Raw genomic sequence first — 60,948 nt, 5'->3', positions numbered from 1 at the left:
TTTATATATATATAATATATATTTATATACACAATTTATATATATATATATATAAATTGTAAAGGATTTCTCCCAACAGGTTAATTAACACATCCATTACCTCACATATTTCCCTTTGGTGTTGTTGCCATGAGAGTATTTATGTTCTGTTCTTTTTTTTTTTAATTCTTTTTTTATTTTATGATAGTCACACAGAGAGAGAGAGAGAAGCTGAGACACAGGCAGAGGAAGAAGCAGGCTCCATGCACCGGGAGCCCGATGTGGGATTCGATCCCGGGTCTCCAGGATCGCTCCCTGAGCCAAAGGCAGGTGCCAAACCGCTGCGCCACCCAGGGATCCCTATGTTCTGTTCTTTTAGCAAATTTCAGTTGTATAAGACAGCATTATAGTCACCATGTTATACTTTGGATCCTCAGACTCTCAGACCTTATTCATCTATACCTCAAAGTTGGTACTCTTTTATCATCCTCTCCCTATTTTCTCCAACTCCTGGCAACCACTTTTCTACTCTCAGTTTCCAGGAGTTTGATTTTTAAAGACCTGTTGACTTGAGAGAGAGCACGAGCAGGGAGAGGAGCAGAGGGAGAGAATCTTTAAGCAGACTTCCTGCTGAACATGAAGCCATAATTGGAGCTTGATCATGACCCATGAGATCATGACTTGAGTCAAAATCCAGTAGGACAACTAACCAACTGAGCCACCCAAGCATGCCCCCATGAGTTTTATTTATTTTTTTAAATATTCCTCATATAAGTGATACCATGCAGTTTCTGTCTTTTTTGTCTTTTTCACTCAGCATAAGGCCTTCCAGTTTATTCATCCAATGTTGTTGCAAATGGCAAGATTTCCTTCTTTTTTTAAGGCTGAGTAATATTCAATGATAACATAGAGTGATAGATGATAGATAGATTATAGACAGCCAGTGAATTGTAAATATTGTGCTACTGTAAATAATACTACAATAAAAATGGATACAGATTATCTTAGCCATGATTTTTTGTATTTGACACCACAAGCAATCCAAAAACAATAATAAGTCGGACTACATCAAACTAAAAAAGTTCTGCACAGCAAAGGAAACCATCAACAAAATGAAAATGTAACCAATGAAATGGGAGAAAATATTTGTAAACCACATACCCAAAGAGTTACTATACAAAATATACAAGGGACTTATACATCTCAATAGCAAAAAAATAAATTGCTGTCTTAAAAATTGGGCCAAGGATCTGAATAGACATTTTTTTTTTCCCAAAGAAGATGTGCAAATGGCCAAGAAGTACATGAAGTAAGTGCTCAGCATCACTAATTATCAGGTCAGTGAAAATGAAAACCACAATGAGATATCACCTTGTTACTTGTTAGGATGGCTGTTTACAAAAGATGAGAGAATAACGAATGCTGACAAGAACGTGGAGAAAAGGGATGTGATGCTGGTGGGAATGTTAACTGGTACAACCCCTATGGAAAACAGTATGGTGGTTCCTCAAGAAACGTAAAAAGAATCTCTGAGAAGGGTTTGCTTTTTGATAGGAAAGTTATCACTCACAATTTCTATTGCTTGTATTTATTGTACCAACTTATTACTAATCTTTAATTTCTTTAAAGTATATTTTAAAAAGGAAATAGTGTTGAACAAGGCAAGAAACAAAGGAATAAAGAGATAGAGAATAGAAATGTTGTAGGTGATCTTCAATAATCTTTCCCTCTAGGCCTTAAGGTGCCATTTATGCCTGCCCACTACCTTCATCCACTGTCAAATAATACAACAAAGGTTATGCTTTTTTGCTTTTGGTTGTTAATATTGAGTAAATTGCCACGCAGAGTACATACACCGGACAAGAAATTCATGGAGTCATTTCCTAAGGAGGAAAAGCAGACTTTTTTTGGTAAGTACTAACAAGTGAAAGGGCATGGTCCACATTGGTTGTGATAAGTAAGAACTGAGAACTAGCCATGTAGTAGAGATGAGTCATGTCTGTGCTCAATGGGTTCAAAACAAGTTCCACTGGTGACGAGCCAGGAAAGAATCTTCAGTTAGATTCAGGTTAGTGTTTCTTAAAGTTCATGGTTCTTTAAGAGCATTAAGGTCAGAGCAGTTGTAGAGACACACAACCTTAGGTTTGATTCTCAGCTGGGCAAGTACTCCTGGAAATTTACTTCTTTGTTTTTACCACCCACCTTCCACACAGAATTCCCTTGACAACAGAAAAAGGGTAGTGATACAAACTATTTTTGTTGCTTTTCTAGAAAGTAGAACAATGACAAAGAAAAGATTAATAATCTTACCTTAAAGTCAACAGAGTAGCTTAACAATACCCCTAAGGTGCCTTTGTTTCTGATATGATTTGGTGGGGTTATTAACAACATATCAACTGAAATTATGTATTAGCTAAGATAGAATTTGCAGGAGCAAGAAATGACATATTAAGCTGAGAAATGCACATTAAAAATAGGGCTTAGAAGCTCTACATCAGTGCCTTTTGTTTTAAAAGGTCCTTTATCTTTCTCCAGCATAGCAAACAATGGACCTTTCTAAGACTTGACTGTCATCTTTGCAACAAAGTTTTCATTATCCCTCCAAACTATTCCAATACTACATAGCACTTAATATATTCAATTCACATGTAATAATTTTGAATTCATGAAGGATATAATAAAAATTAGATGTACCAGTAAAATATAACAAAACTTTTAATTTATTGTTATTATTGTTTATGTTATTTTTATGACTCCCTTTGCTTTCCTTCTCTTCTGGGGGGAATCTGCTTCTACTATATTTTCCAGAATCTTTGAGAATTAACATACTCTTCTCCCAGGGGATGTTCCACAATTATTTGCGCTGTGACTATCTGAAGGTAACACAATGCTGGTAGATTGGACAGGACTTGCCAGAATGTTGAATATTTGCTTTTACACCATGTACATTGAAACTTGAGCTCTTATTAGCAACACCTGATATCACATGATAAAAACTTTTGTGCTAATTCAGGGAACTCTGTGGCTAAGAAGTTAGGTAATAATAGTTCTGGGTAGGGCTTGCCTCATGTTTACTTTGTTTTAGGCATTGAAATAAAGTATAATACTGTCTTGCTGAAGAAACAGAACCTGAGTTACAGGATGGTGGAAATATCTTTTCACTTTCTCATCTTGGGAGTCTTCATAGCTAGCATATTATACTCATACATGCCTCTCAGATAATGTCAAGGAACCGTGGAAAATGGTGTTTAATGCTGTTGCAAAAATGGCATCATATTTGTTAAATCAAATTATTTGCTAATCGAGAGAGACAAGTTTTCTAGGATTCTAAGGGTTTTTTTTGTTGTTGTTGTTTTTGTTTTAAATTCTACATGTCTCTGGCTTCCTATTGTCAAAGTTTCCTGATTCCTTTATTATATCTCTGAATGACCTCAGAATTGATCTTGATAACCAGATGAGCAAGGAAGCATTCAATTTATATTTCTAAAATGATCCATTTTAAAGTAGCAGTGAATTTTTTTAAGTGACAATTTTTTCCTTCAATTTTTTTACTTACATGTGATTTTAAAATTTTATACAAAACTCAGAAGTCAGATGTTTAAATTACTCTGTAGTTATCCATGACATGTAAGCATTAATATTGGATTTAGATTATATACTATGGACATGTAAGTAGGTTCTTATGAAAATATACTATAGATTGTCTGACTGAAAAGAATGCCTTTAAAAAACCATGAGAGAAAAAAAAAAACACCATGAGAGGTCTGGTTAGTGGCAGTGGAAGAATGTCTATTATTATCTCTATTAGGGCTACTTCTCTGGGAGCCTGACCTAGTTTATTTCCTCTAATCCTCCCACTACCAAATTAACCTTCTCTCCTTCCCTTTCTTTTAACTTTTTACTTTAATCAGGAAAGATTTTTTTTGGTGGTAGAGATTGGAAACTGCTAAAGCCCTGATAGAGAGAAATCCTTTTTTTTTTTTTTTTTTTTTTTTTTTTTTTTTTTGATAGGGAGAAATCCTTGATCTTCATGTGCACATTTCCAGGAATGGAGAACTCATTACTTTTTTTTTAAGGTAGCCCACCCCATTTTTTCTAAATAATTTAAAATTTTATTTTTTGAATAGTAATGCATTCAGATAGTTCAAAAATAATGTAATCAACATGAAAAAGGTATACAGTGAGGCACCCTGCTTCCATTCCTGTCTTTACCCATCCTTTAGACACTGAGAAATTATCATTTTTGATTTTGTTTCCAAGATATGTGATAAATTATATTCTAGTACAATTTTGTTCTGTGTTCTTCTTAATAAGAGTAAGTTTTAGAATCAGAAAAGCTCCTTTGTGCCCAGTTTTCAATTGAATTTTCTTTTTCTTTTTCTTTTCTTTCTTTTTTTTTTTTATTGTCCTAGGGAGATTAGGCCTTGGTAGAAGGAAGTGTAAATTTTGTTCCCCATTTCTCTTTGTCTTTAATACAATAAATTGGCCATAATGAAGTGGTTTTAAAAAAACACTTTTCTTCATTTAAAAAATTTTAGGGCAGCCCTGGTGGCTTAGCGGTTTAGTGCCACCTTCAGCCCAGGGTGTGATCCTGGAGACCAGGGATAGAGTTCCACATTGGGCTCCCTGCATGGAGCCTGCTTCTCCCTCTGCCTGTGTCTCTGCCTCTCTCTCTCTCTCTCTCTCTCTCTCTCTGTCTATCTCTCATGAATGAATAAATAAAATCTTCAAAAAAATTTTATAATTTATCCGTGTTTAAATTATATCTCCTGGACTTTGATAGTTAGAAAGGCTTTTTCCATGACTACAGGAGAATTCACTCAGTTTCTTCCAGTACTTTCATGGCCTTTTTTATACTTTTTTACACCTTAGTTCCAATTAGAATTTATGTTAATAAATGATGAGTGATATAGATTGAACTTTACTTTTTTCAGCTTGTTATCCCAGTAGAATTTGTTTTAAAGTCCCTTAGTGATTTGAGAAAATATAAAAGATTCATACAGACTTCTAAGAAATAGCCAAAAGGAAATGCCTCCGACATTATATATCAAAATATATTAGAATAGAATGTGTATTGCTATGGTTGGGTGGAATGTTTTCAATCTGTCAGTGGATTCTGTATGTTTCAAACTTTCTTTGTGCCTACTGTTTTTCTGTTTTCTTGCTCTATCAGTTAATGAGATGAGTGTCGATCTTCTCTAAATTATTAGTGAAACTAATACTTTTGGATATTTCTATTTATCTTTTCAGTCTTCCCAGTTCTTGCTTTCAATTATGAAGCTCTTTTACTGTATGCATGCACAGTTAGGATTGCTGTGTCTTCTTGGAGAACTGGCCTTTTATTTCATTATGAAATGTCTGTAATTATTCCTGGGTGTATGCCTTTTTCCAGAAGCTTGTATGAATATATTTATCTTTTTTAATGTCATCATAATAAGATTTCTCTTTTGCCATCATTTTAATAAAATTTGGAGAAATGAGGAAAAGTTAAAATAATGCTTATTTCACCATCTTGTTCTATAAGGCACTACTTTTGAATTACACATTTGAAATATGAACATTTTTTTGTTTCTTAGAGCCCCAATCATTCTAGACCTTTATGAAACAACTGAAATCTTGAAATCACAAAGCCTTCTGCTCACTTTGTCTATTGACTAGTTGGACTATTTATTTCTATAAGTTATGTATTCTAGGTACTAATATTTTCTTATTTAAATGTATTGGAAGTATCATTATCCATATTGTGGCTTTTTTTCAATAGCTTTATAAAATATTTTGAGTAATATAAATTCTTGACCTTAGCCAAACTGAATTTATCAATATTTATGTCATAATTTCTGTTTATTTTTTGGGTGGGGGGCTATGTATGTATATTTTATTAAATTCTTCTGAAGCATTCTTTGCTCTCCTTTATCCTCATGGACTCTGGAAGTATAGGGAAAGCAAATGACCTGAAGTTCTCTATCATCACATATTTGGTTTTCTTCAGGTAACTTTAACCTGCCTGAAAGGCCTTCTGCTCAGTTAATCATACAAATTTATCTTCCCTCCAAGTCTCAGTTCAGTTACAGGTTAAAAACCCTTTTAATTTCCCAATATCTTTACAGCAATCCTGAAGAACATTGCCCTTACTTATAATAAGATATTATCTTATAACTTATGTCTTTCATTTGGCTCTGATTTTTTTGACGATGAGGAACATTTAGCACAGAATTATATATTCCATAATAGTATTCCTATGGGTGAATGCATAAATAAGGATTAATTTCACATATGGTAATTCATCATATGGTAATATAGCATCTGGATTTCTATATCTTCTGGTGCTGTCATGGCCAGTTTTTCTGAGAGAATGTAATTAAGATTCTTTGAGTCACATCAAATATTAATGTGCACTTCTTTGTTCAAAACATTTTGACACTGTGTGCATGTTTTATTTTAGGCCCAGCTTGTTGAAATGTTGGGACTAAACTACTTCAGGGAATCCATGATGTTCTCTTCAAGCTTTTAGTATGTTCCACCAACATCAGAGGAAAATGTGACTGTGAGAGGTACAAAATTTAACAATACTTCTGTCCATATATATGAACCAAAACAGAAGCCAGAATCATTAAGAGGTTTATTTTATATCCATAGTGGTGGTTGGCATTTGGGTAGTAATGATAAGTGTGATATGTTGGAAAACTCACTTTATTGCTATAATTAGCTATTTTTCAGTTCATGATCTATAAATTAAATATTATGTTCCTGATTCTGGAATTAGTTTCAGAAAGCGACATGAATTAATGGAGTTTTTGAAATCTCTATTTAAATAAAAATTTAAAATATTGTTGTTACCAAAATTATAAGAGTTTCTGACCTTACCACTGTGACAGAACTTAGAAATTTTACAGGATGATGATTAAGCTCCCTAGCAAATATATAAGGCTTTTTGTGTTGTGAACTTGCCAACATATAGCTGGGAATGTTTTATTTTTCCTTCAAGACTCAAATAATTATTTTCCAAGTATGCTTTCTTAATGTCCCCAGATGAAGGTGGAAAGACTATAAAGTTTCTCTTTACTGAAATGTTAGGGTCTGCTTTCTTCAAATTGTCTCTTGCTAACAGTATAGAACTAAATAGGAGTTCTTTTTTTTTTTTTTCAGTTTTTTTCCTCCAATATACTTATCCCTTTCTCAGATCAAAATGAACTCCCCCCACAAAAAATACTTCAGATCAAAATAAACTCCAAAAAATAAGAGATTTCCCTCCTTTGGGGTATTACAATAAAAAGGAAAATAGACTAAAGGTAGAAAGACTGCGTTCAAGGCTCCAAATCCAGAGTAGGGAGTAGGGAGTGTGGTCTATAAGGAAAGACATGCCATGGTTCTGGTGGCTCTGTGCTCTCTGACAGCACAGAGGAAGTCCAAGTAGTCCTTATAAGTGTGGGGCCTGGACAGGGGCCCAGATGCTTAGGTCCAAGGGGGTTCTGATGGTCAGTGTTCTAGGTTGGGTGACTCAGAGAGTGCTGGCATGAAACTATTTTAAAATGGTGAAGAAATGGGTGAGTCCATCATTTCAAGTGATTGAGAATGGTCAGAGATATGAGGGATACTATGAGAGAAGAGGATATCTAGAAAGAGGATGGAGTTGGCAGTACCAAATGATGCAGGAATCCTGAACTATTGAAAGAATGCTTCATGGACTTGGACATTTATCCAATTTGGGTGAGGGCAGACGTTATAGAATGATAGGACATTAACTCATGATGAGTGAAGAGTAAAGGAGAGTTGAGGAAATTTAAGCAGTGATTATATATAGTATTTCAAGAAGCTTCATCAAGGAGGGAAAATGAGAAAGAAAGAGACAAAAAAGGAAATACAGACATGAGAATTTTTACATTTCAGTAGAGGAGAAATGTAAAAAAACACATAAGATTTAGTTTAAAAATAGTTAAATAGCAATATGTTGAAGGAACGGGGTTGATGACTGGGGCAGCATAGTCCCAGATGCAACGGTAGGGAACCAGGGTGAGATCTGAGGGCAAAGAATTTCCAACACACAGGAGGAACAAGTCTTGCTATGAGGGGGAAGGAAAAGAAGGCTTCAGTTGAACGATTGTATGCTAGCAGCAGGAATGTGCAAGGTAGTTGAGAGAGTGCAGCTCAGTGACATCTGTGAATGAGTTTGTCTTTTAAATGGGTCCAAATTCTCAAAGTTCTTGCTCTTCAAACTATTTTGCTAAAGCTGTCCCTCTCTGAGTTCCAACCCTCCACACACACACACACACACACACACACACACACTTTTCTCAGAAACACCCCTCCAACCTTGTTGTCTCTAGTCTACCCAAATACTTTTTAAATTATTTTCAACACCTCCTGACTGATTAATGAAGGATCTGTCCTATATGTCAACACTGTTCTCTCATCACCTCCATTAAGGAAGCTATTTTTTGTGTTTCTGTTTTTGGCCTCTCTCTTATAGATGTGACATCCTTAAAAGTTAGAGAACATGTCTCTTCAAATGCATATGCCCAGCCTCTAACTACATGCCAATCACATAATAGGCAACCAAAGCAAGCTAGTTTGGAATAGACTATTTGGAAATTTGGCAAATGGAAAGGAAGGCTTATCAATGGCTAGTGAAAGGGTCACTGAGAAGAATAATTCACATTCTATTGAGATGTGAGTATGAGCATTGATTAATATGAACCTAGTATTTAATTTTTTTCTTTATGTCATAGTTCAAGTTAAATGGAAGAAATAGAAAATCATCACAGTGATTTCAGTATTCTTTTTTCTTTTATTTCATATCTTAATACCTATGACTTGTCAAGATGGATAGGAGACAGACTTGAAGCAATTGACATATCAGTCAAGTAAGAATTATGTTGATTTCATTGTAGACTAGATGCCTTACATGCTAATATTCACTCAAGTATTTTGTTTTATTATGTAAAAAAAATTAATCTATGTCACTGATGATACTAAGTATGGCCAGAGAAACCTAATGTCAGAGGCTGTATCAATGTCAAGTCCAGCATCAGATAAAAAAGGCACATAAACCTAATGTCAACCCCAGCATCAGAGAGAAAAGACACATACATACAGGTCAAGAAAGCATGAAAGCCAGAAAGTCAAGAAGTTGTTCAAGTGAAATTTAACTGTAGTATTACTTCTAACATCCCCCTCCTCCATTAATTAGCAGAGTATTGAGGATGAAGACTTTGGGAGGGGGTCCAAGAGCACCCCCTAGGCATAGGAAGATCTGCACTCAACTTCTCCCAAGGACACATGAAATCTATAGCTACACGTGGGACATTTCCCTCTGAAAAATAACTGAAAACTAGATGAACCACTCTCCATGATGTAAAAGGACCACACAGAGATGAATAGGAGAGGCAGAGACTCAGTCTCACAAAAACCTCACCTCTGGTGTGGTGATACACAATGTGGGAGGGGGCTCACCAGACAGGTGCTTCACCCAAAGGAATGAGGCATTGGTGCCCTACCTCAAACACCCTGGCTCTTGGATCTGCACTGGAGAAGACAAGACCCCACAATGTCTGACTCAGAAAACAAACAAGGCTGATCTCTGGGCATCCCAGAGTGCTAAGGAAAATGGAAATTCTTCTCTTGAGGGACTCACATGTGGTCTTGCTTGCCCTAAACCCAGCAATCAATCAATCAATCAATCAATCAATCAATAAAATAGCAGTTTGAAAAGCACCTGGATTGTATGTGAGGCAGAGTCAGTTGCTTGGAGGACAGTTAGAAGCTGTCTGGAGACAGAGAGGCTGGCAGATGTCACTGTGGCAACGTCCACATAGCCTGTTAGCATGGGCAGCAAGCTCACAGCACCCTCGCACTGCCATGCTGGGCCACCGAGGGTGGGGGCAAGCATTGGACTCTTGGTTTGGGTTCAGGTCCAGCTCAGGTCGTGATCCCAGGGTCATGAGATAGGTGATTGCAGAGTAGTTCCATTTTTAACTGTTTGAGGAACCTCCATGCTGTTATCCAGAGTGGCTGCACCAGTTTACATTCCCACTAATAGTGTAAGAGTGTTCTTCTTTCTCCACGTCCTCACCAACACCTGTTGTTTCTTGTGTTGTTGATTTTAGTCATTCTGACAGGTGTGAGGGGATATCTCCTTATAGTTTTGATTTGCATTTCCCTGATGATGAGTGATGTTGAGCATCTTTTCATGTGTCTGTTGGCCATCTGGATGTCTTCTTTGGAAACAACGTCTATTCATGTCTCCTGCCCATTTTTTAATTGGATTATTCATTTTGGGGGTGTCGAGTTTGAGAAGTTCTTTTTATATTTTAGCAATTAACCCCTTATCAGAGATCTTAGTTGCAAATATCTTCTCCCATTCTGTAGGTTGCCTTTTAGTTTTGTTGTTTGTTTCATTCACTGTGCAGAAGCTTTTAATTTTGATGTAGCCCCGATATTTTATTTTTGCTTTTGTTTCCCTTGCCCCAGGAGACATATCTAGAAAGAAGTTGTTATGGCCAATGTCTGAGAAATTACTGTCTGAGTTCTCTTTTAGAGTTTTTATAGTTTCAAGTCTCACCTTATGCCCTGAATTTATTTTGTTTATTTTTGTATATGGTGTAGGAAAGCAGTCCAGTTTCATTTATTTGTGTGTAGCTGTCCAGTTTTCCCAACATTCGTTGAAGAGGCATTCTTTTTGCCATTGGATAGTCTATCTTGCTTTGTTGAAGATTAATTCACCATATAATTGTGGGTTCATTTATGGGTTTTCTATTCTGTTCTATTGATCTATGTGTCTATTTTTTGTGCCAATTTCACTTACTTACCAAACCATTTCACTTACTCTAGTTTTGTGATATAACTTGAAGTCCAGTATTGTGAGGCCTCTAGCTTTGCCTTTCTCTTTCAACGTTGCTTTATCTCTTTGGGATCTTTTGCGGTTCTATGTAAATTTTAAGATTCTTTTTTCTAGCTCGGTGAAAAATGCTGTTGGTATTTTGATAGGGGCTGTATGAATGTGTAGATGGATTTGAGTAGTGTAGACATTTTAACAATATTTGTTCTTCCAATCCATAAGCACAGAATGTCTTTCCATTTCTTTGTGTATATTCCATTTCTTTTATTGGTTATTTATTTATTTATTTGTTGTTTATTTATTTATAAATATTTTATTTATTTGACACAGAGAGAGAAAGCACAATCAGGGGCATGGCAGAGGGAGAGGGAGAAGCAGGCTCCCCACTGAACAGGAAGCCCAACATGGGGTTCGACATGGGGTAAATACTATAAGTTTTACTTCCTCCTTAGCAATTTGGATGCCTTTTATTTCTTTATGTTGTCTGATGGTTGAGTCTAGGACTTCCAGTACTATGATGATTGGAAGTGGTGAGTGTGGATATCCCTGTCTAGTTTCTGACTTTAGAGGAAAAGCTCTGTTTTTCCCTATTGAGAATGATATTACATGTGAGTTTTCTATATATGGCTTTTATTATGTTAAGGTATATTCCCTCTAAACCTACTTTGTTGAGGGATTTTATTATGAATGGATGTTATACTTTGTCAAATGCTTTTTCTATGTCTAGTGAAATGATCATACGGTTCTTATTCTTTCTTTTACTGATGTGATGTATCACGTTGATTTGTGAATACGGAACCTCTCTTATAACCCAGGAATAAATCCCACTTGATCATGGGGAATGATTTTTTTAATATATTACTGCATTCAGTTTGCTAATATTTTATTGAGAGTTTTTGCAACTATGTTCATCAGAGAGATTGGCCTGTAGTTCTCTTTTTTAGTGGTATTTTTATGTGTTTTTAGTAACAGGGTAATGCTGGCCTCATAGGATGAATTTGAAAGTTTCACTTTCTTTTAAGTTTCTTGGAATAGTTTGAGAAGAATAGGCGTTAACTCTTCTTTAAATGTTTGGTAGAATTTGCCTATAAAGTCATCTGGTCCTGGACTTCTCTGTTTGTTTGCCTATAAAGTCATCTGGTCCTGGACTTCTCTGTTTGTTGGGAGTGTTTGGATTACTGATTCAATTTCTTTGCTGATTATCTGTTTGTTTGTTTTTTAAGAGTTTACTTATTTATTCATGAGAGACACACAGAGAGGCAGAGACACAGACAGAGAGAGAAACAGGCTCCATGCAGAGAGACTAATGTGAGACTAGATTCCAGAACTCCAGGATCATGCCCTGGGCTTAACCGCTGAGCCACCTGGGTGTCCCTTACTCTAAGCCTTATTATTTCCTTCTTTCTACTGGCTTTGGGTTTTGTTTGTCTAGCTTCATTAGGTGTAAAGTTAGATTGTTTATTTGAGATTTCTCTTGCTTATTGAGGTAGGCCTGTATTGCTGTATACTTCCCTCTTAGGATTTATTTTCTTTTCTTTCTTTCTTTCTTTCTTTCTTTCTTTCTTTCTTTCTTTCTTTCTTTTTCTTTCTTTCTTTCTTTCTTTTTTCTTTCTTTCTTTCTTTCTCTTTCTTTCTTTCTTTCTCTTTCTTTCTTTCTTTCTTTCTTTCTTTCTTTCTTTCTTTCTTTCTTTCTTTCTTTCTTTCTTTCTTTCAGACTGGTTTTGCTGCACTCCAAAGGTTTTGAGACTTTGTGTTTTCATTTTTATTTGTCTCCCTGTATTTTTTTTTTAACTTCTTCTTTGATTTCCTGGTTGGCTCATTCATTGTTTATTAACATGCTTTTTTTTTTTTTTAATTTTTTTTAAAAATTTATTTATGATAGTCATACAGAGAGAGAGGGAGAGAGAGGCAGAGACATAGGCAGAGGGAGAAGCAGGCTCCATGCACCGGGAGCCTGACGTGGGATTCGATCCTGGGTCTCCAGGATCGCACCCTGGGCCCAAGGCAGGCGCCAAACCGCTGTGCCACCCAGGGATCCCTTAACATGCTGTTTAACCTCCATGTATTTATGGTCTTTTCAGAATTTGTCTTGTGGTTGACTCCCAGTTTCATAGTGTTGCAGCCAGAAAAGATGCATGATATGACTTCAATCTGTTTTGAAGTCTAGTTTGTCAGACATAAATATTGCTACTCTAGCTTTCTTTAGACATGGATTTACATGATAAATGTTTCTTCATCCCCTCATTTTCAATCTGCAAGTATCTTTAGATCTAAAATGAGTCTCTTGTGGGAGGCATATAGATGTGTCTTGTTTTTTATTCATTCTGACATGTCTTTTGATGAAGCATTAAGTCCATTTATATTCAAAGTAATTACTTATAGATATGTATTTTTTTGCCATTTTATTACTTGTTTTGTGGTTATTTCTGGAGATTTTCTCTGATCCTTTCTTTTCTTTCTCTCCCTCATGTCTTGCTGATTTTCTTTAGTGAAATATATATATATATATTTTTTTTCTTTCTCTATTCTTTGCCTGTTTGGTAGTGGTTTTTGATACGTGGTTACCACTAGGTTTGTATATAACCTTTTCTGAAAATAGCAACCTATGTTAAGTTGATGGTCATTCACATTTGAACTCATTCTTCTCTCCTCCCCATGTTTTAGGTATATGTTATATTTCGTATCCTTGTTTTGTGTGTGAGTTCCTTGACTGATTTTTACAGAAATATTCATTTTTACTGCATTTGTATTTCCTGCCTTAATACTATCACTTTTAGTCTCTCCATTCCACTCAAAGAATCCCCTTTAATATTTCTTTCAGAACTGGTTTAGTCACAAACTCGATTAGTTTTTGTTTGGGAAATTCTTTATCTCTCCTTCTATTCTGAATGATAGCCTTGGGAGATAGAGTATTCTTGATCACAGACTTTTACCGTTCAGCACTTTGAATAGATCACACCTGATTTGCTTAGACTTTAAATGCCAGCTTTTGAAGGTTGTAAAATGTGTCCAGTGATAACTCTCCACTGGCTTACTTTGACAACTAAAATGTCAATATTGATTTTGTATGATAAGTCATTAAATTTTTAGCATTTAAACAGGAATTTTCTAAACTATAATATTATTAATCAATATTATACTTTACTTAGCTTTATATTACTTAATCCATATCTTTTGTTTTATGTTTTATATTACTTGCAGTTTTTTCATGCATTAGAGGGTTTGTTTTTGTTTTCTTTTATTTTTTTTGTGGGGTAATTTGTGTTTTTAGTTATCCGTATTTGAAATATAGAGTATTCTCAAATGAAATGTATAAAGAATAAACATAAGTATTATAATCAATCACAATGTCATTTTCCTGAGTAGTGTTTTGATATGACCATAATCTCTAAGTACAGTGCAGTATATTGTTTCTGATTGGAAATGAAAGAAAGCCAGGTGAGCACAAACATATACTCACATATGTACACATGTACACACAGACACACACAAAATTTTCTCATCAAGACTTTCACCTCTTTGGATTTACATTTATTACTTACAAAATGCTAGTGTGGGAGGTGGTTAGTATTTTTCAAATGGAGGTCTACAGATCTTAGTGCCCACCAGCCTTCCAGAAAAAATTTACAAGTATTTTGTTTTCATGATTATGATCATCTAATTATACATATAACTTGTATATCATTTAGATGAACACTTTAAAATTGGGCATGTTCATGAAGCCAAAACCTACAGGAAAGCCTTTGAATTTGTAAGAGTTTTTCAATACATAGTCCAAGAACCTTTGTCATCTTCAAAGAATTTCTTGATAGTCCACAAGTGCTTAAATGTGAGAAGCATTTATTAAATTCTTTTCAGCATTTGATATTTATTTTAAAATATGATACTCACTTCCTTTAAGTGAGCTACCAGCAGAAGGCAGCACACCACAGAAGAAAGACAAATTGATTTTTCTCTGTTATTTTTGAGTGTTCAGGTTCTACAAGCATTTCAAAAGAAGCAAACTGATTTAGAAGACTGTTAGGCATGTGATAGCTAAAGCAAAACTGCAATAGTGTTGTGAAAGAAAACTGACAACCTCCTGGAAGTGTTTGCTGAAATATCTAGCATAATGATGGTAATCTGGAGTGCTTCTTGGCAGAGTGTGCAGAAGGGATATCATGGGATCTGAGGGAAAATGAAAGGAAAAAAACCCCATATTTGTAAAATCAATCATACTGAAGCAAAGAACGTTAAGAGTTTTAAGGAAATATATCCACAAGCACACAAGTCTGTCCAGTAAGTCTTCAAAATAATTGAGTTTATACAGAGGTGAGGTTATGAACAAATGGATTGAAGAATAATAAGAGCAATCGATCAAAAGGCAGATTAGTTGCTGATCAGGTTCAGACTAAACATACTCCAAAGGGGAAGATGGTTCAGAATATTTATACTAGGCAGCTGGAATAACTCCAGGCAGAAGGAAATAGGTGATATATAGACTAATATTTATTTATTGGACTTCTTACACTTGTTTGTTTATAACTAAGATCATAGGACCAACAAAAATGATAGAGTCAAACTCCATTACCATTAACAAATAGTTTAAGATCCACAAATTTGTTAGGACCAATAAATAGGGCAATATTCAAAAATTGTCAAATATAGTATTTCTTGCTTTTAAGAGGCAATATAATTAGCTAACTAGTTAATATATTGATGATACTTTCCTGATTTGATTATTTGAATTTTATTTGATTTAGTCTGATAATTTGATTATAACACAATTATGAGTCTGTTACTAAAATATTGAGTGGTTAAAATTTTTCATTAAAGCATTATAACTAAAAATTCATAACTAAATAAAAAAATTTTTATACAACATATCATATCTCTCACTTACACATATGTTTTATTTTGGTACATAGAATAGGAGAATTTATTATGGTATTGTGACTACTTTTTAAAAGCTAAGATTACTTCTTTTATAAAGAGGATTTTTTTTTTATCATAAAGAAGACTCCTTATGGCCCCATATAGTCATTCCTGATTAAACACAGCCAAAATAAATACACAAACTCAGATAATAACAAAACTAGACATCTATGTTGGCTCTGCCCCTTCCTTTCGTACCAATAGAGAAAAAATAACCAGCTTGAACAACTTTGTAGGAGAGATGCAACTGACCTAGAGGTCAAAGACAAACAGCAGAACAGGCCATATTTTATTATGATGTTAACACAAATAAAAGAGAGAGCAAACATCTCTCCCTGCTTTCATAATACAGGATTAAAAGCAACAGCTGGCTTAGCCTTCCTAAAGCCATCTATCATGAACGCAATTGCCTAACACTTACTTACAGAGAACACAGTTTCAAATGAATTGAAGGTATATGAAGAGAAGGAGCCTATCATTTCTCTCTTGGGACTTCTAGATGACTGAGTCTGTTAAATCTACAGCACACCCTCTCATGTTCTCCCTCAGCTCAGAACAATGTCTCAACACTTCACTAATTTGTGTAAGAGCCTCCTGATTTTGCTATATCCATGTGCCTCCTAGACTATCAGTTCTCTATTTTTTTGAGTAATTAACTATTGTAAATTAAACATATTTATTCTTAAAAAGCGAACTTCATATTATATCATCAGCAGGAAATCAGTGTCACCTCTCATGAATGTAATGAATTTAGAATACTAATAAATACATACTATCCGAGTCTTTTTGCCTATCAATGCTCTGAGCCTGAGGAGATTGCATACCCCCTTTTAAAAAAGAGTAATAGCAAGTGCTAAAGAATATTAAAAACATGAGATAATCTAAATCAGACTCTCTTCTTGAAAGGCAATTGAAAAGGAGGTAAATATTTTTCTTATGATGTGAATGAATGTCATAGTATCTCCTAGAGTCATCTGATGTCTTGCCATCAATAAGAGGATGACTTTCTGAAAGTACAAGTGGGATCCAGGTATAGCAAGTCCAAGATTGATGATAGTCCAGATCCTTAACTTTCTAGGCACATTATACAGAAAAATATGAATTTCTTATCAAGTTCTTATATGACTTGGCTTAGCCTATCAGGTCTCCTCAAGTAGAGGTGGAGTCTGTTCAGAACTTACTGCAAGAGGCATAACAGGTTTTATCGTCCAAAGACTCTGCTTTGCATTTGTCCTTGCCATTTCTCTCTCTTGATAGGCTGTTCTTTCACCATGTTATCTCCAAAGCAATTGGTCATTGAGATACACTAGCTATTGTATGAGACTCAGAGCAACTAAGGGGTGTAAATTAAACACAGTTTAAAAAGATTTGGCAGAAATGTGAAGTCTGGAGTATGTTGTTGTTTCCAAGTTCACTTCCCTCCAAGTGCCAGGTCGAGTTCAGAGTTATGTTTTTGTTTTCTCACATTTATCAATCATTGAATGTTTAAAATCCATTTTTTGTTTGCCTCCAAAATCTGCCACTGATCAACCTATAATTCCATTTCTAGGAACAAATGATAAAACTTGACAAAATAAATTATGCCAAATCACATTAGGACTTTGGTCAATTAACATCACTTAGGTGAACACTTAAATCTCCGAGATTCAAATCAAAAGCATACTCTCTTCCTTTAGTTCCTTGATAAAAACTTTACTTCTTTAATTTTAGTGTTAATTAATTTCATCCTCTTTTTTGTTACTAGTTTTTCATTTCTGTGTTCCCCTCTGGTGCCTATCATAGTGTTTGTATTTAAAAACCAAATAAGTCTTTCCTGAATCAGTTTAGGGAAGGAATAACTAGGAAGTGATGATATTCACGTAATCCCTATTCTAGTCTTCACAAATAATATGTTGATTTTGTAAAGAAGATATCTGTTACTTCTTGCATAACAATATATTGAATCTCTAATAAAAATGAGCTTTGAAATATAATATTTAGGACGTTAACTTTGTATTTTAAAATCCAACATGTAGAATTTTGCCATGCATGACAAAGTTCAGCATACAAAGGTACTCTCTTCTTCCCCAAGAATGAATAAAGTCATACTTTTACCCTTATTTCATTTAATAGAAATGTATATCAGCCCTCAGAGAATTTATTTCACCGAAGGTTTATTTTTTATAAATCAAAACTACTACAACTATGACACAGAATAACAACTTATATTCAGATGTAGAGGCTAAAGCTTTTAGAGTTGTTTCACAAAAACAGAACCAGCAGACTCTTTTAAAATGTTTATTTTTTTTACGTAACTATAATTTATTACTGAATAAGATGAGTCAAAGTTAAGCATTCTCTCTATTTGTATTGTTTTAAGAATGTGTCTGAAATGGTGAATTATTTTCTCATTGGAATTTTAATCAATTACACATGTTATATTTTATAAATTATTTAGCTAATAATTAATCTGCTCTTACGTGTTAGGCACTTCAAGTATATCATGATTAATCAGTTTTTGTCCATTCTGTTTATTTGGGGCTCTTTGGGTTCAAGTTAAAGAAACACATTACAGCTGGCTACAGAATAGAGCAGTTAGTGGGGAAAGAATGTGAGAGTGAAATTATTAAGCTATGAAGAATGGCTCATAGAAAGCCAAGGGCAGGACCACATAGAGCAAAAGTTCAAGGGAATAGAGGATAACAAGCCCTGGGAACCTCAGATTCTTAATCCCAGGATGGGGGTTCCTCTTCCTTGCCTCAGAATTCTGATATAAAATGGAATAAATGACACAACCACACTCTTCACTTCATATGAAACCTTGATATATATATATATATATATATATATATATATATATATATATATATATATATAGTGACTTCTGCTCTTGATGCTGCCTTATTTCATCAGTGACCCAAGCTTTTTATACATTTTTATTTTTTTAAAGATTTTATTTATTTGAGAAATGGAGAGAAAGAGAGAGCATGAGCGGGTGAGAGGGGCATAGGGAGAGGAAGGAGGCTCTCTGCTAAGCGGGGAGCCCAACCTGGAGCTCATGGCCCCAGAACCCCAGGATCATGACCTGAGTCAAAGGCAGATACTTAAATGATTTAGCTACCCGGGCACCCCTGACCTGAGCTTTTCAAAGAGAAATCTGATTGTTAGGCATACTTTCCCAAACCAGGCCATTTGAGTGATAAGTCAGGTCAAGACCTGCTACCCCTTTTCCCACAGAAGAAGGACTCACTTGTTCAGCAGGGCCTGGGGGTGAGCAGGATCTTCTAAGTGCGAGTGGGCTTTCTCATCCATTTCCCTCCAAAAGCTTATGATTTTGTTAAGGTAGGCAAGCATATTATCCCAAGCCTTCTTTGCATATTCAGAGGTAAAATCTAATTTCACCCATTCATTTTTCAAATAATATGTTGATGTAATAATAGCACTTTTCTATGTCACTTTCCAAGTAAAAATCTTAGCAGGTTACAGACTTAATTCTACTTTCTGAGATATTTTTCAACACTCTAATTAAAAATCCTTAAAACTATTTCCTAAGATTTTATTTCAGCTCCGTGTATCTATTTTCATAATATGCTGGTATTAATATTTGCCTTTTGGTTTTGCTCTGGTCAAAACTGGGGGAAAAGTCACATTTTTTATCCTTGCTAAGAGAAATCAGAAATAAATCATGCTTTTTATATCTTTGAGAAGTGTTTGTAAAGCGGATACCATAAAAATTATTCAACACTAAAAATTTTTTTAAATTCTGTGCAATTTATTTTTGAGGTTGTTTCCTTTTTACCATTAATTCCTCTTTTATTGTTCCCTTTATGTTCCCTACTTGATACTCTTATTTTTTGCTATTTTGTGTTTCTAAGAAGTTTTCCATTTCCAGTTGGGAATAAAAATTTACATTATTTAAATATAGTATTTAGACTTTTTAATGGATAATCTTTCTCTAGTTCTAATTTTATTTAATGGCACATCATATCGGTCTTTCATGAATTAAGTTGATACTTTGACCATTTGGAAATCCAGATAATTGATATCACTTAGCTTTCAATTTTATTTACTTCCACTCTTTTCAAAATTTCCCCTTCTGGGTTCCGTTTTGGTTCTGTAAGTGGAGACTTACTGGTAGTAGTTGCATTTTGGTTGTTTTATGAATATAGACAGGTCAATACATTACCCTTAAGGAAGATCTGGTGACATGCCTTTTGTAAAAGATTATGTTGTTATTTTTATTTTTTTGTCCTTTCTTTTCCAACACTTAACATAAAAAATTCTTTTTGTTTTAAATAAGTAGGATTTGATTTGGACCTTGAAATATCGATAGAATTTTTTTTTTCCATCAAACTTTTGTTTTAATGGGTCTCAAAATTCTGTTACAGATTTTTGGTCAAGTTGTTTCCATTAAAAAGTACTGATTTTAAAAACTAATATCTTAAAACTGCTCCTCCCCCAAAACCAAATGGTCCACAACACATTCTTCTTTCCTTCTGAAGGTTTTATGATTCACTGTTATCATTAACCAGTCTTTTACTATTAAACTTAAAAGGCCAGTTGACAGAAACAGTTGTGAGACTTTTCTTCCAACACTGATTACACTGGCAGATATTGGGGAGAATATTCATTTAGCCTTCTGAGCTTTCTGGGCAGACTTGGTGACCTTGCCAGCTCCAGCTGCCATCTTGTCCACTGTTTTGATGACACACACAGCAACTGTCTTATGTCATGAACAGCAAAACAGCTCTGAGGATAGTCAGAGAAGCTCTCAACACACATAGGTTTGCCAGAAACCATATCAACAATGGCAGCAGCATCAGATTTCAAGACCTTGGGACCTCTTCCAGCTTTTTTTCCAGAACGACAATCTATCTTCTCCTTCAGCTCAGCAAACTTTCAAGCAATGTGAGTCATGTGACAATCCAGCACAGGTGCATATCCAGCATTGATTTGGCCTGGATGGTTCAGGGTAATCACCAGAGCCATGAAGCCAGTTGCTTCCATTGGTGGGTCACTTTTGCTGTCACCATTGCCATGCGAACATCATTGACAGATATGTCCTTGGCATTGAAGCCCACATCGTCCCCAGGAAGAGCTTCACTCAAAGCTTCATGGCGCATTTCAACTTCAGTTGTAACATTGACTGGAGCAAAGGTGACCACCATGCCAGGTTTAAGAACACCAGTCTTCACTAGCCCACAGGGACAGTACCAATACCACCAATTTTGTAGACATCCTGGAGAGACAGACACGAGGGTTTATCAGTTGGACGAGCTGGTGGCAGAGTGCAATCCAGAGCTTCAAGCAGTGTGGTTCCACGGGTATTCCCATCTTTATGGGTGACTTTCCATCCCTTGAACTAAGACATGTTAGCACTTGGCTCCAGCATGTTGTCACCACTCCAACCAAACATTGGCACACATGCTACTGTGTCAGGGTAGTAGCCAATTTCCTTAATGTAGGTGCTGATTTCCTTAATGATTTCTTTGTATCTCTTCTGGCTGTAGGGTGGCTCAGTGCTGTTAATCCATCTTGTTAACAGCAACAATCAGTTGTTTTACACCCAGTGTGTAAGCCAGAGGGCCTGTGCACAGGTCTGCTCATTCTTGGAGATATGTGCTTCAAATTCACCAACGCCAGCAGCAACAATCAGGACAGTGCAGTCAGCCTGGGATGTGCCTGTAATCCTGTTTTTAATACAGTCTCTCTGTCCTGGGGCACCAGCGATGGTCACATATTACTGGCTGGTCTCAAATTTCCACAGGGAGATGTGAATGTTGATACCACGTTCATGTTCAGCTGTCAGTTTATCCAAGACCCAGGCACACTTGAAGGAGCCCTTTCTCATCTCAGCAGCCTCCTTCTCAAATATTTCGATAGTTCTTTGGTTGATCCCACCACATTTGTAGATCAGATCACCAATAGACTTGCCAGAATTTACGTGTCCAATGACGATGATGTTGATGTGAGTCTTTTCCTTTCCCATTTTGGTTTAGGTTTAGTGGTGGTTTTCACGACACCTGTGTTCTAGTGGCAAACCCATTGCGAAAAAGCAATAGGTAGAATGTTTGACAGGAGGTATTGGAGGGAGCATTCCAAGAGGAGGAGTATCATGAATTAAAGAAAAAAAGAGTGTGTCATCCAACGTGTGTAAGAGGCAGTATGCAAAAGAGTAACACCGTGGACTAGAAGGATAGAGTAGGATGTATTGGCTACGCTCCTTGCATTGGAAATTGGGGGGTTTAAAGTTGAACCCATAGGGTAGGGAGCTGCTGAAAGTTTTTGAGTGAAGGAACATTTTGATTAAAAAATTGCTTACCACTCAGATATTTTGAGGAATAATTGAGCTAGAAATAAGAATCTCGTGAAATTATTCTAATGATTCAACCATGAGACAATAAAAGTCAAAATTAGAAAAGTAGAGAAAGCGTGCATGCGTGTATGTGCACACATGTGCACATGTGTGAGAGAGAGATTCTTTCAAAATTCAAATGTGATTATGATCCTGTCATTTCTAACACTTCAATTGTTCCCTCTGCCTTCATGATATATATTATCTCCAACCTTAAGCTGGCCCACGTGGTTTTGCTGCCCGAGGTAGCCCTGCATATTTTGTTTTTTTTTCTGTTCCAGTTTCACTGGCCTCCTCTCACTTCCATGATGTTCCCCCTCGACACAAAGCCCAGGTTCCTTGCAATCCTCACCCACACTTTACTGGTTGACACAAATTGCAATCTTCACCCTGTTTATGCCCATCACGATGAGAAACCCGGGCCTCCCAGTACTATTCAGGTTTCAGCTACTCGGGGCTCTGAATATTATCTTCCTAACTTACCTCATCTTGCACTTTCTCCTTCTTGAATCATTCTATTGTTCCCTCCAGTGGTCATGCAGCTATTAATTAGCCGTTAATAGTAAGATTTCCTTTACTTCAAACCTCAAACTCTGCTCTGAAAATTTTTTATCTTCTCACTCTAACTAAAACCTATCTTTCATTCTCCTGTAGCCCTTGAAGTCAGTGCCTCCCTTATACTAATGCACCGATGTGATTCTTCACTGCCTCTTCCAGCCCATTCTCCTCTCTCTTCTTTAAAACCCCCAGAATTGAAGCCCCCGCTTCCAGACTATAACCACCCTCTAGCCCTCCTTATTGCTGTCATATATAGACTTCTGAGCCACTCCCATTTTACCTTGCAGATTTCAGCTCCTGGATTACTGATAATTCTATCCACTCTCTTCATTCAGAATTGGGATTCCAATATTCACCTAGATGATCATTCCAGTACCCTTTCAACTCAGGCTTTTGGTCCTCCTCACTTGGGATGTCCAGGTCTCAGCCACTCATAGCCACTCATAGCTCCCTAGATTTTATCATTGCCAGTAATTGCTTTTCCTTCATAAATTCAACTTCTGATACTCCACTCCCTGACTGCTTTCTCCCATCTTTCAGATCATTTTCTGTTGATATCCCAACTTCAATAATTTTTCAAACTTACGAGGATATTAAGCCATGAGAATCTATTACAAGTATTGCTTATTTTTTCTCTCTCACTAAATTAATGCTCTTACATCTTTGCTTTCCCAGCTTAGATTCCATGGTCTATCATTTCCATCCAACCATTTTACAAACGCTAAATTGCCTGCCCCTCCCTGTCACTCCCACACTTATCTGGCACAATCTTAATTGTAGTTAAATCCAACTCTGCCTCCATACTCACAGCCAAATGAGCCTGGAGAAATACAAACAATTATGCAGACTCATAGCAACTAAAACCAAGTGGACCCTTAAAACTACCCAGAAATCCCACACTTTTTCCTATTGCATTGGCAATGTCTAATACATAAACACCTACTTCACACCTTTTCTTTTCTCCCCAGACCTCTGACACATACTTCTCTTTACTATAGTAGACCACCTACTTAACTGAAGCAAATAAATGTAAGAGGACTTCTCAACATTCCCCACTACCTTTTCTACCAGCATATCTACATTATTTGCAAACACTCTTTCACTTTGTAACTATGTGTTCTTAAATAAAACTGAGCCATCTATAGATTCTTTTTTTTTTTTGGTATATATATTTTTGGAGTTCAATTTGCCAACATATAGTATAACGCCCAGTGCTCATCCTATCCAGTGCCCCCCTCAGTGCTCATCACCCAGTCACCCCATCCCCCTGCCCACCTCCCCTTCCACTACCCCTTGTTAGTTTTCAGAGTTAGGAGTCTCTTATGTTTTGTTACCCTCTCTGATTTTTCCCACTCATTTTCTCTTCTTTCCCCTATGATCCCTTTCACTATTTTTTATATCCCCCTTATGAGTGAAACCATATAATGTTTGTCCTTCTCCAATTGACTTACTTCACTCAGCATAATACCCTCCAGTTCCATCCACATTGAAGCAAATGGTGAGCGTTTGTCCTTTCTGATTCCATATATAGACCACAGCTTCTTTACCCATTCATCTGTTGATGGACACAGCTGGCTCCTTCCACAGTTTGGCTGCTGTAGACATTCCTGCTATAAACATTGGGGTGCAAGTGTCTCAGCTTTTCACTGCATCTGTATCTTTGGGGTAAATCTATCCCCTCTTGCCTGACAAAGCCATTGCTCCAAAACAGTGTTAATACTAGACTCCAATTCCTCGCCATTTATCCTCTCATATCCACTGCAATTTGTTTTATTCCATAAATCCATCAAAATAGTCTTGAATGTGTCACCAATGGCTCCATACTGCTAACTGTAGCCATGAATTCAGCCAACTATGTCTTACTTGTCTTATTGGTTAGGAATCCTACCAGTTGATGATCTGATTTTGGAATGTGGAACTTAACAGTCTTGATGTTTTGGCTTTCTCAGTTTCCTTTGTTAGTCATTTCTCCATTCTTCAATTTTCGAGTGTTGGCATACCTCAACGTTCAATCCTTGATCTGTGGTTTTTCTTTTTTTCTCTTTGGATGATCTTTTATTACCCCTAGCTATATTGAGACATGATTGACATTCAACATTGTGTAAGTTTAAGGTATATGACATAATGATTTTCTATATGTATATATTGCAAAATGCAGTATTATTAATTGACATATTTATATCACCTCACGTAGTTACAATTTTGTGTGTGTGTGATAAGGACTTTTAAAATCTACTCTCAGAAACTTTAAACATGCAATACAATATTGTTAACTATAGTCAACATTACATCCCCAGAATTGATTCATCTTATAACTGAAAGTTTGAATATTTGACCACTTTCACTCATTTCCCCCATTCCTTGCTCCCTGCCCCTGCTAACCACCAATCTGTTCTTTATTTCTAGGAGTACAGTTTTTTTCAGATTCTACATGTAAGTGATACCATACAGTATTTGTTTTTCTCTGCCTGACTTATTTCACTTAGCCTAATGCCCTCAAGGTTTATCCATGTTGTTGTTAATGGTAGGATTTCCTTCTTTTTTTATGGCTGAATTATCTACCTATGTGTGTATACGTTTACATATATCCCATTTTCTTTATTTATCTATTTACTGGACACTTAGGTTGTTTCCATGTCTTGGCTATTATAAATAATGCTGCAATAAACATAGGAGTGCAGATATCCTTTCAAGATAGGCATTTCATTTGCTTTAGATATATATCCAGAAGTGGAATTGCTGGATCACATGGTAGTTCACTTAGATGATCTTTTAAGATGGCTTTACTTACCACCGAAGAGGGCTTCAGATTTGTATCTCCCATTTATCTCTATATTTCCCACCTATTTCTCTCTCCTGAGCCCCAGAAACATATGTACTATTGGAGATTTGACATATCTAGCAGACAATCAAATATCACAAGATAAAAAATAGCTGTTCCTATAGTCTTCCAAACTATATGGAATTTTTCCTTCAGTAATCTCATATTAGTCTTTTCTTCGTCCTTCCCTTACATCTCACATCTATTTCATCAGTAAATCAGTTGGCTCCACTTTCAAAATTATCCCAGTAATCCCAAATATATTTCTCATACTTGCTGTCACTACTAATCTAGTGGAAGCCACCATTATCCTCATTGAAATAAACTCTGATAAACTGCTATACTTTGGGGAGTGAATTAAAAATTGATATTTTAAGACATAATTTGTTATTTCTTATAGTCAGCCACTATAAAACATGACCAATAGAAACAAACTTGTTTTTAATTAAGGATTAAGTAGGATATTTACCAAATAATTTAAATATGTTTTTTTGTTTGTTTGTTTGTTTTGTTTTACCACAGAAATGAAAGCCCAGTACAGAGGTTGCTTAGAATGCTGTTATAGTTCATACAAAATGTTTGGGTCAAAGCCCCCCCTCCTTTTTTAAAGAATCAATAACCAAAAATGTGGAATGCTTTAAAATCAATAAGATTTGTTGCATGTATCGTATGTCCCTTGGAACTCCTAATGAATATACCCTCGAGTTTAATTCTAAAACGTTTAAGAACAAAGGACAATATTTTTCAAAATATGAAGAAGGAATATAAGCATAAGATTCAATCAGTGTAATAGTGCTTCCCTTTAATTCATGTAACATTTATTAAACTCCAAGTATGTGCTTTTCCTATGAGAAGTGCTCTAGAACCTTAACAATGAAAACAATAAACTGAATATAATTATACATCAGAATGTGTTATTTGCCCTAACAAAATTATATTAAAAAAATACTAGGGGGATCCCTGGGTGGCGCAGTGGTTTGGCGCCTGCCTTTGGCCCGGGGCGCGATCCTGGAGACCCGGGATCGAATCCCACATCGGGCTCCCAGCATGGAGCCTGCTTCTCCCTCTGCCTGTGTCTCTGCCTCTCTGCCTCTTTGTGACTATCATGAATAAATAAATAAAATCTTAAAAAAAAAAAATAAAATAAAAAAATAAAAAAATACTAGGGAAGGCTAAATTTTGAATTGATTAAAAGTAAGGAGGATTAAGAGCACAGCACAAAATGGTGGCCATTAAAGCAATTACATTTTTTTTTCTAGAAAATAAGTAATAGAGATCATAAATCAAGGTCCTATAATTTTGACTGGAAGTCATTTTGTACATACACTTCCAACCCTCTGTAAATATATTGTTGCAAAGTGAATCAGAAAGTGGGACACTGTAAAATAGTTTATAGATTTCTATATAAATCTGACCAAGAATCAACATCACATAAATTACAGCTTTGGTCATCAAAGTCATAAGAACAGATATGCAATAATTAGATGCTTATTATTCAAGTTAAAACAATTTACACTCTTTCTTGTACAAACATATGCATGAAGACATTGGGGCACACAATTCTCATGAGCAAATATTTGTAAAGAATAAAGACTGTTCTATTCTAAATATTGAGGGAAATATCACTGCAATTAATCAAATGAAACAGGGCCTAAGATGGATAAAGAAAAAAATTATAAGAATAAAACCAAAATGCAGAATTGCTCTTACACCCAAAATTTCTTTAAAATATGGGAAAGAGTAATAAATTGTGCCTCTTTCTTTATCTTTTATTTCTAGGTAGTGCTACTCATGAGTTTGCTGAAGTAAGGCTAGATGTATTTAAACTTCTCATTTCAAACCCCATAATGCAGAGGCCCAAGCGCTGAACTGAGCCAGGTATTCTGGGTACCAGGGATGGTAAGGAATCCTGGCTGGAAACGGGAATGGAGTCAAGAAATAATTCAGACATAAGAAGTGAATAGTCATTATTTTATCACTATCCAGTTAGCTCCCTTGCTGTTTATTAAGGTAGGAATTAATAAGTAATTTACCTATTAAAGGATTAACAGTAGGGGCAAAATAACTGCAGCAAATCCAAGGTTCCTTGACTTTCCTGGTTACAAATACTCAAATCTCCTGTTAGATGAGGCCAAGGGGATTTCCAGAGTCAGAGTGCCTATGCTAAAAACCTGGTTCTGTCTTTTACTATGTAGGTCATTTTGAATAAGTTACTTAACTGCTCTAAGTCTCCATTTCTTCATCTATAGAATATGGATACTATATTAAATTTGTACTTTTTCTGAAACTGAATGATAATAATATACATAAAATTCCATCAAGTGAATGGCACTTGAATCATATAATCAGTGTATTATCAGCTGTTAAGAACAAATTGGTTATGTGGAGATAAAGAAGGAAAGCCAACTGTATCTCTCACCTTTTTTTCTTTAAAGATTTATTTATTTGAGAGAGGGAAAGAGAGAGCAGGGGAAAGGGAGAGAGAAACCTAAGTGTATACTCTGGGCTAAGCATGAAGCCTGACGCAGGGTTTGATCTCACGACCCTGAGATCACGATCTGAGCCAGTACCAAGAGTTGGCCGCCTAACCAACTTTACCACCCAGGTGCCCCTCTCCTATCTTTTTGGATTAGATAACTAGATGAATGGTGATGCTTTTCATGAAGATAGGAATATAAAGAAGACAGATACAGTGTGGATATGGGTTGGAAAGATGTGGAGAAAAGAAAGAGGATTCTAGTTTTAGGCATATTACAGTTAAAGCTTAAACGAGGTGCCATTCACCACTTTCCATCAATATCCCTTTCTAAGGAAAACTACATTCAGCAGGTATTGAGAGATGATAGATGGACAGATAGACAAATATAGATATGTAGAAAGAGAAACTAGCTTTGATTTTTAAAATTGCTGGCTTTTAAAATTCCATGTTCTTAGTGAGGCTTAACTGTACTTGCATTTATATTCTTATCTGTGATTGCTTCCTGAAAATATGCCCCCTTTGCAACCAGATGTACCCTGACTAGTGTGGGTGAAGCCATCCATCTACTGGTGTTCTCTGTTTTCTGTAATTCCCCAAAGGGCTCTATATCATTACCACATTTTCTTAATAAAAAAAAAAGATAGATTCTATTTTTAAAAGATCGGGGTGATGATATTACTGAGAAGTTCGTATCATACTCATGTACTTTGAACTCACATATGTATATTCCTCATTTCAGAGTTGGCCTGACATGAAGGGCTATGTTTATTTCAAGCTACTTAATCTAATCCTCCTCCCAGAAACCCAAGAAAAATCATCACTAAGCAGACAGTTTTGTTGCAAGCCCTTCTGACATGATGTCACATAAAGTTTAATAAAGAAACATAGCAAAAGGCATAAGATGCAGTGTGCTAAGAAACCAAGAGTCACATAATTTCATATTTTTCTAAGTCCCATATTTAGTATTCCGCATGCCAGTGAGTCTTTGAGGAAAGAAGGGAAAGGTGAAGCCTCACATTAAGAGTCTAGCTCAATCCTCACTCTCATACTTCTGTGGTTCCTGGGAGGTAACTGATAGTTCCAAATACATTATTAAGTTGTTTTTAAAGGTTGGGGCTTTATTTGATTCATGTTTCTTTACCTGGAGACAACTAATGTAATATTTAACCATAACAGGCAAAATTTAAACATATCATTAGTATATTTATTAACAAATCTACGTGAAAAGGTGGCACTTTTTTATTTATGGAATGTTGTGAGTAATACGATGCAATGTAGCACAGAAAAATTAATGTGTTTTTTAAGTTACACTTACTCCTAAAGATTTTGCCCAACTACAAATAGTCTGCAATAGACATCATTGGTTCACTGATTCAAGCAAACTGCTTCTTAGCTTGCCTTCCATGGAACTCTGGTCTGAGGAATCAAGAGGGTAATATGAGACTCAGAGTCCATGGCCTTGGAAAGGGAGTATCATTGAATTATGAGCTGTAGGAATTGAAAGATATAAGAGGTCAGGGAACTGACTGTCACAGGACATGGCCACACAACAACTATGAAACACAAGAAAATACGCTTTGTGAAAGAAGATCGAGGGAACATAAAAATGCAAGTAAAAGATCTTTGAAACCATCATGCAAAATTTTAACTATTGATGAATAATTGTGGTATGTGAGTGCTAGTATGGAGAAGAACTCACTAGGGTATTCTATCGGTAACAATAAAATGTTGCCTGTTCAAAATTATAGTCCTCATTGGGTCTTTCTCATGAACATTATCAGAGCTGCAATTTTTACCCTGTAAGCTTTGTATCTCAGGGACCTTTAAATCTCAGAGAAAAAAAATGCAAGTCTAAAAAAGAAACACTATAATTAGGTGCATTCTCTTTAGTATAGTTCTCTCTCATCCAGAATCTGAAAAGTTCCTTTCTTTAAGGCTTGGCCTTTGGTAGGTGGGAACTCTGTTACATCCTCTGTGTATAGACATTGTCTCAGAGACATGACAATTTACTAGTTTGAATTACCTTGCTGACTTATTTTAAATCTGAAATTTCCTCTGTTTTACAACTAAATATGACCCAATGTCATGTTTGTAAAGAAAAAGGCCATTGAGAGGTGGTGTGGACACATGACTCATATTCTTGTAATCAGTTATCACATTACTGGCCGAGCCATCATGGAGGTAGGGAAGACTCACTCATTAGGATTACAAAATCCCAAGCATTTGTCCCCTTTGTCTGCAACAAAGGACAGAGGAGAGTGGAATTGCTCTATTCTGGGAACACTTTTGGGATTAAGCATGGGCTTCATTTCTCCCTACAAGATGAAGAGTGCCAATTCTTCACAACAGAACACTCATATCCCTTGACCCTGATAAGGCCCCAATCTGACCTCCTAAGATTATGCCACTTTAGGTTTCTGGATATACAAGGTCAGGGAAAGATTTTTAAGGGGCATTTCTTTCTCCTTTAGATGAGAACTTTTGTAAGGACAACAATGAATCATATTTTTTTTCTAGTTCATTTAAATCAATTCTCTATGGAAGTTATAAAGCCTTTATTGCCAGAGTTAAGACAACTTATATGTTTATTTTTTTTCTTTATGATACTTGTAGAGTTTGAAATGGGATACATTAAACTAGCAGAAATTTGAGAACAAAACCATACAAATGATAGTCAGTACCATAAATGCTATCAAGAGAATATTTCATTTGCTGTTATGATTACAGCTAATACAGTATGTAACTTTAAATTAAACTAAGGTGCAAATCTAGATGCACATAATTTTCCCTCTGAGGACTGTGTGGCAATTATTTATGTGATGACAGAAATAATACTCTTAAATTTCATAATTTGAGCAAGCTACACAATTTCAAGCCATTTATTATTTAGCTCCTTAAAAGCAATAACAAGACATTAAAACAGAATCATTATCAGTTCAAACTTAATGATCTTAATCATGAATTATATTTTCTCATTGTACAGATATTGTACAGACGGTTTGTCACCCTCTTTGATATTTCCCACTCATTTTCTCTCCTTTCCCCTATAATCCCTTTCACTATTTCTTATATTCCCTGTATGAATGAAACCATGTAATGTTTGTCCTTCTCTGACTGACTTACTTCACTCAGCATAATATCCTCCAGTTCCATCCATGTCAAAGCAAATGGGGGGGTATTCATCCTTTCTGATGGCTGAGTGATATCCCATTGTATATATAGACCACATCTTCTTTACTCACTCATCTGTCAAAGGACATCATGGCTCCTTCCACAGTTTGGCTATTATGGACATTGCTGCTATAAACATCGGGGTGCAGGTGTCCCATTGTTTCACTGCATCTGTATCTTTGAGGTAAATCCCCAGCAGTGCAATTGCTGGGTTGTAGGGCAGGTCTATTTTTAACTCTTTGAGGAACCTCCACAGGGTTTTCCAGAGTGGCTGCACCAGTTCACATTCCCAACAGTGCAAGAGGTTCACCTTTCTCCACATCCTCTCCAACATTTGTTGTTTCCTGTCTTGTTAATTTTCACCATTGTCACTGGTGTGAGGAGGGATCTCATTGTGGTTTTGATTTGATTTTTTTTATTTTGTATTTCCCTGATGGCAAGTGATGTGGAGCATTTTCTCATGTGCTTGTTGGCCATGTGTATGTCTTCTTTGGAGAAATGTCTGTTCATGTCTTTTGCCCATGTCATGATTGGATTGTTTGTTTCTTGGGTGTTGAGTTTAATAAGTTCTTTATAGATCTTGGATGCTAGCCCTTTATCTGATAGGTCATTTGCAAATATCTTTTCCCATTCTGTAGGTTGTCTTTTAGTTTTGTTGACTGTTTGCTGTGCAGAGCTTTTTATCTTAAGTCCCAATAGTTAATTTTTATTTTTGTTTCCTTTGCCTTCATGGGTGTATCTTGCAAGAAGTTGCTGTGACCAAGTTCAAAGAGGGTGTTGCCTGTTTTCTCCTCCTGGATTTTGATGGATTCTTGTCTCACATTTAGATCTTTCATCCGTTTTGAGTTTATCTTTGTGTCTGGTGTAAGAGAATGGTCTAGTTTTATTCTGTTGCACGTGGCTGTCTACTTTTCCCAGCACCATTTATTGAAGAGAGTGTCCTTTTTCCAGTGAATATTCTTTCCTACTCTGTTGAATATTAGCTGACCATAGAGGATTTGTTTTTGTTTTTTTAATATTTTATTTATCTATTCATGGGAGACAGAGAGAGGCAGGGAGAGAAGCAGGACTGATGCGGGACTTGATCTCAAGACTCTGTGATCATGACCTTAGTCAAAGGTAGATGCTCAACCCCTGAGCCACCCACATGTCCCCTAATTTTCTCTGTCTTAAATGTGAAGCCATGAAGCGAGATGGGGAGGGCTGAGCTGGGGCCAGGAAGAGAAGGAAGCAAAGTTCTCAAAGACCCTGAATCCTTGTGGTGAGTCCTCCTTCCGTGCCCAGCTATAGTCACACAGCTACCCCTGCCTATCTGCTGCATCCAAGCAGGAGAGACCTGCCTTTCCATGCTTGTGATGGATACCTCCTGACAACGGGAGGATATCTAGACGCTCCTGGAATGTATCCTACAGTGCTCTATGTCACTATTATTTGTAACTTCCTTTAGGCAGAGAATCTGTGCATGCTCCCCAAAAGTGCTAAGGAATTTTCAAGCAGTCATATCTGTAAATATTTGTTTAACTATCAGCTGTCTGTAAGAAATATTTACTTCACGACTCCAAGAGGAAAATGAGGCAAAGGTAAGAAAATGTCACAATATTATTTCTTGTTTCAAATTAGGGTTTTTCCTAAAACTAAGGCGGGGATTTCTTGAAGTCACTTGTGTTCCCTAATGGACCTCGTACAGGTTCTACCGCAGGGCAGTGTTTAAAACACATCCTGGTTGGAAAAGTAATCTTGGACTATGTGTGTATATGTTTATATATAATCATATGTGTGTATATAATTGTATAATAAATAATATGTATATAATGTTAGCTATACACATTGGCCGTATTTATCTATTTATTTAATATATATTTAAGTGCTAGTTAGTAATGATGGCAAGTGTAAAGATTTATGGAGAGGTGTGCTGGCAAATGTTTAACAACTATCTCTTCGAAAAGCGGGTGTTGAGGGGAAGATGATGCTGATTTAAATGCTTTGCCAGTTTCCATGATGTAAATTTTCTCCTATGTCCAGTTCAAACACTACCTTGTCCCCAACTAGCTCAAAAAATTGCTGAAAATTTGACAATAGGATCTTAGGAGCTGGTCTGAGCGGGATTCAGCACTCCATTGACTATGGATGTATGTATCTGCTTGTATATGTAGGTAGTCAGAATAAAAGGTATCAAATTATGTAACAGTATTCCCTGAATCTTCCAGGAAGTGACTTTTTTGTGTCATATTCCTCTAGACATTCTCATTCTAAATTGCCATTGGCTTTCTGTGACTTGTGTCGCAATACAGTAAATCAAATTATAAGTGTATCAACCATGGACAGTCTTATCAGTGTCCTTAGGTAGTTGGATACAATAGATTGAGCACAATTGATCTGCCGGCAAGAATGCATAAATATTTTTTAGAATTTTAACAAAATAAAAATAAAAATTTTAACTGGCATACATCTATAGTATACACATGTATTTGGTTCTGAAATTTCTGTGATACATAGACAATGGAAGAAATTAAATGTTTCATTACATGAAAGAAACTACTATTTTAGTGATACAAAAGTTTAATGTAAAATATAACAGCTATTCTCATTTCTTCTTAGCATTTATCTTCAAAAACTCACTTTCTAACTCACTTCCTATTTTCTTTTCAGATGACCTCTGGCAAGAATAACCTTTGTAATTAAAATTGAAAAGAAAAAGAAAAAGAAAAATCAGTTTAATATCTTTGAACTTTCTAATGTCCAGAATAATTCTCGTGTTATGCTGGCACCTTTTTGAAACTTTTTGAAGTACCTTTTAGACAGATTTAAAACTTAATTGGGGGACTAAAAATTAGTATATCTGAGCCTTGAAGTTCTTCCAAGTAACTGAAGTCATTTCAGTTATCACTTATCCAGATAATTTTGTGCAAGAACACTTCCAGAAGCCAATCATGGCGGTTTTCTTTTAACATTGAAGCAGCCATGACACATAACTACAAGAGGGAAATACAAGAATGTATATATCAACACTGTGACTTATTTCTGTTATCTTAAAGGAAAAAATGATTAATTTATGTTGTTTAATTTAAATTACCATGTTAGAGGACCTCCGCTTCCAGGAAGATGGAAGAGATATAGTTTTTCCTAATCTCCTTGTTAAATGCAACTAAAAAACATAAGACAGTGAATGTGGGAGAAAGAAAGGCAGACCAGCTGGAAACTTTGGTATCCAAAGAATAACAGTGGTGACAGTGGTGACTCTTTTTTTTTTTTTTTTTTGCCTCATATATGCCAGACCTGGAGCTAAAGAAGCACAATCTAAAAATGCCAAAGAGCATAGGCAGAAAAAAAAAGAGCTCCAAAAGTTTGTCCTTTCTAACCAAAGGGATAGATAAAAAGGCGAAAGGATAGAAACCTTTCAGGCAAAAAACACTAATGAAACCAGACACCAGAGAGAAAACTGGTGCACCACCAGCCACTGCAGGAAAGGCTGAGCGAGGAGTCTAGGATCCTACCCTTGTCAGGCTGTTAAGGGTAGACTTCTGTCCTTTCAGGTACCCTGTGGCTGCATACTCTCCTCTGGGGAGGCAGGACTTTCATCCCCATCAGGCACTAACAGGGCACCACCCTCACAGCTATTCCAGCTGGAGTGGGGTCAGAGGAGGCCAAGTGGAAGGTCAGGACTGTCACCAACTTCCCGGTGGTAGTGAGCCACCGACACAGCAATGTCAGCAGAAACCCCATAGGGAATAGCAACACAAAATACTGATGAGGATGCAGAAAAACTTGAATCACTCATATGGTGCTAGTGGAAGTGGAAAATGGCAAAGCTAGGTGAGGAAAACAGTTTAGCAGTCTCCTAAGAAACGAAATAGGCAACTACTACGTAACTCAGCAGTTTTATCCCTGGGCATTCATCCTAAAGAAATGAAAACTTAACGTTTACACCAAAATCTGTACACAGATGTTCATGGCAGCCTGATTCCTAGTAGCTCAAACCTGGAGAGAACCCAGACCTCTTTCAACAGTTGAATCATTAAACTAACCATGGTACACACATCCGATAGACGACTACTCAGCAGTAAGAAGGGATGCACGATGGATACACACGACAACGTGGATGATTCTCCAGAGACTTAGGTTGAGTGAAAAAGAAAAAAATCAATCCTAGAGGGTTACATTCCACCTGATTTCTCTTACATAACATTTTTTGAAATGACAGACTTGTAGAAAAAGAGAACAGAGTAGTGCTTACTAGGGTTCAAGGAAGTGGAAGTGGGTAGAAAGTGAGAATGGGTATTAGAGGACATCATGGGGGATCCTTGTGATGCTGAAAACGCTTTGTATCTCTGTCAGTGTCCTGGTTATGAGACCATACTACAGTTTTGTAAGATTTTGCCGTGGGGGGAAACTGAGTCAAGAATGCAGGAGATCCCTCTGTGTTACCCCTTACGATAAGCATGCATCTCTACTGTCTCTTAAATAAAATTCTTAAATATTACACTGTGACTGAACCAGAAAGTGTGAAATGCAGATACTCTTACATGAATTCAAACGTATTTGTAGGCATAGTCATATTCATAGTCCTTGCTTTTTAGTGCCGTGACTGTGATGGAAACTCCTATTGGCTCATGTTAACCTTTCATCTGCACAAATAACATTTTCCCACCTCCCCTTTCATGCCAGACAATCAAATCTTTGTTCTTTTTCCTTTATTTCTCGGTTTAACAGTACAGGTTTCTTTCTAAAAAATATGATCATATTATTTTTTAATTTCCCTAGAGCTAAACATAATAAAACTTCACCTGCAAATTTAGAACTTTGTATTGCTGAATACCTATAAATAAACTTTAAAAATTATGATTGGCAAGTATTTCCAACTTTGTCAAAGCATAGAATGCAAACTAAAATTAACAAAAACATATCAGTTCTGGCAAAATCTTTCCCATCTGTGTAAATAAAACTGGATAGTTATAAAGTTAATGGAGGCCACGGACTGTCTTAATTAAAATAAATATGCAACAGACCCAGTTAAAGAGAAAGGTAAATCAGATTCCTTAAATTTTGCTAATTTTTATCATCAACAGTGTATTTATTGCTTATTGTTGATGAAGTACTTGTTCTTCCCATTAATTTCTGTTCTTTGACCTTGGCATGCATGTATCTATGCTTCCAAACATTCCTCTATGTCAGCACTGTCTTTGATGTCCTGGATTCTCAGAGGATTTTCCCCCATTTCTATGATTTATTTTCTTCTTCATTTTCTTCTTGAGTTCTAGAATTGTTTTTCCTGCATTCCCTCCTCCCACAGATTATCTAAGAGGCTGGGATTTCATTTCTCTAGGGAATAATATTTGGAAACTTTTTGTCCCTGTTCTGTATACATAATTCTTTCTGCTATTTAAAAGGAAGCTTAGGGAGCAACCAAAGGTAGACAAGGCCCTTGCATTAGTCACAAGTCTACATATTACAAAAATGAATTGTGAAGATTTCAAGCACTATATGTTGGCACATGGTCTGGATTACTTTAAGGTGAAACTGTTACCCTATAAACCTTGAATGAGGGTATAAAGGTCATACAAAGAATAATCACTGAAACAATAATTCACTTATTATTTTTTAGAAGCTGACATTTTTCAGAAAGTAGTTGAAGCAGCTTATAATAATTTTCAGACATAATAAAACCATTAAATCCAGAATAAACAAATCTAGCTAATGTGTCAACTGTGGTCAAACTCACAACCAGGAGTTTTCTAGAAACCTGGACAATAAGGAAACATGAAAGGGTAGGAAAAATTGGGGGAAAATAAAACTGCCATATGATCCAATTATTCCACCAGGTATTCATCTAAATGCCAGGTATTTATCCAAAGAATATGAAAACACTAATTCAAAAGGCTTATATATTCCCCTACGCTCGCTGCAGCATTATTTACAATACCCAAGATATTGTAAGTGCACATCAGTAAATGGATTAATAAAGATGATAGGGTCTATATATACAATGGAATGCTGCTCAGCCATTTGTGACAACATAGATGGACCTTGACAGTATAATGCTACATGAAAAAAGTCAGAGAGAGACAAACCATGTTATTTTACTTAGTTGTATGGTCTAAAAAAAATGAAACAAATGAGAAAATGAAACAACCCAAAAGCAAACTCATAGCTATAGAGAATGGATGGATGGTTACCAGAGGGAAGGTGGTGGTGATGGGCAAAATGGATGAAGAAGATCAATTGTGTGTTGATGGATGGTGACTAGACTTACAGTGGTATTTACATTGTGTACCAACATTAGTGTGTACAAACATTAAATTATAATGTTGTATGCCTGAAACATATATAATGTTACATACCAATTTTACCTCAATAAAAACAATGAATAGAAAAGAAAAAAAAAACAAATTCTCAATTGGTACTAGATCTTTGAGAGGAAGTTATCACATGACAGAACCAAGTAAATTATAGTTAAATGAGAACGCCTATATTCAACCAAAATGTATCAAGAATGTTATCTTTAATTTGTATGGAGTTGCTGGAGCATTCTGTTAAGAAATATTCTGGGCATAAGTTTGTATACAGAAGCAGCAATAGCGTGATTGATAAATAATGTTTACCATGAACTCAAGCATGGGGAGGGGCAGCCCTTGTATCTCTTATTTGCCATTTGTAACTCAGCTCACCAATTTGCTCCATCTGTGAGAAAATCAAGGCTGGGTAACGATGTAAAATGTTCAAGATCACATATGAAATATTTGTCTTCGGCAATCAAGAAGAGTTTTTCAGGGACTATGGAAGACCTAGATCATTAATAGAGTATGTAAAAAATTTTTTCTTCTAAGAATTCAAACAATAACAAGCATATATTATAGACTAGTTGATGTGATGTGAGCAAGAAAAGTTCCACGGGGGATTAGACTTTATTGAGAATTCTTAAAGGATCTGAGTGTAAGAAGGCCATTAATTCCTTGAGGTTAGGTTTTGTAACTATTCATCCTTTTATTTTTTGTATCACTTTGAACATAATAGGTGATCAATACATTTTTGTTGAATTCATTTAAAATGAAGGCAGGACATGAGCTAGGCAATGAAACATTAGTGTCTGACTAATGAGGAAGGAATGGAAATAAGGAGAGAAGAGAAATATCAGATATTGCTTGTGGAAGTCTTTCTTAATCTCTGCTTTTTCTCCTCTCACAAAGCTTGTTATTTAACATTCAAGAATCTAGTATCATTGAAAAATTCATATTTTATTTTCCCTATATCCTAAGCTCTGCTATCAATGAGCATCTCACCATTTCCAGTTCTTGATGGATATACATAGAGGTCTTTAAAAGATGTTGAGGAAGGAGAAAGAAATGATAGAATAAAGAGATTGGGCCTCTATTATTCAAAAAGTTTGCTTGGAGTTTGAGAGTTGCAGGCTTTATCAGTGGCAAAAACAAATTGATGCAGCTGGGGCATTTCACTATGGTCACAATGTACAAACAAAATAGGATTTTGTTTGGAGTTCATCGTCTTTGACATAAGCTCTTGTGTTTTGAGTTCTGTGGCAGTGAGAAGCTCCTGATTTGTTATACCCTTCCCCTGAAGATAGAGGCATCATGGTGGGTCAAATTGTTGGAGCCTTTTTCTCAAATTTGCTGTTATTTTTTCTTTTCTTCTTTTTTGTTAAATAAAAGAGACAACTTTGGGCACTAATCTGGGGATGGATCATGAGTGGTTTACTCTTCTTTCAATAGGAAGCAAAAGATAGAATAGATCGATCGATCCATAGATAAATATCACTCCTTCCTCCCTCAATACGGATCCTGGCATCTCTGTTGTGCACAGAACATCCCTCCGTGTTCCCAGAGTCAACCTTCTCCATGTCCTTCAAAACCGTTGAGCCTGATGTCCTTGTGCTCAGGGTGAGGCAGCTCTACGCAATGGTTTCTAAGCATTTTCCTGATCCAACAGCCTGTACTAGAGTTTTGTTCAGCAATAATAACTCTTTTACTTACTTTTTAATTGAAGTATAATTAACATAAAGTGTTATGTGAGTTTCAGGTTTGCAATATAATGATTCGACAATTCTATACATTACTCAGTGCTCCTCTAGGTATGTATTCTCTTCTTTTAAATCATACAAGCGGTGTTGGGTTTTAAAGTTAGGTTAACATGAAAAAAAATACTACTCATAGACACAAAGAATGCAGACAGGGTGGGAGATATTTTGAAAAGGCAGTGTTTGAAATATTTTCTTAACATTTTATGTTTAATTGCTATCGTCAGAACTACTACAGTCTGAAAATTCTTCATCACATTACGTCTATTACAATACTGGCCTAAGGTGAAATCAAATTTTATTAGTTTTGTAGTATAGTAAGCATAAGACATACTTCAAAATTAATAGTTGTATCAATGAGTATGTTGCAGAGGTAAAGATACTAAAACAGAAGAATTACACCACTAAATGTTTTATTAATGGAGCAGGCAATTTCCTTAATTTAACCTATAATGCACTCACAAAGCACTTAGCTCTCTAAATGAACATATTTCCCATACTCTAGGGACTTTTGAAAACTTCTCAACTCAATTATTAAAGTGCGCAGTGAGACTCAATCAAACTGACTTCTTGTTCCTTGTTCCAAAGGTAAATGATGAATTAGAGCAAACAAGTAATGCGAGATGGGGAATGGTTGATTAGTACCCAACTGAAAGCACATGTATGTACATCAAAACAATGAACTAGCTGTTTTTTGTTTTGTTTTCATAAATAATGCAAAATATTCCAAGAATTAAGTGAATTCATACAAAATACAATAAATGTGACTGGAAAAAGACTGACTAGGTCAATAACCAATTAACAATTGGATAAATTATTTCAATATTTCACGCAAACTCTTCTTTTAATCAAAAAGGCTATGCCTTAGTGACTGTTAATAATGAAAATTGTCACCATATTTCACACAAATGTTTAAATGTTTAAATTTCATATCAAAGAAACAAGACAACATTATTTTTGTTGGGAAACACCTGTGATTAAGTTTGCCGTCTATCAGTAAAAAATCATTTATCTGCTGGAATTTGAATATAAGCTGAAAATTAAAAGGTGACTTTGCCGTGTTTCCCAATAAACTATTATTAGTTCAAAGAACTTAGAACTTTTTCAGCTGTAGCCAGATACTTTTAACAAGTAACATATTTTATTTAAATCAGCAGAAAACAATTTCTTTGAATTATGCCCCAAAATAATAAACATGTCACATTCTTCTAAATTGCATGATACAAGAAAAAATACTGGCAACAATGTTGTACAAATCTGCATTACTAATGTGACTCTTACGTGACAAGAACTTTTATGTAAAGAGGAAACAGATTGCTTTGCTTCAGCTTGCATGCCTATCTTGAATGGACAACTTTCCTGGTAAAGCATTTTTGGTCAATAGATTGTTTGGCTTCTAGAATCTGGAAGGGTTTACAGGCAATGCATATATACCTTGTATTATGTTTCCTGTCTTGCTGTTCTCTTATTAATTTCTTATGTAGAACCATAATTGGATGGGAAAATAATCATGTAGCCCCGGGTATGTCCACCCAATACAGCAACACCAAAATATCCTCCTCAAAAATCTTGATTTGTTTCAATCTCTCTAGAGTTGTGATATTAGTAGTAAAGCAATAATATTGTTACCACTCCTACAGGTTTAGGAGAAATTCCTCGAATTGAATGAATTGTCCTTTTCATTTTCTGCTTGTGATTCCTTGAAGATGTCTGTGACCCTTAGGCCAGCTTGTTTTCCACACAGACTTGTTTATGCTGTTGCAAAAAGTGCATCTTCCAAACATGCGCAAGGATGTCACTAGTAGAACCTTCCTGTAAACACTTTGCTTACTCATTTTCAACATTTCTGGTTTCCTATCTAAAATGTTTTATTCTACTTAGATGGTAGATAATTAAATTTGATAACCAGTAAATCTAATAGCTAATAAGTAAACTTAGTGTAAGTTTTAAACTTACTTTTATTAGGCCAAAACACACAAAAGTGCCATATGTAGGAGTCAAAAAATATCCAGCAATAGTCATTTTATGTTTTGACCTCATATTTCCATGAGAGGGACAAAATAATAGTCAGAGGTTTAGTCAGGAGTCAAACAGATAAGACTTAAAATTATAACCCAAGCACTTATGAGCTGTGTGATTATAGATAATTATTTAATCTTTGTTCCTCTTCAGTTTCTTCATCTGAAATTAGGGATATTAACAGTATACATTGCATTGAATCCTAATAAATATTAAAGGAACTAATGCACACAGTGTTGTTACAGAGTGAGTCCTCAGAAAATGCTGGACTGATTATGAACATTGGATTTAATTGGTATTTTGATTGTCCTTCCACCCTTTTATTTTCCCTCTTGAATTTCCTGCTGAGTGCTCCTGGTTTACATGAACTGCCCTTTGCATTCCTGGTTGATAGCATTTTTCATATAATATCTTATTTGATGTGAGGAACACTATGAGGTTTATGGGGTAGGAATTATTATTCCCCTTTTCCAAATGAGGAAACCAAGTTACGTTGCCTTTTCAAAGACCACACAGAGAGTAAAAGGCAAGGCCAGAATTAGATTTTTTTTTTTTTAACCATACCGGTTTTAATAGCGTCATTTTCTTTTATTTATTTATTTATTTATTTACTTATTTATTTATTTATTTACATCATTTTAAATGGACATTCCTGGGCAGCAAATATTCTAACATTGATAGTATCGGATTGACATGATCATTTTGAAGAGGTCTTCTTCTCATTTGTCATAAACTTCTAGAATAACCAGCATTTTTATAGAAATTAATAAATACCCATATCATTTATTATATGTACAAATTGTATTATCCCTCATTTTCAGATAAGAAAAGAGCAAGATTTGAAAGGGGGCAGCGTGCCTCCAGGGCATCTGCTCTTAGCCAGTATGTTACCTCTTAGACAGTAAATTATACGGCAAACTTCCATTGCCTTTGAAATTTAAATTGCTCCTCCAGCAGTAAGTTTCAACAGGTCACACTGTTTCTAACAAAACAAAAATCCCCAAACCAAAAACGTTGCCCGGGTGAAATTTTATATGCTGACTAGAAGTGATTTTCTAGATGGGGACTCTCACAGTTAAGACCGCTACACGATTTGCACAGCCCAGTGCCAAATGAAAAGACAGGCCCCTAGTGAAAAAGTCATTAAAAAATTTCAGCTGGAATGAGACAGTAGAGCATTAAATCCAGTATGTGGTCCTTTACAGCGTAAGGTCCTGTATGGCGGAAAGGTAGCACAAGCCCAGGCCATGAGCCCTGCTCAGAGCCCATAACCCTGACTCCGGCCTTGACTGCTCAGTAAGGTCCTGCAGACCTGAATAAAGACTCATAACATGAATAGAACAGAAGTGCTGGAGACCTTTTATTAAGTCTGTCCTAGAGTCACTCTAGCTTCTCCATTAAAAGCATCCTGAGGAGGGACACCTGGGCGGCTCACAGGTTGAGCATCTACCTTGGGCTCAGGGCGTGATCCCAGGGTCCTGGGATCGAGTCCCACATCGGTCTCCCTGCATGGAGCCTGCTTCTCCCTCTGCCTGTGTCTCCCATGAATAAATAAATAAAATCTGTAAAATCAATCGATAAATCAGTCAATCACCCTGAGGCAAGGGGAGCTTTAGTAAAGCGAGACATAGTAGGGAAGTGAGGCTACCAGGCAGTAAGTCTGATCACATAAAAGGAGAAAGGAGAAGTAGAGGCCACTTTTCATCTTAGAAGTCTAACGTCAGGATGTGGGGAGACCAAAGGGGAAGTTCTGGGGAACTCACAACACCCCACAAAGAGGGAATAGAACTTGGCTTTTCATCAGAATAGCACAGGAACTTGTGACATATATCCATGTGCCCTGGTTGTTTGGAGGGAAGCTGTATTAATTTTTATTTAAGTTAATAAGCCTGGCACTGGTCATCCCAATTCTTTGCTTTTTGCCCTTTTAAAATCATAGACAAAAATGATGTTTTTAGCCCTTTTTTCTTCCTTTTAAAAATAGAAAAATGCTGCAATTCTGAAAAATAGTTTTCATTAATTCAATCTGTCGTGTACATTAAAGGTATTGTTATTCAGTTTTGTAGACAATCAAGAATCAGAGCAGGTGATTTTAGAATCAAAATATAGGGATCCCCGGGTGGCTCAGTGGTTTAGCGCCTGCCTTCGGCCCAGGGTGTGATCCTGGAGACCCGGGATCGTGTCCCACTCTGAAGTGGGAGCCTGCTTCTCCCTCTGCCTGTGTCTCTGCCTCTCTCTCTCTCTCTCTGTGTCTCTCATGAATAAATAAATAAAATCTTTAAAAAAAAATCAAAATATATAGATTTAGATTCAAAGATCTGATTCAAGAATCAGAGCAGGTGATTTTAGAATCAAAATATATAGATTCAGGTCCCTCTTACAGATTCTGTGATCTTGGAAAAGTAAATTAATGCATCTCTCTGAGCCTCTGTTTTTGAATCCATAAAATGGGAAAATATTTAAAAAATAATAACCTTGGAGAGTTTTTGTAAGCATTCAGTGTATAAAGGTTCTAGTGCAAAACCTAGAATATCATAAGAACCCAACAAATTATAGAGGCATCATTTGATATAAATACAGATGCATTTCCTATATAAATACATTTATATTTTATGCACATGTATACTCTTTTAAGTATGTAACCATATATATGGGGGTCTCTATATATAAGGTATGTTTTTTTTAAGTTTCTAAGTTTTGGGCTCTCAGAATGGGAAAGGCTTGGCTAGAAGAACTGGGTGTAATAATAGAGTTTCTCTGGGAACTTCTGCTTGTCACTGCTAACTCAATATTCGACTTTATAGTGTTCCAGTGAAATGACTACATGACAAGAGACTTCCTCAGTATAAACCCTATGCTTCAAATTAAGCAGACTGAGTGTTTACTTGAATATAAATCTAATATAATACTCAGAAAAAGCCAGGTGTGCTTCCTGTCTGAAATCGTAGTGATGTGCTTTCAGGTGCTCTGGCAAACATTGATTGGGACGTATGAATTGCCATGTATTGAGGTTATTTTACCTCCCTAATCCTCAGCCATCTGATGTGTGTGTGTGTGTTTTAATGTGTCTCTTGATTTTAATCAAGAAAATAAAACAGGAAATACCTGAAGCTCTAGTGTCCCTTTTGCTGGAACACTGACAGAGCACATAACCAGAGTAGTTTTAAAAATTTCAGTTTTACAGCTCCTACAAAATTGTTGATAACGGTTGCTTAGTTATATGCCCAGTGTGGAATTCACTAAAAATTGTCAATTTGAGAAATATAGAAAAAGTCTAAAACACAGAAGCAATTGTATATCCTATAGGAACTATGCTAACTTTGACTATGCAAATCAACATGAAAATACCAAATGCTTCTCTGAATGTCACTGGTTTGACAGTGAATGAAATGATTTCGACAGCAGTCCTTACAAACTCTACTTGTGAAATGCATAATTTGTTTGTGTCTTGACCTCACAGGAAATTCCTCTTGAACTGTACTTGGAAGTTCGACTGAATAAATTATTCCTGGACTTTTGAATTATTAATCTTGTCTGCATGATATGCAAATTAGACTTCACTATGTCCAGTGACACAGCTTTGGGTTAGAAGCTGTGTCAAGTTGCTGGCAAAGAATATCTGTCAAGGGATCAGGGCCTTCCAACGGAATGGTAAGTTATAATGCAACTCATGTCACACAGGTATACAAAGTAAGGCTGGACTTCCCATTACGGGTTTCTTTTAAAAGTGGCCTGTGAACAGTTAAGATGTGTAAATGAACTATTATTCATAACACATAGAACAACAACAAAAAAAAAAACTAAGAGGAAGTCATAATTTTTCTCCTGTGTTTATTTTTTACTAAATCTAATACCTTTTTAAATTGCCAAATACTAAATTTATTTTACAGAGGTTTATCACGTTTGCTAAGTGGGACAACATATTGGTAACATTTCGACAAAAAGGGTAATCAGGTTTAGTTAAATATAACTACTTAAAAAAATTTCAAGTTCCTAAATCCAATGAAACAATGAATATATATAATAGTTTATGTTTAGAAAATACTATGTGAGAGGAAATCTCAAAGCATTCTAAAAATTAAATTTAGCATTTAGGTTATAAAAATTACAATTATGTTTGTAAAAATTGCAATTATTCAAAATGGGGAATTGCAAAAACTATTGCTGGCATACCTTTCCGAACTTTTTATAATTGGTGAGTTATTCTTTTAATTCATAAACGTATAGTTTGATCTCTTACTATCACTTTTTAATGTATTGATTTACAGTGTAAATTCTGGAATATATAAAAAATGTAGTTATCAATATTACATGATTGTCTCTTTTCAGTATGCATTTCTATTTGTCCATTCGAATTGTTTATTACTGAAAATAGCAATGGATTTAAAAATGCTCATATGTAATAATGAATTAATACTGCAAGTGTGTCTTGAACCGGGTCAGGGTTAAAATGCACAAATGATCTTTGTTTAATCGTGATATTCGTAAGAAAAAACAATTTAGGGGGGTCTGGGTGGCTCAGACAGTTAGGAATCTGCATTCAGCTCAGGTCAGGATCTCAGGGTTCTGGGATGGAGCCCCTGTACTCGGCTCCCTGCTCAGTGGGGAGCCTGCTTCTCCCTCTCCCTCTGCCCCTCTACCCTGCTCCTGCTCTCCCTCTTGCTCTTGTGCTCTCTCTCTTTCAAACAAACAAACAAATAAATAAATAAATAAATAAATAAATAAATAAATAAATAAAATATTTTTAAAAAAGAAAAAGAATTGAAAAGCTAGCAAGCTATCAAATATGTTTTTAAATCTAAGCTTCAAAACTGTACGTTTTTAAAAGGCTGAATTCAGCTAAAGTGAAAGAAACATTATTCCAAATTAAAAATGAATACTACTGATCTGCTTCTGTCAGTAAATTGAATATTGCTTTTAACTTAATAATTCTAACAGGTTTAGATATATATTTGGATATGTAATTAAAGACTTCACTTTAATTACTGATAGCTTAAGAACAGCTAAAAATAATTCATCCCAAACAGCTATAACCTATTTATCATGATTTCTATTTCCTGAAAATTGAACATACAACGACTAGAAAGTGGAAGAGAGAGTTTTAATTTTTCATGAGGGACTTTTCCTTCAATTGAGAATTTCCCTTAAAGGATCAGCTTACTTCACCAATTTGTAGAACTGTAATCCCCACACTAAAAACACATTCAACTACAAACATCATCTTATTTGGACTCTAATACCCAGAAAATTATGGGTCTTGGTGAGGTTTAAATTGACCTGCAAACATTAGACAGATTGACATTTAAAAACCATAGCTCTTTAATATTAAGGATTTAAGAAAATTATTGTAAGAATAAAATAAATGTATCCAAAAGCAGATTACAAAATATCATAAAGAGCATAATATCATTTAAAAAAATAAATTCAAATAAATATTAAACTGTAAGAGGATATCCAAATAGTGGGAGTGTTTGGTTTATGGACCATTTTCATTTCTTCTTTTTGCCTACCTGTGTCTTCTTAGTGAGTGCTACAGAATATCATGCATTTTTAAAAGTTATTTTTTTTAAAAAAATGGATAAAGCAACCACTCTCAGAAGTAGGATAAAGGTGAATTGTCATTCATTGTCCTTATTCCAGTTCTGGTATTCTCTACCTATGATCTCCCTCAATTTCCATTCCCAGTGACACCTCGAAGCAGGAGACTTCTCCATGGCTTTAGCACAGCCCCTGACTTGCCCGAACGGTAGATATTGGGAATCTGGCACATGCAGTTACACGTCTTTATGGCTGTCTTTTCCTGCAATGGCAGTCAAAACCTCCTGCTGCATGACAAGCTAGTCACATGGATCATCTAAGAACTGAGTAGTTGGAAAAATAAGAGAACTAGAAAAAGAGGAAATGCAAAATGAAACAAGTGAGTCTTATGGAAACTTTCTCTTGCCTTAATATTCCTTTGAGGGAGTGCATCTGCTTTTTGAGCTTTCCCAAAATAAGGACGTTGCCCAGATCTGAGCTCTGAGGAGCTCCAACATTTAAAGTTGGGGCAAATAGTCTACAAAGAGAGGAAGGAGAACCGTAAGGATATTGCTGTAACATAGAAGGCAAGGAAGAGAGTGCTTCCAGAAGTCTTGGAATTGAAAGCAGCTGGGAAGAGAGTTAAAACTAATAGTGAAGAATTATCACTAATCTTTAAAACAAAGCCTTAAAAAAAAAAGACCATTAAACTTTTTGCTTTATTTCTACAAATCTTAATAATATCAAATACAGGCTGATTTGGGGAAACAAATAGAGAATCCAGATAAACTAAAAGGAAAAAGGACTCATTAAAAATGATCTGGTGTCTCATCTCTAGGAATAAAATTCTTAATGCCTTGGTTACATATTCTAGGCTTTCTGATGCTTATTAATTTCAGATAAAAATTCCTAATTTTAAAATAACCTCAGTTGTTTTTTTTTTTATTTTTTTTATGATAGTCACAGAGCGAGAGAGAGAGAGAGAGAGGCAGGGACACAGGCTGAGGGAGAAGCAGGCTCCATGCACCGGGAGCCCGACATGGGACACGATCCCGGGTCTCCAGGATCACGCCCTGGGCCAAAGGCAGGCGCTAAACCGCTGCGCCACCCAGGGATCCCTAACCTCAGTTTTTTTAAAAAAAATTGAGCCTGAAGATATATATGAAATTTTGCCTTTCACAAATGTGTGTCTAAGCAAAGCTACCTACTTCAATTGCCAGTTTTGAATATTAGTCATATTACGTGCAGTGTCAGAATTATAGTGAGATAAAGCAATGCGCTCAATTTGGTGGACTTACTACTACTTATCTGACCTTAGAGGAAAAAATATTTATAAAAGTGTTTTCCAAACAGTCAAATATTTACCTTCATCTCCACGCAGCAGGCATTTACAGACCATCTCCTATCTGGCGGTCACTGTGCCAGATGTGGAAGATAAACATGAGTAACCTAAAGTTTCAAGAAATTTGAGCAAGCTTCGTAAACGATAAGAATATCAAATGGGGAAACTGAGCTTAGACTGATGGGTCAGAGTCTGTCTTGTGAAACCCGCTCTTACACTGAAGTCTAAGGCAGTGTATGTGATGGGGCAAAGGTCACAGGGCGGAAAATGTGAGTAGTGAACTGAGCATTCAGTGAACTGAGCATTGGGAAAGCTCTCTGTGGGGTCTAAGAACAGGAAGACAGAGGCAAGGAGTAGAGCCATGCTAAGTGAGCTGCACTGGCCTAGAGGAGCCAGATCATGCCTGCCTGAATTCCTCATTCCCTGGAGAGTGAAAGGTCATTAAGTGTTTTGGGTGAGGAGAGTAATATGATCTGAATCTTGGTAGTAGTTTCCAAGATTGTTTGGCTCCCAGGTTGAAGGTAGGTTGAAAGGGAGCCAGAAAGGATGTGAAGAGACCATAGAAGATACAGTACAGTCTAAGATAAAGGTCATGGTGGCCCGGATTTGAATGGTGATGAAGGCCATGGAGCAGCGGTGATGGACTCGAGAAGTAGCCAAACACTACAGGCAACAAGACTCGGTAGCTTATTTGTTATTGGAGAAAAGGTCCAGCTGACTTCAAGGAGACGGCTTAGATATGCTACAAGCTTTCAGCAAATCGTGGTCACTCCTCTTATTATTACTGAGATTTTAGGCCTCATATTTTAAATTAAAAAAATCATGTTTTAAAACTGGAATTGAAAAAAATAAAAATAAATAAAACTGGAATTGCATTCTATAAATTTAGGAAAATAACCATAAGTCTTTGACAATATGGAAGCAAAATAAAATCTATTAAAATAGCAAGACTGGAGTTCTAAGAATCTCTGTGTCCTCTCCTAGATTGTGCTTCAGTTAAATCTAACTCAGCAGACTTCATCACACAGTGGTGCTATGCCGGGGATCATGGTAGGTGCTAGAGACAGAAAAAGGAATTAGATGTTCCACGTGTTTTGTTGCACCATTTCTTGGCCCCTGTGCTATTTGTCAAGTCCTTTGTGTGTGTTTCCACCTCCAGGCCTTTGCACGAGCTTTCCCTTCCATCTGGGATATATTTTTACCATTATGTGTGACATGCATTTATTTGTGTCCTGGATCTTTCCAAGATAGTATAAATTGTTTGAGATTAGGAACTTTGTTTGACTCAGTGCTGTTATTCCCAGTGCCTACCATATAGTTCAAAGGTATTCAATATTTGTTAAAATAATATATTAGTGACATGTCCGTATATGAATATGTACGTATATGCACTCCTTCCCAATATAGTCAGCCTTTCATAGTTCAAGTGTTAAGTGGTTTTTAAATTCTTCTTTTAATGTTTAAAATATTTAATTAATTAATTTACTTGACAGAGAAAGAGAGAGATTGAGCACAAGCTGGCAGAGGGAGAGGCAGGGAGCCCAATGAGGGGCTCCATCCCAGGACCCTGGGATCATGACCTGAACCAAAGGCAGATGCTTAACCGACTGAGCCACCCGGCCACGTCAGAGTGGTTTTTTAAGAAATTATTATTATGTTCTGTGCAGTTTTGTCTTTAGTCATAGTCCAGAGTTTCAACCTTCTCTTTTCTCTTTCTTTTTTAGGCGTGGAATGCAACTTGCCTGAATTGGCTGGCAGCGGAGGCTGCCCTGGAAAAGTACTATCTTTCCATTTTTTATGGGATCGAGTTTGTTGTGGGAGTCTTTGGGAATACTGTTGTTGTTTTTGGCTACCTCTTCTGTCTGAAGAACTGGAATAGCAGTAACATTTATCTCTTCAACCTCTCTATCTCAGACTTGGCTTTTTTGTGCACCCTTCCCATGCTGATTAGAAGTTATTCCCATGGAAAGTGGATATATGGGGACATGCTCTGTATAAGCAATCGATATGTGCTTCATGCCAATCTCTACACCAGCATTCTCTTTCTCACTTTTATCAGCATCGATAGATACCTGCTCATGAAGCATCCTTTCCGGGAACACTTTCTGCAAAGGAAGGAATTTGCTATTTTAATCTCTTTGGCTATTTGGGTTTTAGTAACCTTAGAGCTACTGCCCATACTTCCTCTTATAAATCCTAATCTAGCTGCCAATGGCACCAACTGCATTGATTATGCAAGTTCTGGGGACCCCCACAACAGCCTCATTTATAGCATGTGTCTAACCTTCTTGGGATTCCTCATTCCTCTTTTGGTGATGTGCTTCTTTTCCTTCAAGATTGCTCTTTTCCTGAAGCAGAGGAGCAGGCAACTTGCTACTGCTTTGCCCCTTGAAAAGCCTCTCACCTTAGTCATCATGGCAGTTGTGATCTTCTCCGTGCTTTTCACTCCCTACCACATTATGCGGAATGTGAGGATCGCTTCACGCCTGGAGGAGTGGAAGGAGTACCAATGCACCCAGGTCGTCATCAACTCCTTTTACATCGTGACCCGGCCGTTGGCCTTTCTGAACAGTACCATCAACCCTGTCTTCTATTTCCTTCTGGGGGATCACTTCAGGGAGATGTTGATGAGTAAACTGAGGTACCAATGGAAATTCCTTACATCCTTTAGAAGATGAGGTCTTGGATGGATGTTCCCACTCATCAAAAGTGAGATGCTTCTGTAACCCATTGTTTTATATATGCAGCAGTCGGCCAGTTACATTTGGATTCAAAGCACAGATGTAAATCAGAGAGGGACAGACCTGACACTTGTTTGAAAGACACACTGTGTCTGGATTATGTGAAAAGAAGAAAATGGGGGAGTATGTATTGGTTTCTTCACCTAAGAACTGAAAGGAGTTAGGCCGGCATTGTCTAACGTTTTGAACATGGAAGTCCAAAACCCTACGTGTTATGAGACTGTCTCATCAGTATAGAAGAAATAGCAGATAGATGCAGCATCAAGTAGTTTAACCATTGGTCAGATCATAAAAAAAGAAAAAAATATCTGTGTTGGCAACATTGTCTAGGTTATTCTTATTTGTTTGATGTTATTAATGTGAAAACTGAGTAACAGATTAGGCATATATGATTAAAGTTTGTGTTGAGAAATTGTGCTCTTGAACAAAATTTAAAGTAAACAGTAGCAGGATCCCTGGGTGGCCCAGCAGTTTGGCACCTGCTTTTGGCCCAGGGCGCGATCCTGGAGACCCGGATCGAATCCCACATCAGGCTCCCAGTGCATGGAGCCTGTTTCTCTCTCTGCCTATGTCTCTGCCTCTCTCTCTCTCTCTGTGACTATCATAAATAAATAAAAAATTTTTAAAAAATAAAGTAAACAGTAGCAGTAAGCAAGAAACCAATGCCTTGAGTTCAAGGATGCCTATATGACATTTCTTTAGGTTGGTCATGAATTGGGGTCAAGTTGTAATCAGAAGTCCTATTTTGTTATATGGCTTTTAGTGCAAAGAATCATATTAAATGGAACCCAAAGAGATGGTTCAACAAAGAGAGAGACAGGTTTGAGCTTGTCTCTCAAGGAATTTAGGTTTAAATGATTGTACCAGAATCCTAGAAGAGAGGTATCAAGGAGAGCTGCAAAAATCTCAGAGTTCTAGAACAGAAAGCACCTTTCAGAAAACCCAAAGCAAGTTAAAACAAAAGAAAACAAAGGTAAATGCATTTGGACAACTTTATCTCAATGACAGTGACTTACATCTGGAATGAGCCTTGTTTTCACAGAACATTACAGAAGGCCTTGAAGTAAGTGTACTAAATGCACTTCATGAAATTATAGAAAATGGGGAATATTTATGTGCATATCAAAATGGATTATCCAGATACTACTCCATGCCACAAAATAAATATAGGAAAAAAATAAATGGATGCTCCATTAGCTATTTAGGGTCAAATTAAGTATCACACAGTAATTAACTTATACACAACAATATGCATCCAAGGCCACATATCTACACTCTTTTTCTTAAAGTTATTAGCTGTAACATAAAGGATACAATAAGCATTATGAGTGCAAAGAAATAAAATTCTCTTGCCCGTCCTGCTCTGAGATGCTCTGGTGCTGTTGTAATTCTGACATTACAAAAACCCAAAATACTCCCAGTTAATGCTTCCAATATGTGAAGCTACTGAGGTATTATAAAAACATATTACTCCCAAAGGATGTATTTTCATACTTATCATTAGGCTTTAAGATATTTTTTCATGCCTTGCCTTTATCATCAATATTTTAAAAATTTTAATGTGATTTCATAACTGCCTCATAATAAGCTGAAAACACAATCTCCTGAATTTCCTCATCAAAAAAGGCTACGAAAGGGCCTTAGGAAAGAAGCATTCGCTTATTTCTGCAAACGTAGAAACATGATTTAATTGTAATTTGTGTTTTATGCATGGGCTTTAATTTGTAAATATGGCATTCAGTTTTCCCCACCCCTACCCAAAGAAGTAGTGGACTCCTCTAAATAGTACAGCGAAATATTTTATGAGACCATAAACTCTCAGATACATCTTGTAACCAAAATGTTAAGTAATTTCATAGCACATTTCTTAATCCTCTTCTTGCTCAAATCTATCATCCTGTAACCTAATCCTCAATAGACTAAAAACATCTGCCCTAAAATTATTAGGGCTATTCCATTTACCTTTTGTACTAGGTGATTGTGAGAAGCATAAACAATAAATAATGGAAATCCTTTCTGGGTTTGTAGTTTTCAAAGGAAGTGATGTTAAGTTTCTACGTCTTGTCTTTTAATTGGTTCCTTACTGTTTCTAGAATCATGTGTAACTATTTGGCCCAGCATTTTGCAACCTGGGCCCACCTACATTACCATATATTGTCTCCTCCTACTGTTGTCACGAACTAAACCCTCCACCCAAAGGTGGCTACTACATTTCATTATATGCAGAACTTTCTTCACTATGTACAGCTCAAGGCTCACTCCTGTCCCATCATGCCCACATATGAACACTTTAAGCGTCTTTTAAAGTCCGTGTCATCTGACACTCCTTCTTAAAGCCCCCCTTTAGATCTCCTCCACAAATCTGGAAATAAATGTATCAACCTCTGGGACATCAGGCTGCTCTTAAACACTTTTCATGAAATGCATTATTTTTTACCTTATAATATTGTTGTGTACATTCAAGTCAACTCTAAGATCTGTGACTAGAAGAACCACATCTAATTTTTCATTCCCCTCTAGCACGCAGCAAGGTCTACTTTAAATGGTTGCTAATTACAAATGAATGTCCTACAGACCAAATTTGAATTCAATGCTCCTCTTTACTGTGCATAATTGAGCTACCTTCTGTTCTCTCATTACTTTTATAAGTAATGCTATCTTATATGAAGAATAGAGTGTGAATACACAAGCATGTGTGCCAGACACCATTGCCCCATCCCTTATATTTTCCCCTATACCTTTGAGCATAGTTTTAAGAGATGCTTAAAATCTGTGTTACTAGTTTCAAACTTCAGTCATATCAAAGTTGATCTCCATTGATTGCCTTTTATCTTGAGTATGGGCTACAATTTCCTGTTTTTTTTCATATTTAATAATTTTAGAATGTATTCTGGACATTTTGAGTAATATATTGTAGAGTCTCTGGATTCTCATATAGTCCATTGAAGAGTACAAATATTTTGTTTCACGGCTGAAGTCAAACTCCAAACTCTGCAATCTCATTCCAGTTATCGTAGCCCTAACCGAGCTGCTTAGAATCTATGCAGCACATCCATAGTTCAGAGGTCAGTAGGGTATATACAAGGTGTACGGTTCCCTTTCTGTGGCTCTTTCTTCTCCAGGATCCTTTTCTTCATTTTCGAGTTGCTGAGTTCACTCTGAACTTGCCATTTGCTTTTTCATTGCCAGATAGACTGTGGGTTTCTTTCTGAATTTTAGCAATCCTGCATGGCCTTATAAGGACCTGCACCCAGGATAAAATTACTTTAAAATATAACTGGGAATGTCATTCAATGCCTTTTACTTCTGCCAAGTATTGGTCCCCTTCTTGAGCTTTATTTTGTTCACTTTCTAGTGTCTTTATATAGTTGGTTGTATATCATGTTACTGGAGTTTAGAGATGTTCTTTGCAAGAAGCATGGTTTGGTAGGAGTTACTAGGCCATTACCAGAGCATACAATTTTCCCCCCTTTGAAGTTAATGAACTTAACTAGATAAAATAACTCTATATCCTAAATGGTTTAAATTCCCACTCATAGCTTCTAAATATCAAGGGCTTACTTCATCTTGACCATCATTTGGCTTTAGTTTCCGCATTCAATCATGCTTTTTCTCTTTTCCTTTGTACCTGTTTTGGTTTTAAACCTAACCTCTGCAGTCATTTCCAACAAAAAAAGTAGTTTAAAAAATAATTTTCCTGAAAACAAATAGCATTCACTGCTCTTCGTTCCGCCTTTTGTTGGTCTCCATACCTCCCTCAGTCTAAATTCCCACTCCATGCTTTGTGAAGGATAAATTTGCCCGACTTGGAGAGAGTGGTACTAAGAATATCTGAGTATTCCAGTGATCTTAACAAACAACTCTTTTAAAAGGAATGGGTGATGGTGTTAAGGAGGGTACTTGTTTGATGAGCACTGGGTGCTATATGCAAGTGATGAATCATTAAATTCTACTCCTAAAACTAATATTACACTATAAGTTAACTAACTAGAATTTTAAATAAAAACTTGAAATGTTGAAAAAAAGTAAGATCATTCCTAAAGGAAACTCTTGTCTCAAATCCAAAGGGAATTGAATATTTTTCATTCTCCAGATATACTTCTCATTTTCCTATGAGAAATGTTTAAAACATTTTCTCGTCCATTGTTATAGGAAAGGGGGTATATAGGGAAACATCTTCTCCTGGAGAATCTTTTCCACTAAGCAATTCTCTGTGACACCACCTGAGTATCCTATAACTTAACTCAATTCTGATACTATTAGAGAAGATAGATATACCTATATCTCTACAGATCTATATCTATCTACCATCACGTGAAAGAGATTCTTCTTTATTTCCCTACAAAAATGTAGAAGAGGCCTCAGGTTTTCTAGTTGTCATATCTCTGATTAGATTCATATGTTTAAATTAGTGGCAATACCCCACTTCGGTCTTGAGTTCAAGCTCACTTTGCAATCCAGGCTTACCAGTAACAAATCAGGTGCTTTGATCTCTATTTGCTATGGATTCCTGCAGGGATGCTCTATTATTCAGAACTCTAAATGAGATTGGTCAGGATTGAGTCACCAAATCCCATCCTAAACCATCAACACAAGTAATAGTAATAGCAAACACTTAGGTTGCACTTAAAATATGCCAGGCATGGTTTGCTCTAGCGCTTTATATATTTAAGTCATTCAACTGTTGCCAAACACTATGAAGATTTCAGATGAATAAACCAAGGCACAGAGAGTTTAATAATCACACAGCCAGTAAATGGTGTGGCTGCACTTCAGAGACCATGGTCTTTACTTCCATACACTAGGCTACAACTGCATAGAAGAACTTCATGGTCATTTTCAGATTCTATATAAGGATGTTTATTTTATGTTTAATCACATCGTTTGATCCCAGTGTCATCTTGGAACAGAACTTGAAAGAAGACAACTCCAGGATGATGTGAGAATGAGTTTTAGAATAGGCTCTTGAGTCAGTCACATTGTATTTACACATGCAGGATATTGGACTCATTTGTAATCTTGAATTTAACCATGTGGTATGAAATCCATGGATAATGTTTTCACAAGATAGAATTATCTTGAGAATATGTAACATATCAGAATAGAAATTTCTATATATAATGACCAGGTGTACAAGGTTTAGAGGTAGCTGGCTCCTTTAGCAATGCAATGTTAAGTCCCATAACCCAGAATCTTGTGATTATGTTTTAGTGAGATTTCCAGATAGAATCATTAAGTCATGTTCATACTTTGTCTAAATTTTAATAATATGGACAATATTTTATTAGAAAAATTACTCAGGACACCTGGGTGGCTCAGTGGTTAAGCATCTGCCTTTGGCTTAGGGTGTGATCCCAGAGTCTTGGGATCGAGTTCCACATTGGGCTCTCTTCAGGGAGCCTGCTTCTCCCACTGCCTGTGTCTCTGCCTCTCTCTCTATATCTCTCATGAGTAAGTAATTAAAATATTTTTTAAAAATTACTCTGATAACTTTCTATTGAAAGTAACAACGTATTCAAATACAAAATTTGCTCTCATTCTATAAAACATAGAATTAGGTTTATAAACTCTTGCTGTGAATATATGGACATGACTTGATCCCTAAAGATAGTAAATCATAACTTTTTCATGTCACCTTTAAATCTATGTAGACCAATACTTGAAATACACAATGTTATACTGATTCATAAAGAAGATGACCAAGGAATGCTCTGTAGAAAATAATTGCTATGTCTTGGTAACTCATTAGATCCCTCAAGAGCCTTGCCATATTGGTTGTATTATTGTTTCCAATGTACTGTTGAGGAAACAGGATTTAAGAAATTAACTAAGGCCAGTGTCAGAATTGGCTTTGAAACTTACACCTGACTTCAAAGAAACATGAACTCTCCAGGACAATCTCTGTTAAGAAGTCCAAGTGATCACCCAAGTTTTAATCCATGAAGGTATTTTTAAAAAGCTATTTACAAACCATTATGAAACATTATTTTCAATAAGAAAACACTGATATGAGGAGGGGAGATTTTTAATTTCCTCTTCCTCAAAATGTAGGTTTCTTCATTTGAAATTTAACTTTTAAGAATTCAAAGAGTTTGACATTAATTTAATGAAAGCTAATTTCAGAGCTTTCCATTCAAAACATACCAAGTTAAGATATATAAAAGTGCATGTTTTAAAAGTCTCCATTCAAATTAATTTGTAGAAAAATTTAAAATTAAATTACTATCATGGGGGAAAGGATGAGGGGATTCATTCTTTTTTTTTTTTTTTTTTTTTTTTGAGGGGATTCATTCTTAAAGTCAACAGCAGTTGCTGAAACAGCTCTCAGCTTGCATGCATTACATTGTACCCACTTCCTGTGGTTTTAACGATCAAAAATGAAGTAGTAACTATTATGGTGTGTTCAAAAATTGTAGAAAATCCTACAAGTTATCATGTGTGCATTAGAAACAATTACCTCAATTTTATTTATTTATTTTTTTTTAATTACCTCAATTTTAGCTTCCAGTTGTCTGGAACGAGGACAAACTCTTGCTCCGTGAACCATGGGGCAGGGCAGCATGCATTTTGTGTCTGTGAAGGGTTCCACGGGGGAAGAACTCATCATCAGTGAATACAGGTGAATGCAGCCAGTTCTTTTTCTGGACAAGGCCTTTGACATGAGAAATAGGTGATTCTGAGTGCAACACAATTTGGGTCACTTAGGTTTGTTTTTGTTTTTGCTTAAGTCTCACATAGTCATGTCTGAGTTTTGTGGAGAAGAGTGGATATAAGTTAATTGAAAAAGAGTGGTTCCATTAAAATCTTTGTAAAACATTGGGGCACAAGTGGCATAGCTTTGTGAGCAACACCCCCTACCAACACCTACACCTATTACCCAAAACTTCCACATAGTAGAAGGTAAATATAAAGAAGATTTCCCCATGTAAACTTGGAACATCAGGCTATTTTGAAACTTGAATAATAGTATAACATCTATTGGCAATGATGGTGGTTTCCATTAGAGCTTTTGATGCGAGATCTAAGTGGAAGTACATATCAGAAGCAAAGTGGTTAATCAGATCTGGGTTCAGCAATCCCAGCAGGACGCCATGAGAAAGAATCTGCCAGAAGCAGAAAAGGAAGTAAAAGCATATTTATGATCCTAAATGAGGCATTTCCCAGTGGCCTTACATCAATACACACCTGGGCAGGATTTCAGACATGTTGAGTTAGTGGAGCATAAGTAAGACAAAGCACTGGTAACTATGACTCTACTCATCCTCTCAAATTGGTGGACCTGGAGGAAGTCTTGACATACCCATATAAATGTGTTAGATAGAGAGATAAATATATACATATATAATAGCTTTAACCAGAAAGTTCGTTATATCCATCATCAAATCGGTTCGTTTCTATGTCATATTTTCTCATTAAACTTTTGTTTATACTGGAGATTGATGATACAAAATAAACTGAGATTGCCCTTGGTTTTAGATACATTCAAAATTGAGTGCTGATTTAGTTGGGTGATTCAGTTGGTTGGGCAACCAGTTCTTGATTTCAGCTCGAGATCTTAGGGTCATGGGATCAGGCCTTGTGTTGGGCTCTGCCCTAAGGGGGGAGTCTGATTGAGATTTTCTCTCCATCTCCTTCTGTCCCCCACCCCGATATCCCTCTCTCTTAAATAAATAAATAAATCTTAAAAAACTAAAATACATTCAAAATAAAAATAAAAATCATATTATGAAAACAGGCAGAATGATGTGGCAACTTGCCACTTCTATTAATAAATATACTTATTCAACAAATTGCATAAATATTCAACAAATAGTCACCAAATCCCCAGTATTTGCCAGAAATTTTGTCATTGTTAAGCTACGAACAACAAATGTTCCCTCCCTTCAATGAGCTCATGATCTTAATAGGAAAAACAGATGTATAAGCAGACACACATAATGTGGTCAGGGCAAAATCAGAGGTATGCCCAAATTACAAAAAGTGCTTGGAGGAGAAGTCCTAATTTTGTCTTTGTAGTTTAGAAAATGATCTGAAGGTGCTGCTAATTCTGCTGAGGGCTGACATGGGAATGAGCAGGGCTACAGAGCAGGACGCTGAGGTATGAAGGCAAAGGCCCAGAAGGCAGACGTTGGCAGGCAAACTCAGTGAGGGAGCAATTCTTGAGTAAGTGTGCACTTTCAGCTAAGATAATGGGTAGCAGAGACACCATACACATAGGCAGTGCTATTCAGCTTGTAATGCAGACTACATGGAACCATTAAGAATTCTCAAACTAAGACTTTTCTCCAAGTCTCTTGGGGAGACTGAAGCAAAGACAGAAAATAAAATTTACCAAACAGTTAAATCATGAATTTGACAGACCTTGTCCTACTCTTCTTTCTATCACTCCTCTGCAAGCTCTGTCCCTTATATTCTAGCCAATTGTTAAATACTGTGGTTTTTGGCTCCCTCTTCTTTTTTACTCTTTCCCCACCTCCAGAAAAATTTATTCTCATCAATTGATTTATGTCTTATCTCTGAGCTTGAATGGATTCCAATGCTACCTAGGCAGGGAAGGTTGATTTTATTTTCAAATCTTCTTTCAAGATTTTATAGATATCCTGCCAGTAAAGAAACACATTTTAGAAATATTAGTACTGTTAATTATGGTGTCAAATAAGAGAGAACGTCACACTTTAGCTCTTTATAGTAGTGGTCCTCAAGTTACATAAAAAAAGGGGGCTTGAAATTAGCATCATCTATAAATCTCTCAAGCTGTTCTTTCCAAATCCCTGAAAGTTCCTGAAAATGTTCATACCCCTTTTGAGGTGAGGGAATCACTTTGAATGTCTGTTCATTTCCAAAAGATCTCCGGTATGCAGCCTCCAAATGGTAAGTGCCAAAATATAGAAATATCTACCCTTTATCAATTATAGCAAGCAACTTCACCTTGTTCCTGGGTTCCTTTGTAGAGGTCAAAGACAAAATATTCAGTATAAAAGATAATTTTTTCTTTATTGGTGTAGGTGCAATCATCACTAACATATTTTTAGCAATAGTTTCTAATATTTTCACTAATTATTGTTTATAATCACAAAAAGATAGGTGTTTGTTTTGGTCTTGTAACTCCTCTTTAGCAAGCACCTGTTACTCTGAACTGTAATTTCTGAATTATAGTTAAGAATAGATATTAGGAAATCTCATGTTTTAGTTTAGACAGTGTTTAAGTATTTTAAGATATTGTTAAATCAGTCTGACACAAACAGATCAACTAAATAAATAAAAGATATATCCAGTTTCAGGCTTACTAATATTTTCAGTTATGGGCAATCAAGAGGCATAGGCCCAACAAGGATAGCTCCAGAACTTCACAAACACCTTCCCAGGTCTGTCTTTCTCTCCTTGGACAAGCTCTCTGACCCAAAACAATAGATAAGGTATCTAAGAAAGCTACAGGATACTTTAGCGTTTAGATTCTGATAGATTGATGTTTTATAGCTTATGTGACATCTCATAGGAAACCATACTTCATAGAGCCAGATTCTAGCTTTATTTATCAATATATCAATCATAAACCATAGATATTCTGCTAAAAAGTATCCCATTATTCCACAGATAAGATCTCTCTAAAAAATGTCATGCCTATTTTTCAGGAGGTTCAGTTACTATGTTTCCGAAACTAGACCAGGTCATCTCTAGCTTTTTTCCTTCTGAGATCCCTCTCCACTCTCCAAAATAGGAAACAAATGGATTACCGGCAGCTGCTTGAAATCTTTCCTTCCCAGTTCCCACTAGGTGGTTTGAAAAAGAATTGTGGAGAGCCCCAACTGTTATTTTTAAACTCATTTTCAGTGCACTCCGGTTTCATCAGTTACCTTTTGTAAATATCATCAAAACTCAGAAAGGAGGAATACCCACCATCTGCTTCGAGATGGATGGAACTGGAGGGTATCATTCTGAGTGGAATAAGTCAATAGAAGAAGGACAATCATTATATGGTTTCACTCACATGGGGAATATAAGAAATAGTGAAAGGGATTATTGAGGAAAGGAGGGAAAATGAGTGGGAAAAATTAGGGTGACAAACCATGAGAGATTCCTAACTCTGGGAAACGAACAAGGGGTAGTGGAAGGGGAGGTGGGCAGGGGGTTGGGGTGACTGGGTGAGGGGCACTGAGGGGGGCACTTGGTGGGATGAGCACTGGGTGTTATACTATATGTTGGCAAATCA

The 60,948-nt window shown here is 36.2% G+C and overlaps 1 protein-coding gene, 1 long non-coding RNA gene and 1 pseudogene across 3 annotated transcripts; 2 read left to right on the top strand and 1 right to left on the bottom strand.

Moving 5' to 3' along the window:
- Nucleotides 1–1,899: 1,899 nt before the first annotated feature.
- Nucleotides 1,900–32,729, top strand: LOC144293691 (uncharacterized). The gene is made up of 3 exons (XR_013360934.1): nt 1,900–2,047; nt 6,422–6,530; nt 32,538–32,729. It is a non-coding gene; the product is annotated as an uncharacterized LOC144293691 (long non-coding RNA).
- LOC144294287 (putative elongation factor 1-alpha-like 3 pseudogene) lies at nt 20,200–21,695 on the bottom strand (annotated as a pseudogene).
- Nucleotides 32,730–44,553: 11,824 nt separating the features above from the next.
- SUCNR1 (succinate receptor 1) lies at nt 44,554–52,753 on the top strand. 2 transcript variants are annotated; one of them, XM_077864679.1, is made up of 3 exons: nt 44,554–44,789; nt 46,824–47,055; nt 49,722–52,753. In XM_077864679.1, exons 2-3 carry the CDS (start codon nt 47,047–47,049, stop codon nt 50,673–50,675), a joined length of 963 nt encoding a protein of 320 aa, XP_077720805.1. In that variant the 5' UTR covers nt 44,554–44,789; nt 46,824–47,046; the 3' UTR covers nt 50,676–52,753. The 2 variants fall into 2 exon arrangements, with proteins under 2 accessions (XP_077720805.1, XP_077720806.1); XM_077864680.1 differs by lacking the exon at nt 46,824–47,055 and having other exon boundaries at nt 44,560–44,789.
- The last annotated feature ends 8,195 nt before the right edge of the window (nt 52,754–60,948 follow it).

Source organism: Canis aureus, chromosome 22 (assembly GCF_053574225.1).
Source record: "Canis aureus isolate CA01 chromosome 22, VMU_Caureus_v.1.0, whole genome shotgun sequence".
NCBI lineage: Eukaryota > Metazoa > Chordata > Mammalia > Carnivora > Canidae > Canis > Canis aureus.
The sequence above is the reverse complement of the archived record's forward strand: the minus strand, read 5'-3'. Positions and strand labels throughout refer to the sequence as shown.